Raw genomic sequence first — 60,948 nt, 5'->3', positions numbered from 1 at the left:
CACATGACACATGAAAAATACCACCCATGCCTAGTCGCAAGTACCTATTAGAAAATAGATTGAGGCTAAGCTAAACCAAGAGGAGTGAATTGATTTTTAAAACTTACTTAAAAAGATTAACTCTGTTCTTAAACTCTATTGAAAAGAAATTCTGATTAAAATTTGAATGCAATTAATTGAGGAATTAAGATTGATAAAGATTGCACACAAAAATACAAAATAGGTAGAACAATATGCAAAGATTAAGAAAGGATGAGAAATATTACACAAACGCAAATTCACTTTCTTTATATGTCAATTACAAACACTCAACACATGAGAAACATATACAAGATAAGAAACATATACAAGATAGGAAACAAGAAAATCAACTCTTAAGCAGACTCAAGGAGATATGTTTTATCTTTGGATCACACCAAGAAAAATATAGCAAAAACACTAAGAGAAGAATAGTTCAACCCTAAAAATTCAAAAGGAATCAATATGGGATTAACCCACAGTAGAAGCAACCACAGGTGAAGTTTCAATACTAACACACAACCTTTTGAATTCTTTGAGAAAACCAAGAGAATTGAAGAATATCTTGAATGATTCTTAATTGCACTATGAGAACATCTCAGTTTGATTAATCTAAATGTTTAAGGTTGCTTCTGTCTGAGATGTCGAGAAAACACGGTAGAGTATAGCATCACCCAAGGTGTAAAGGCTCAAATAGGTCACATACACGGCAACATGTTCATAATCATCTCGTCATATCAATCTATACTTAATCCCTTCTAGTTGGGAGGGAATTCGACGCTCATTATTCTATCGAAAAAATTGTGTCGTTGAGTACCCCTAATGTTATTGAGGTATTTGTTGACGTGTGAAATTTTGATTTCGCTTCCAATGTATGGATTATCGTAATTGGAGGTGCCCGTGGTATTGAGGACATTGTTATGTTTTTGGTCATTGATTCTCCGTATTCTTGTTCTTGAGGTTGGGATGGGTGAGTCCTTTCCAACTTTGTTTTCATTTCTCATTCTATTGTCTAAGGACACATATTTCTTCAACATTCATTTGTTTCATCTCGGTCATTTTCTTTTGAAGAGTCAGAAGTAGAGCTTTGTATTCAATCTCGACTACTCTTGCATCTTATTTGATCATTAGTCATATTTTTTATAGATACCATTGAAATTTTTAATGTTGTTCCTTCTCGACCCCACTGTGGGAGCCAACTGTTTTTGTACAAATCAAGAAGGTGCCTTCTATTTTGCCTTATTGATATGGGAACTTCTATTTGTAAATCTCTTATCGAATATCGATTATAATGAGAGGTATCTACAAAAGATTCTCCGACGTGCAAGTCAATATTTAGTTGAAGTGTTTAATGTTATCAAAAAGATACATTTTAGGTGGTATCAACCTATTTATAGAGGTAAGGAAGAGCATTGTTCAAAGTGAACCAAGATTATCATAATTTTTTAAGTTAATCTCGTTTAATGTGAAAATAACAAGTGATTAGATCTTTTAATTTATTTTAATTATTAACTTATTTGTCATTTTAAGTTTCTCATATCATTTCAACATGACGTGAGTTGTCTTAGTCATGTGCACTATATATATATATATATATATATATATATATATATATATATATATATATATATATATTTTAGTATCTGTAAAAATATTGATTACCTTTAAGGAAATTTCTTCTACCCATAATAAAAGTAAAAGTAACAATACATGTATTTTTTTTTTATAAACATTATCATTTGATAATCTAGTTAGGCTTTTTATGTTGTAGTGCGTAAAATAAGTGTACAAATCCATATGCCCTAACAAGAAAACAACATATATAGAGAATCCAAAACTATATATAACCTTTGGAGACTGAAAACAATGCATCTCCCATGATAATTGAAAATTTTCTTCATTGTACGTCCCCATGTTGAGACCGAAAGCTGACCAAAAAAAAAAATGTTGAGACCGGCATAATCATCAAACAAATTCTCATTTGGTCTCTTCGTTGAGACAGAAAACCATTTTTTGTACAAGTTGACCCCAATCAGACATGGAGAAATAAGTAAGTGTTTTTTTTATTACCGTTAGGAAGCTAGCAAACAGACATTTACAAGGAACCAAGTGTCGTTCAGATTTATAAAAGTTTTTCCAACACTCCTAACTCATGCAAAACTCAAAAATCTATTAATAGAAGCACACCAACATGCTCCCTCCTCCTAACAGCGTTTAAATTTCCTCAACATGAAGCCTTTTGTTTTCTTCTGTTTAGCCTTCTACTCCGTTTCTTCTCTTTTCTCTACAGAAGCCAATGAAAGCCCTAGTGGCTTCACCGTCGACCTTATCCACCGTGACTCACCACTCTCACCCTTCTACAACCCTTCCCTCACCCCATCACAGCGCATCATAAACGCTGCCCTGCGCTCCATTTCTCGACTAAACCGAGTTTCTAACCTCCTAGATCAAAACAACAAACTACCCCAATCAGTTTTGATCCCACACAACGGTGAATACCTAATGAGATTTTACATTGGCACTCCTCCCGTCGAAAGGCTTGCTATTGCAGAGACAGGGAGTGATCTCATTTGGGTACAATGTTCCCCTTGTGCCAGTTGTTTCCCCCAAAGCACCCCATTGTTTCAACCACTCAAATCTTCCACGTTCATGCCTACCACATGTCGTTCACAACCATGCACCTTACTCCTCCCTGAACAAAAAGGATGTGGAAAATCAGGTGAATGCATCTACACATACAAATACGGTGACCAATATTCATTCAGCGAAGGGCTTTTGAGTACCGAAACCCTAAGGTTTGATTCCCAAGGTGGAGTACAAACAGTTGCTTTTCCTAACTCTTTCTTCGGATGTGGTTTCTACAACAACATCACTGTTTTTCCCAGCTATAAACTCACTGGAATAATGGGTCTTGGAGCTGGACCCTTGTCGTTGGTTTCACAAATCGGTGACCAAATCGGTCACAAATTCTCCTACTGTTTGCTTCCTTTAGGTTCAACCTCCACCAGCAAGTTGAAATTCGGGAACGAATCAATAATAACGGGAGAAGGTGTTGTATCCACTCCGATGATAATCAAACCGTGGTTACCGACCTATTACTTTCTGAACCTTGAAGCCGTCACCGTTGCACAAAAGACGGTGCCAACGGGGAGCACTGACGGCAACGTGATTATTGATTCGGGCACGCTGTTGACGTATCTGGGGGAAAGCTTTTACTACAATTTCGCAGCTTCGTTGCAAGAAAGCCTTGCCGTTGAGTTGGTGCAAGATGTTCTGTCCCCGCTACCCTTTTGCTTCCCATATCGTGATAACTTCGTTTTTCCTGAAATTGCCTTTCAGTTCACCGGAGCTAGGGTTTCGCTGAAACCTGCAAACCTGTTTGTTATGACGGAAGATAGAAACACGGTTTGCTTGATGATAGCGCCAAGCCCAGTGAGCGGAATTTCCATCTTCGGAAGTTTTTCACAGATTGATTTTCAAGTGGAGTATGATCTCGAAGGGAAGAAAGTTTCTTTTCAACCTACTGATTGCTCTAAAGTTTAAAATAATATATATATATATAATAATAATAATAATAATAATAATAATAATATGATATATATGTATGTGTAAAATAAAGAAAAGAGAATGTATAAGCGTATGGTTTCTTTGCAAGAAGAGCATTACTGAGATTGGTATGCTTGTTCTTTATAAAATGCAGAAAATAATTTACACTAAAATTATTAAATAGAAATTAATTTTAGATATCAAAATAATTAGTTTTTATATTAATTAAGTTATTATTAATTTTTAAAGTTTCTATTATTGATAAATAATTTTTAAATTAGTATCTAATTAGTTACCAATTTTTTTTTTCCTAAATTTAGAATCTAAATAATTGGTAGTTAAAACTTTGGCAGTTAATTAAATATCAATTTAGAAACTACCTATTAACAATAAAAATTAATTTAAAAATCAATAATTTTTGTAGTTTCTAGTTTAGTTATTATATTTTGTTTTTAAAATTGATTTTTATTTAATAATTTTTAATAATAGTAAAAAATACATATTTTTTGTTGTGATATTTTTATTCTTGAGAAAGTGAAATAATAAATTAAGATTTTGAAGAATCATAATTTGACACTTTAGTGTTTATTTGAAGGATTTCGATGTATGCTTAAGAACTTTGATTTTTAAGTAAGCTTGATACTAGAACCGATTCAATGTTTCTTTATTCATAAATAGTAACAAACTTTAATGTTGTTTTTAGGTAAAAAAAAATTATATGTTAATTATTGGTTTCTAAGAATGACTACCAACTTAAACACTTTCAATATTAAGTATGTTTTCTTTCTTTTACATATATATTCACTACAAAGAATATTAATAATTAGACGATATTAAAGTAGCTCAAGTTCACTTTAATACGACCCTAACTCAATTACAAAATCCATTTAACTGAACGCTAAATTGAAACAAACAATTATTAAAATAACATAATAAAAAGTTCTTAGATCAATTATAGAGATACCAAATTGGACACTAAAATTATATTTCGTATTAATCAATTTAATCATAATGACGGTATACAAAGCTTAATTTAAAAATAATAAATTAAAGAAAATATGATTGAACTTAATCCACGCACAAATATTAATTTTTTAATACGTTAAGAGCTTAATTTTTTAATATGGTTAACTTATGTAAAAAATAATGAAATATTCAAAATGATTTCGTGTAGCTTCTGTAAGAGAGTGAAGATATATATATTAAGTATGGTTCTCAACTAACCACGCAACTAGCAAACAAAATTCTCGGAATTAGAACAATAATAAAAGGTAATAGCAATGCTCGTGAAAGGGTGGGTAGAATGGTGGCTGTATGACTGTCTAAAGAGTCAACCTGCAGGGGAAAGAGGAATATTCAAGGGTGATTACAGGAAGAAGGATTCAGAGGAAGAAGAAGAATATTAGAAAGAGGTCATACCCAAATCATGCATGCCCCTTTAGGTCATACCCTGCGAGCCTCTTATTGGTTGTACGTATTCTGTTGCTTCTTCTGATGCCCTCAGTGTGCGTGCCCTCATCCACGTGTAAACTTTTTCTAACTGTCTGGCCATTTACCAAAAACCCCTGCTCTTTAGTTCTTTTTCCTTTGTTGCCATTTTTGCCCGTAACAATACCCTCCCCATTGGAAGCAACCTTGTCCTCAAGGTTGAATGATGGAAAGGCTTCTTCTATGTTTGCGACATCTTCCCAAGTAGCAGCATGAGTAGGAGTGTTGCCAATGGATTAACACTTGAGGAATCTTCAATTGTCCTCTCAACAAGGTTCTTGATACTAATACCTTCCATGGTAGCATTACTGGTGCTTGAGTCAAATTCCCGTTTTGGATAGGAATGTAAGGATCAGTATGCTGTCCTCTAAATTTTTTAAGCATAAAGGCATGGAAAACTAAGTGAATCTTAGCTTCATCAGGTAGTTGTAGCCTATAGGCGATTGCACCCACCTTAGCTAGTATTGGAAATGGCCCAAAGTATTTCAATCCCAATTTCTGATTAATTCTCTTAGCCACTGTTTGTTGCTTGTATGGTTGGAGCTTAACCAGGACTAAATCTCCCACTTGAAAGTCAATTGATCTTCTTTTCTTGTCAGCATATTGTTTCATATGATTCTGAGTTCTGAGTAAGCTAAGCTTCACTTGGTCTATTATCTTGTCTCGCTGCAACAGATTAGTTTGGACAGTAGGTGAATCATGCTCATCCAACTGGTATTAAATCAGTGTAGGTGGATTCTGTCCATAAAGTGCTTTATAAGGAGGCATGCCAATGCTGCTGTGGTGACTTGTATTATACCAATATTGAGCCCAAGGAAGCAGCTTATGTTGAACCAAGTGGTGTTCAAGCTTTGAAGAATCCAAACCCGTTGAAGGATGTTGAAGCCTTGGCTGTGCTTGGTGTTGCTGTGCTGGTTTAGTATAGTTCTGGGGTAGTTTGAGTTTTGTAATCCACCCCTTGATCGAATCTAAAGCATAAAGCATCTCAATCTTTGAAAAGATAAAATGTTTTCAAACTAAGTTAAAACAACCGATTGTTTTGTCGAAACAACCGATTGTTTATACTTAGGTGTTTTGAGAAAAGATTGAAAACTGTTTTTCAAATGGTTGAACTGTTAAGAACCAAAACAACCGATTGATTCGAGGAAACAACCGATTGTTTGTTTTGGGACCATAACAGAAAAACTGTTTTATCTTTGACTGAGCTTTAAATGTTTTAACTGCTTGCAAGTGTGATACTCTTATTTGTGAAAATTGTGAAAATCTTGAAAAGAAAGTGCACTATCTTGTTGAAACTGTGGACAAGCTTTCAAAGGGGAAATCTAACTTTGAGAAAGTCTTGGCATCTCAAAGCTGTGTTTTTGGAAAGGCTGGTTTAGGCTTTAATCCACAAAACAAGCAAGATAAGTTTTCAAAAAGTTTTTCAAGAAAATCAGAAAAACAACCGATTGTTAAGACGAAACAACCGGTTGTTACATGCTTTTACTGCATGAAGAGAGGCCACTCTGTTAGGTTCTGCAAAATAAGGAAATATTATGTTCCAAGAGGTCTTATGAAATGGATTCCTAAGGGATGTGAAGTTTCTAACTGCAAAGAAAAGTCAAAAGGACCTAAATTTGTAAGGGGACCAAATCTTGTTGCTTGAAATCTTTTATGCAGAAAAACTAAAGAAAAAGGAGGGACTGAGTCATCTGATCAAGTTCTTGAAGAAAAAGACAGTCATTGAAGCTGAATCAATGCTATGCAAAAGACCTCAACAATGAAAAGAGGCTTCTTGATCATAAAGCACATGGCTCATTGAAGAATTAACATAAGGATAAGACTTTCCTTTATTTGTTCTTAATTTCTGTTTTAAAGTTCTTTCTCATGGTTGAAACATCTTTTTATTATGCTTAATGTCATCTGCTTTGAACTCTTTCTGCTCATGGTTAAAATTCAAAAACAGTTTTAACTGGTGCAGAAAAACAACCGATTGTTTCTTCGAAACAACCAATTGTTTTGGGTCTGACAGCACTATGAAGAAATTGTCTTAATTGCTATTTTGAATTTCTATCCGTTGCAGATCAATTCAAAGAGAGAATCTTGGTCAAAGAATCTGTGTTGAAAGCTGATCACGTTCAGAAAGGAGTTATAACTGTCATAAAGGAAAATATTCCAAAAAATCTTGGGAATTCAAAATCCTTAATGACTAGTCAAAGATCACATGTGAAGACCATGCGATTTCAGCTTTTTCTGACGTTTTCTGTGCAGAGCAGAGTCAAGTCTTCTCTCTCTGAAAAATCAAGTACCCACTAAATGAAATTGAATGCTAATTGATTCTTCTTTCTGCTATAAAATCTGGTGCAGCTGATCTCTTCCACAAGAACAACCAATTGCAACATCTCTTGCAACATCTCTTGCAAAAATCTGTGAAGAGAGCTCTTCTCTGTTTTCTTCTCTGCCATCATGGAATCAACTCCACCCACCTCAAAGGGAGTCAAAACCAGGGTTGTAAGGTCTGGAGAAAGGCTAGAAGGCTGGTTTTCTGGAGACAATGATCTTATTGAGAGATATAGGTATGAAACAAGTATCAAAAAGATAAACAACCCCAAGGTTGTATGTTTTGATTGGCTGAAAAGTCAAAAGCTTGATAATGTGAGAAGGCTGCTCAAGGATCAATCTCTCAGAAAGTTCCTGGAGATGAAGGGAAACATATATCCAGATTTAGTGAGGGTGTTCTACACAAACCTAAAGTTTGAGGGAAACAATCTAGTTTCTCATGTGAAAGGTGTAGAAATGGAGATAACTCATGAAGTATGGACTGCTGTTGCTGGTCTCAAGTTCTCTGGTCTGAGAATCAACAAAGGAAACCTTGGAGTAGTGGAGGATTTTAACAAAATCCAATACTACAAGAGTTGCTTGAAGAATCAAAATGCTCAAGTAAGAACATGCTTGGTTGGAGGTCTAAAGCTTGATGAGAGACTGCTTGCTCTCATTGTGACTTGGATTCTAACTCCAAGGGGGAGTAATCATTCTGTTGTCACCGAAGAAGATCTGGTTTATATCTTCTGCATCATGAAGAAAATCAATATCAATTGGGTTCACATCATCAAAGAGCACATGCAAAAAGCCATGAGGTTAAGTGATTATCATTATCCCTATGTTGTTTTGATATCTAAGTTTCTACTCTATTTTGAAGTGAATCTTGAAGATGAAACATCTGAGTTGGTCAAGTCAACTCAAGAGTTGAACAATGGATCTCTCAGCAAAATGGGTTTTACCAAAGTAGGTGGAAAATGGATAAGCAAGGATGGTGATCTTGGTGCCTCATCTAGTGGTGCTGCTGATCTTGAACAAGATGAACCTGCTGATATGGATGTTTAACATGAAGATCCACCTGAAGATTATCAAGATGCTAGACCTAGTGCTGGTGCTGGAAATCAAGAAGAAAGGATGTAAACCATGTCTCATTTTGAAAGACTCATGGTGAATAGGCTTGATAGTCTTGCTAAAAATCAAAGGAGCCTTCATGATCTTTGTGTTAGTAATTTCCAGAGGATTGACACCAGGTTTGACAACATGGATGCACGGTTCATGACTCTAGATGAACAGATTGAAGCTGTCCAGAACCAAATCTTTGATCTTCAGTTTGCTGATGAAGAAGAATGAAGGAAAAACAACCGATTGGTATATCGAAACAATCGATTGTTTTTGTTGGTTATGTCTGGTTTTTTAAATTTTCTTTCTTTCTGTTGTTGCTGCTTTAATTCTGATGTAATCAAAACAATATCTTGTTTTATCTCTTCTTTTGTCTATTTTGTGAAGACAAATAGGGGGAGATATATGTTGTGTTTAAATTTCTGTTTTTAGTTGTTGAAACAGTTTTTGGGATGTAATATTTTTTCTGATATTTAGCTCTAAAGTTTATTAATGTTTATCTGTGCTAACCAAATATCAGAAGATCTATGCTTTGTTCAAAACTGTATCTTGCAGGAACTGCTACAGATTTAATCAAGTACAACACAAGCATCAGGGATTTGTCTTCATCAAATAGGGGGAGATTGTTGAACCAAGTGGTGTTCAAGCTTTGAAGAATCCAAACCCTTTGAAGGATGTTGAAGCCTTGGCTGTGCTTGGTGTTGCTGTGCTGGTTTAGTATAGTTCTGGGGTAGTTTGAGTTTTGTAATCCACCCCTTGATCGAATCTAAAGCATAAAGCATCTCAATCTTTGAAAAGATAAAATGTTTTCAAACTAAGTTAAAACAATCGATTGTTTTGTCGAAACAACCGATTGTTTATACTTAGGTGTTTTGAGAAAAGATTGAAAACTGTTTTTCAAATGGTTGAACTGTTAAGAACCAAAACAACCGATTGATTCGAGGAAACAACCGATTGTTTGTTTTGGGACCATAACAGAAAACTGTTTTATCTTTGACTGAGCTTTAAATGTTTTAACTGCTTACGCTCTAGTCATTAAATGCTTTGACCAATCTTTTAATGCAATTTAAGAGTTTGTTAAGATTTGATAACAAACTACATCTTTGAATAAATTCAGAAAAATAGATTTGAGAATTAATCTTTGACAAGTTTTTGCTAAGAGTTTTTGAGTTTTTCAAAGAGCTGAGATTGCTAGAAGTTTGTGATTGATCAAAGTTTGGGGAATAGGATTCTGCTTGTATTGATTTCAGATTATCTTCTGTAACAAGTGTAATCCTTGTACTCTGTGAAAACAAGTTTCGTTTCTGTGTTTGCTGAGATTGGTTGTGTGTTCTTGAGGGGATCAAGATCAGCAATCTTGGTGTTTGTGTGTTGGCCAAGGAGAGTGTGTTTCTTGAGGTGTTCAATGTCATTCTCTTGGTTGTTGTGTAAGTGATCAAGTTGTGATTGCTTAGTGAATTTCCTCAGGGTTTTGAGAAGACTGGATGTAGCTCTGGATTTGGAGTGAACCAGTATAAACATCTGTGTGAAATCTCTCTATCCCTATCTCTTTAAATTCAGTTTTAATTGTTGTTTGCTGGTATAAACAACCGATTGTTTCTGTGAAACAACCGATTGTTTTTTTGGTTGTGCTGTTTTTGGTAAACTGAATTTCTTATCAATTGTTTCCTGAGATAAATTCATTCTTGTTTTAAAAGTTTACGAAAATATTCTTTAAACAATTCACCCCCCCCTCTAGTTTAAAGTCATTTATTCTAACAGCTTAGACCATTGGTTAGGATTGTTGAAGGAATAACACCTAAGGTACATTTCTAAGGTTTTGTTCAGCACCTTAGTTTGGCCATCTGTTTGTGGATGATAAGCTGAGCTCATGGCCAATGTAGTACCCTTTAATTTCTAGAGTTGTTTCCAGAATGAGCTTATAAAAACCTTATCTCGGTCAGACACTATGGACTTTGAAATGCCGTGCAATTTCACCACATTGTTGATAAATGCATCGGCCACTTGTTTGTTGTTGAAATCATACCTCATTGGAATGAAGTGACCAAATTTGGATAACCTGTCCACAATGACCATAATTGCAGTAAAACCTTGTGAAGGAGGAAGGTCTATGATGAAATCCATAGCTATATCATCCCATACTTGGATAGGAATAGGGAGAGGTTGTAAAAGTCCGATAGGAAAAGCTGTTTCAGTTTTGGTTTGTTGACATATCTTACAGTTATGTACGAACATTATGATATCTTGATGCATATTCACCCAATAGAACTGAGAACATACTCTAGCAATTGTCTTAGCTCTACCAGCATGGCCTCCAACTAAGCTATTATGAAATTCTGTCATAATTTTCTTTTTTAATTCCTCATCATTAGGAAGAACTGTTCGCTTTTTCCAGAACAGAATGCCATTGTGAACAGCAAAGTGCTTTACTGTTTTTGGTTCCGAATCGAGTTTGGCCATTATGATTTGTAACTCCGGGTCCTCCTTTATCCTTGCTTGTATGTCTTGTAGCCATTGGTTGACAGGTTCAAATATAGCCATGGACATGCATCTGGACAATGCATCAACTACCACATTTTCTTTTCCAGGCTTATATTGAATTGTGAAATCATATCCAAGAAATTTAGGAAACCATTGTTGTTGTTCTGGGGTGTGCAGGGATTGATCAAGGAGTTCTTTCAAGCTTTTCTGATCTATTTTGATGGTGAACTTATGGCCTAGCAAGTAGTGCCGAAATTTGGCAATTGCTTGAGTGATGGCATATAACTCCCTAGCATAAGCAGATTGCTTTTGTTGTCGTGTAGATAATTTCTTAGAACAATAAGCCACAGGATGAGCTTGCTGCAGTAAGACAGCTCCAATTCCTATCCCTGATGCATCTGTTTCGAGAGTGAAAGGTTGAGTAAAGTTGGGTAGTGCTAATACCGGTGACGAGGTAAGAGCTTCTTTCAGTTTCATAAAAGCGTCCTCTGCTGCCGTGGTCCACTTAAAATTATCTTTCTTGAGCATATCTGTTAGCGGGGTTGCCAAAGAGGCGTAATTCCTGATAAACCGTCTGTAGTAGCCTGTGAGGCCTAAGAATCCTCGCAATAACTTGAGAGATGTTGGTTTTGGCCAATCCTTCACAACACGGATTTTATCTTCCTCCTTTGCAAAACCCGCATTGGATATAGTGTGACCAAGGTAGTTAATGTTGGTGGCACCAAAAGAACATTTGGACAGCTTGGCAAAGAGATGTTCCTTCTGTAAGACTTGCAAAACAGTCTCTAGATGTTGTAAGTGAGAGGACCAATCGGGGCTATAAACCAATATGTCATCAAAGAATACTAATACAAATTTTCTCAGCCACCCTTGGAAAATGTGATTCATTAGACTCTGGAAAGTAGCAGGGGCATTAGTGAGGCCAAATGGCATGACTAGCCATTCATAATGGCCTTGATGAGTCTGAAATGCTGTTTTATACCTGTCTTCAGGTTTCACTAATATCTGATGATATCCGGACCTCAGGTCAAGTTTAGAGAAATGAGTGGCTCCATGTAGTTCATCAATTAAGTCATCAACTGTGGGGATGGGAAAGCTATCCTTGATGGTGAGAACATTAAGAGCCCTATAATCCGTACAAAATCGCCACGTTCCATCCTTTTTCTTCACAAGAATGATTGGTGATGAAAATGGACTCGTGCTTGGCTGAATTAGCCCTTCATTCAACATTTCTTGAATCATCAGCTCTATTTGAGCTTTTTGGCTGTGAGGATACCGATAAGGCTTAACCTTGACTGGGTTGGATCCTTCCAATAAGGGAATAGAGTGGTCATGCATCCTGGGAGGGGGTAAACCAATGGGAACATCAAACACTTGTCTATAAGTGTGCAATAAGGTTGCAAGTGCAGGCTCCATTTGTTCTGGCAGCTGCAATTTGTTGTTATCTACTACTGTTGCAACCCGAATGGCGTAGCACTCATGAATGGCATCCATGCTATAAAGCCTTTTGATATGATGGTATTGAGCATCTTCAAGGTTTATCTGGTTGTACTTGTCTCCCTGTAGAGTAACCTGTTGTCCTTTATAATGGAATTGTATGTTGAGATCCCTATAATCATGGATGTGAGGGCCTACGGTTGAAAGCGAATTGGTACCAATAATCAAATTAGCCCCAGAAACAGGTAGTAAAAAGACAGGAAGATCAATTTGTGCACCCTGCATATTGACATAGATGTTCTGAATGTAGCCTTCAGTTTCCAATTTGTTTCCATTTCCCACCATTACTCTTAATTTTGGACTTTGTTCCACTTCAAGCTTCAAGAACTTAGCCAACCGTGGTTGAAGAAAGTTGTCGTTGCTACCACCATCTATCATAACGTGAATGGTCATACCGTGCAGATCTGTTGCAAAGCGGATAGTTTGGGCACGTCTAACACCCTTAAAAGCATCCAACGACAAGTGGAGGTCTTCAACAGGGAGTTCATTTGATGAATCTTCAGTGTCTGGAGGTTCTGGTGGTTGAAGTACTACGTCTGTTTCACTGTCTTCCTCATCAGCTTGCAAAATCATCAAATGTCGGTTGGGACATTTATGGTTGAATGAGAATTTTTCATCACATGTATAGCATTGGCCCTTTTCTCTTCTAGGTTGAATCTCTGCAGCAGTGAGTTTTTTTATTTGGTTGGGATTGTATATTGGTTTGGTAGATGGTGTGGGAAGTAATGGGGGTAGAGGACTTTTAGAGGGTGCAGGGCGAGAATGATGGGTGTTATAATAGTTGGGTTTGGGGTTCAAAATTCTGGTGATGGTATTAGATGAGTGAGGCTTGGGATTAGTGTTATATATGTCTTCATAAAGCTTAGCAAACGCCACAACTCTAAATAAGGAAGGTGGGGCTTGAGCAATCACATCCCTTTGTAACTCCGTATGCAATCCACTAACAAAACAATTCAGCAATGCTTCTTGAGGTAAGCTACCGGAACGGTTAGCTAAGGACATAAATTGGAGATAATATTCAGAAACCGATCCTTTTTGTTGGAGTTTAAACAAAGCTACTAGTGGACAATCAAATGGTGAAGGGCCAAATTCAGTTTCCAAAGCTGTGGTGAGAGCAGTCCATGACATAAATGGGTTGGTTCTTTGAATCATTTGGAACCAAGGGACGACATCTTCTTCCATATGAATTGCAGCAATAGTTAATCTATCCTCATCGGCAGTTCCATAATAGTCAAAAAATTGTTCAGCCTTGAAAATCCAAGCCATCACATCCGAGCCATTAAATTTAGGAAAATCTAATTTCACATTCCTAATCTGAAATGCTTGCCTAGGCTAAACTGTGTGGGTTTGTGTAGAGTTCATGCTAGATCCACCATGAAGCTGGGCTTGGGTTTGAAGCAGTGATTCCACCATTGATTGAATACGCTCCATGCGAGCGTTAGCTGCCGCCTCTACTTGTGCAGTGTGCGCACGTTGTTCTTGGTCACGTAACTCCAAGAGATCCATTACGCATTTTAGTTCAGCGTCGTGAGCTCGTATCTCCGCTGCCATGGTGGCCATTCGTGTGTTATCAGCCATGGTGTCTCAATGAAAGCACCTATGTAAGAGAGTGAAGATATATATATATATATATATATATATATTAAGTATGGTTCTCAACTAACCACACAACTAGCGAACGAATTAGAACAATAATAAAAGGTAATAGCAATGCTCGTGAAAGGGTGGGTAGAATGGTGGCTGTATGACTATCTAAAGAGTCAACCTGCAAGGGAAAGAGGAATATTCAAGGGTGATTACAGGAAGAAGGATTCAGAGGAAGAAGAAGAATATCAGAAAGAGGTCATACCCAAATCATGCATGCCCCTTTAGGTCATACCCTGCGAGCCTCTTATTCGTTGTACGTATTCTGCTGCTTCTTCTGATGCCCTCAGTGTGTGTGCCCTCATCCACGTGTAAACTTTTTCTAACTGTCTGGCCATTTACCAAAAACCACTGCTCTTTAATTCTTTTTCCTTTGCTGCCATTTTTGCCCATAATAGTTTCCCATTTATGATTTTCCCCTTACTTGTTTCGTCCTTTCTCATTTCCACATTTCTCTCATATCTCCAACATCTCGTTTCTCAATTTCTCCTTAATCCATAACGCCCTTGCATTTCTGGTAACAATTGATTATCTCTAAGACTGAATAATTACTTAAAAAGAGGTAATTAATATTCGAAATCCTTAATATTTACATTGGTTATGTTAGGTGACGTGTTACATATCATAGTATGATTTAATATGCTCAAACACCTTGTTCCTGCTAGGGAGATGGGACCTAGAGAACTATTGAAGTCTTCTTCTCCTTCCTTCGGTCGGGCAGGTGACTGGGTGATGAACTGTGATTCTTCTCGTCTCCTTCCTTAACCTTCAGTACTCGGCGCTCGGTCGTCGGGCGAATCACCGGATGGTGGGGGTACCTGCGAAGGCACTCCGACGCTCAAGTCAGTAAAGCGGGTGGTCAGCTCTCAGGTAGGTGAACAGTAATAAATGACATACCTTACTCCTTGGGATGCGTACTATTTATATTATTCTAATGGGCCTACCTTGTTGGGCCCATTTATCGAGGCGGACACCTCTTAGGTTTGCATTACCTAATTCTTAATTATAGATTAACTTCACTGATCTTGGTTTGAGCGTTAACTGTAATAGGGGTCGGCCGTCGGCCAAATCATCATGGCATGGGTCGGCCATCTGCCATATTCCAGTGGTCTCGGTCATCTCGGCTAAGTCTTCTAAGGTCTCGACCTCTCGGTCGTCTCGGCCAAGCCTTCCAAGGTCTCGGCCTCTCGGCCAAGTCTTCTATGGTCTCGGCCTCTAGGTCGTCTCGGCCAAGCCTTCCAAGGTCTCGGCCTCTCGGCCAAGTCTTCTATGGTCTCGGCCTCTCGGTCGTCTCGGCCAAGCCTTCCAAGGTCTCGGCCTCTCGGCCATACCGGTACACTTGCCCCCCAGGCTCAAGGGCAGATGTTAGATATGTCCGATGAGTCTTTAATGATGGGTTTCGGTCGGTTTCCCTTGATCGTGCAGCTATTCCATTTCTCGAGGTGTGACGTGACCCTAGGTGTGATCAAATAAGTTGGATTTGGGTGGTCGGCCTTTTAATTGTGATTTTAATCGAACAAGAATGGGCGATCGGCCATTTAATTGTGATCTTTAATCGAACAACTAAGGATAGGTGGCCAGCTATTACTTGCGATGTTAATCGAGCGAGTGTAGTGGGCGACCGGCCATTACTTGCTATGATAATCGAGCAAGTGTAGGTGGCGGTCGACCGATACTTGTGATGTTAATCGAGCAAGTGTAGTGGGCGGCCGACCATTACTTGCGATGATAATCGAGCAAGTTTGGTGGGTGGTCGGCCGGTACTTGCGATGTTAATCGAGCAAGCGGGCATTCGGCCAATACTTGCAATGTCATCGAGCAAGTTTGGTGGGTGGTCGGCCGGCACTTGCGATGTTAATCGAGCAAGCGGGTGTTCGTCCAATACTTGCAATGTCATCGAGCAAGTTTTGTGGGTGGTCGGCCGGCACTTGCGATGTTAATCGAGCAAGCGGGCGTTCGTCGAGCAAGTTTGGTTGGCGATTGGCCGGCACTTGCGATGTTAATCGGCAAGTGTAGGTGGCGGTCGGCCATTGCTTGTTCGATAGAATATTTCCAATACTTTTGATGAAAACGCCTCGTTAAAACCTCCCTGGTTGGGTGAGGAAAGAGTGCGTGATTTTATTGATTTTAGCTGTAATAGAACTTGAGGTGCGTGGCATTCCACGTCCTCGGTACAATTTTTCCTGAAAGCTATTCTAGATGATAGGTTCCTCCTTGTGCGACTTCTCGGACTCGGAAAGGCCCCTCCCAGTTGGATGAGAACTTCCCTTCATTTTTTCTTGTAAGTCGAACTCGGAGAGTTCGACCGACCATCCTATCATCCTCCCTGCAAGGTCCGGTTTAGATAAAATTTTAAAAATAGGGTAGTCGGTTCTTACAGTTATGGAGTGATTTTGGAAGTAGGGGCGCATCCGCCTTGCCGTGAGGACGAGTGCGAGAGCCACCTTCTCAATCATCTGATATCGGGTCTCGGCCTATCGGGTCTCGGCCGAGTGGAGGGTTCGGCTGACAAAGTATACGGGTCGCTCCTCGCCCTCGGCTTCCTGCACTAGGGCAGCGCTGACTGCTTCTTCCGAGACTGCTAGATATACCAGGATTGGGTTGTCGGGCCTCGGCTTCTGGATGACGGCCGGGGATGTGAGGAACTCCTTGAATTGTTTGAAGATTTCCTCACATTGGTCGTCCCAGACGAATTTTTTGCCCTTTCGGAGCAACTGGACCATCGGCCTCGTCCTCTCGGCCAAGCGGGGGACAAATCGAGAGAGGGCGGTCAGCCGCCCAAGGAGTTATTGTACCTCCTTCACGGTGTTCGGGCTTCTCATGTTGAGTATGGCCTGGCATTTGAATATTGACAACCGATGGGTGATGACATCCGGGCTCACCCCCGGCATGTCGGCCGGCGTCCATGCGAACATGTCGATATTCTTTTTTAGTGCGGCATGCATGATCTCGGCCTCGGCTGCTGCCAAGGCTGTTCCTACAGCCATGCTGTGTTCTTCGTCGAGGAAGGGGACTCTCCTTAGCTCTTCCCTCGCCTCCAGCCTGTCCTCGGTCGCCTGGGGATCGAGGTCCACCAACGCCAGTTGGCTTGATTTCCCTCGGTCGGTCCTTCCTGGGGGAGCGGTCTTTTCGGGCGGACTTCCTTGTTCTGAGGGGAGAAGTGTCGGTCCTTAGAGGTTCCACCCGGAGGCTCTTGGCGTAGCATTCTCGTGCTTCTTTCTGGTCTACGTGGATCGTGAGAATGTCCCTTGTTCTTGAAGGGAACTTCATTGCGAGGTGAGGGGTTGATACTATGGCCATCAGCCGGTTGATGGATGGTCGGCCGAGGAGGATGTTGTAGGAGGTGTTGGCGTCAATGACCAGGTATCGGATTTTGATGGTCCTGGTGCTCTTTCCTTCTCCGAAGGTGGTGTACAACTCGATATAACCCTTGGTACCCACCCTCTCGCCCGAGAATCCTACCCCGTGGTCGTCGTACGGCATCATCTCGGCCTCGGCCAACCTCATGGCCTTGAAAGTTTTCCAGTAGAGGATGTCTACCGAACTTCCTTGGTCCACAAGTGTCTTCCGTATGGTGAATCGGTCTATGTCGACCGCTATTACCATCGGGTCGTCCTGCTGGCGGTAGTCTACGCCCTTGAAGTCTTCGTCCGTGAAGGTGATGGGTGGCATCCTCGGCCGGAATGCCACTGCGTTGACCTGGTGTACCGCCCGGAGGTGTTTCTAACGAGCGTTGTTTGTGCTTCCTCCCCCGGCGAAGCCGCCGGCTATAGTGTTGATAACTTCTCGGTTACCTCTCCTATCGGCCTCCCTGGGGGGATCGTCTCTTCGAAGGGGGTCGGCCCTCGCGGGTTGTCGGTCGCCTCTGTTATCTCGGTCATTTCGGCCGCGTTGAGGAGACCTCGTCCGCTTGGGTGGATCCGCCTGGCCGGGAGGGTCTCGGCCATTCCTGACGAAACGGCGGAGATGCCCATCCTGGATAAGTTCCTCGATCTTATCCTTAAGGGCCTGACACTCGTCGGTTGAGTGTTCGGTGTTTTGGTGGTACCGACATTGCTTCCTTCGGTCGGCGTTATTTGGGCTGGCCACCTTCCTTGGGGGAGGGATCAGCTCAGCGTTGAGGGCTTCGTCCAGAATCCTCCCCCGCTCGGTCGTCAGGGGTGTATAACTTGAGAACCGGATCGGTCGTTCCTTTGACCCGGCCGCCCTGACGATCCTTCTCTTCCTTGTTTTTCTCCCCACCGGCCTGGTTACAGAATTCTCTTAGCTCTTCCAGTTGCATCTACTTAGCAGCTCTCTTTCTCAGCTCGTCCAGGCTGTCGGCCGGCTGCATGCACAGGTTGTCAGCAAAGGGCCCCGGACGCAGGGCCGTCAGCATGTGGTGCATGGCGACGTCCGGACTCAGATTCCGGATGCTCATTGTCACTTTACTGAACCTATCCACGAAGGTTCTCAGCGACTCTCCCTTCTCCTGGCGGATGCCTACCAGAGCGATGGAGGTTAGATGGTGCGGCCGGCTGGTCGCGAACTGCGTTTCGAACTTTGCGACGAGCGTGGCAAAGCTGTCGATGGAGTTGGGTGAGAGCTTGGTGAACCAACTAAGGGCTGCACCCTTCAAGGATGTGGGGAACACTCGGCACAAGACGGCGTCGTCCGAGGTGTAGAGACTCATATGGGTTGTGTAGGCGTCCATATGCCCGTTCGGGTCGGTCGACCCGTCGTATCGGTCTCGGTTGAAACCCTTCCACTTCTCAGGAAGTGGGACTTCGATGATGTTGTTTTTAAAGGGATGTCGGCGGTTCGGGTCGGCCGTCAGGGTCATCCGGGTGGACCTGATTAGGCACGACTCGTCGCCCATCTCAGTCTCGCGGGGAGGGGGTCGGCCTCTCGTCCCCTCGGCCACATCCGGGTTGGGGGGAGAGGTGTAGGACTTGCCGACCACGTTCGTCGGTATGACAGAGGGTCCTCCCTCCCCCAGCTTCTTTCTCATATCTTCGTTCTCCCTGCGGAGAACTTGCAGCTCTTGCTCATTTTTCTGAGCGGCCTCCTCGGCCTTTCTTTGCATCTCGGCCATCTCCCTCTGGAGAGACAGCAGCAGCATTGTTTGGTCGGCTTCAGTCATTCTTTCCATGCTTCTTGTTGAAACCATCTACTTTTTTCCTTCAGCTAGTTTCCCTCGGCCCCACGGTGGCGCCAATTGTTCCTGCTAGGGAGATGGGACCTAGAGAATTATTGAAGTCTTCTTCTCCTTCCTTCGGTCGGGCAGGTGATTGGGTGATGAACTGTGATTCTTCTCGTCTCCTTCCTTAACCTTCAGTACTCGGCGCTCGGTCGTCGGGCAAATCACCGGATGGTGGGGGTACCTGCGAAGGCACTCCGACGCTCAAGTCAGTAAAGCGGGTGGTCAGCTCTCAGGTAGGTGAACAGTAATAAATGACATACCTTACTCTTTGGGATGCGTACTATTTATATTATTCTAGTGGGCCTACCTTGTTTGGCCCATTTATCGAGGTGGACACCTCTTAGGTTTGCATTACCTAATTCTTAATTATAGATTAACTTCACTGATCTTGGTTTGAGCGTTAACTGTAATAGGGGTCGGCCGTCGGCCAAATCATCATGGCATGGGTCGGCCATCGGCCATATTCCAGTGGTCTCGGTCGTCTTGGCCAAGTCTTCTAAGGTCTCGGCCTCTCGGTCGTCTCGGCCAAGCCTTCCAAGGTCTCGGCCTCTCGGCCAAGTCTTCTATGGTCTCGGCCTCTAGGTCGTCTCGGCCAAGCCTTCCAAGGTCTCGGCCTCTCGGCCAAGTCTTCTATGGTCTCGGCCTCTCGGTCGTCTCGGCCAAGCCTTCCAAGGTCTCGGCCTCTCGGCCATACCGATACACACCATATACTAATTTTATTAAATGGATTAAAACATAGCTATTAAGGTTTAGTTTATGGACAAAGTTTCTAAGTGGACCTGCAACAATTATTACGTTTTGTCTTAAATATAAATATTAAATTTAATGTTTTAATTACATTTAGTTTTATTAAAACTTGTTTGTATTCTTTATGTAATTTGTAGTTTTGAAATTATATCTTTGAAAACTTTGTCAATAATATTCAATATATAATTTCTTCTTGCTTGGTTAACATTATCAATGACTGAGATTATTTTTATTGCAAAAATAATTGTACGTGAGTATCATGAACAAAATTGTTGATTTTTTTATTTTATTTTTGAGGTGACAAATATTTTCACATTACTGAAAAAATAAAAAGAGTCCTATAAACGGATTTAGGTAAAAAGAGGCCTATAAACGGATTTAGGATTTAAGGTTTAGGAAGACATAAGTTTGATGAGAAGTGAAAGAAGTTTTGGGAAGGGACAATTTTCGATCAATAATTTAGTGAGAATTAATCTAACTTACTTCTACAAAAATTCACAATGCAATATTAAGTTCATATTTTTATTGTATTATGATTAAACGTGCATTCTTGCTATATATTTCTTTCCAAAGCACTAGTGAAAAAACAAAACCATATATATATGATTACATAATAAAATAGTGGTTAGTTTATAGTAAATGGGTTATGTTATTAGAAGATCCCAATAATTTAAAACAAATGTAAAAAAAGTGATAAATAATAGTGATACAAAACAAATGGACCCCGTAGCATTGGTACATGAGTTGGTACCCTAGAGGCCATACTGTTACACTACAAAAAAAAACCGATTTACCTACGGACAAAATCCGTATGTAACAGCAGAAATCCGTAGGTAAATCAGCATTACCTACGGATTTCCCACGGAAAAAAATTCGTATGTAATGTTGGCGTCGGTAATTTACTTACGAAATATGAACCCGTGGGTAACCGCAGTCCGTAGGTAATACCCACGAACAACACTCCGTAGGTAATACCCACGAACAGCACTCCGTAGGTACTACCCACGAACAGCAGTCCGTAGGTACTACCCACGAACAGCAGGCCGTAGGTAATTCCGTATGTAATCATACATTCATCAAAGTATCTATTCATACATTTAAATGAATGCCTTTTTTAAAACCTGTATAATTTAACATATCCAACACACATTTAATTTCAAATTCAAATATAACATAATTAAAGTCTCATCATATAAAAGATAACATAATATAAAGTCAAGTCCACTTGAAACATCTAAAAATCAAAACAAACTTGAAACATAACTAAAGATCCTAATTCAAAAGTCAAGTGAACTTGTAATGTAATTTGTTGTTCAAAAAAACTAAAAACATAATCCTAATAGTCTGCATAATGATTATCGTCATCTTGTTGTTGCGTAGGTGGTTCCTTTTGCCTTGGTGGTTCTTGTGGCGACAATACTTGTTGAGATTGTTGTGCAACAGAACTTCGTGCTTCAGGAGGAAGGAAAGGAAGAATGATACTAACCAATGATTTCACATGCTCGGTGAGTTTATCATTGTGTTCCTTATAATTTCGAACTTCTTCCTTTAGCAACAAAACGCTTGCTGAATGCTCAGAGGAACTCGAAGGTTGATTATAGGTGAGAGTATTACCACGTTTAAAGTTATGAGCCAAGTCTCCAACCCCGTAGATTCGACCTTTCTTCTTGCCACCTGCTGTAAGAAGCCAACTTTGAAGTCTAATTCTGTCTTCCTCTGCAGAATCTATGGGGGATGATCCAGATGCAACCTCTGATCTGACTTGGGAAAGTCTACTATGAAATTCTTCCTATTATTGATACACAAAAATAATGTCATATGTACAATATATAACTAAAATAAAGAAAAATAACAACAAAATGTAACTCACGTGTGTACGTCTCGATCTTTCATCAACAAATTCACCACTACTTTTTCGTATATGAGTCTGCATAAATACCTCATCAATATATGTTGGACGACCCAACTCTTTTGCCTATAAACAACAAACATAAATAATGTTATTTTTATGCAAAACAATATCATCCAACTTCTTAAACTTGATATAATCCAATGTAGTATTATCAAATATCTAACCTTCAAACATTGTATAATAGAATAATATGTAATCATAAAACATAATTCAAAACCAATTACAAACAAAGTCCAATGCAACTTATATGTTTCTTGAATACATACCATGCGAATGGCATGCTCATGTGTACTAATGGAGCCACCTGTGTGTAAAGAACCACCTGTGTCAGATGTTCGGTTTTTTTGGTTTTGCATACACTTGGAACGAAAGTCAGGTGAATTCCACTGAGATAGCAAAGAAGTCCATACATCATCAAACATCCAAATAGGCTTTTTCCCATTCTTTCTAGCTTCCATGAACATTTCAGATAACCTATGTGCGGCTTTTGAGTGGAAGTTTTTTTTAATCTTTTCCTCATGTTTAGGTTTCCAACAGACTTTTTTCTATGTAAACACAAAATTTATAGTTAAAAAAGTGAATAATTTTTTAATACAACACTTTAAAGAAATAATAACTGAGAATTCAATTAAGGAAGATGCCAAATACCAAAAGAAATGGACATTTTAATTAAATGCAACAAGTATTGTTAATATTAAATATAAGAAGAAATACTTTAAAACGTATAAGAAGAAATACTTTAAAACGTTTGAAGAAGATTTCTCTGTCTTCATCAGTCATTGAACCCCATGTAAGCCATGGCTGACAATATTGTTGTTTAATGATGAATGTGATTGCCTGTGATGCAACCCTACATGGATGAAACCTTAAAAAAACAAATAATAAAGAAATTATTAGATAATAAATTGATAAAAGAAATAATGTGAAAGATTTTATTTGTGGTCTTTACTTACCCATTACCATAAGGTGAAATCATAGGAAGAGCATGACCAACTGAGAGAGTGTCATCCTCATTGTTTGATTCTGCATCACCTCTATCAGGATAAATCTGTGCACCTTCCCCAATAGCACAATCATTGATTCTAGAAGGCACTGATAGCGGTGAGGGTGTTGATAATGGTGTAACCCTTGGCAATGATGATGGTACTGATGATGTTGAGGGTCCTGTACCTGATGGAGAAGGCGCTGATGCCACAACTGGGGTTGGGGAAGATGTGGTGGGAGAAATGTCTCTTCTTGATTGAGAAGGTATGTCTGCAGTCCTAGGACATGGAAAAGATGCAGCTGTAGAGATAGGCATGAGACCTGGGGTAGGAGAAGATGTATGTGCAGGAGTTGGGGATGGGGAAGGTACATGTGCAATAGGTGCATTTGGTGGGGGTGGAATATTTACTTTAAGCACATATCGTGGCCTTTTACGCTTCATTACCCTTTTCCCCTTATTTTGACCAGATAAGTAAGGTTTTGGTTGGTCACGTCCTCCTGAAGACATCTATAACAAAAAATTTATATTATCAATTATAAATGAAAGGAACATACTGCAATTAAAAACACACAACATAATAAAAGTTTCTTTCACATAAGAATCATTATGTTATTACATAAACAAGAAAATAGCAACACTAACAATCACATAATGTATTCATAACACATAATTCAATCATCATCAAATTCATGTTCTTCATTGTCTTCTTCTGAATCATTTCGTTCAAGTTGCCCGTCTTCACTATCCTCTCTAGTATAATCATCTTCAGTGTCCCCATTTTCACTATCTTCAAACTCCTCTTCATTATCCTCTTCTTGAAAATCTTGAAGTTCATTATCTTCGTCCACTTCTTCAACATGAACTTGCGAATGTTGGAATCCTGAAATACCTTCAACTTCAATTACGTCATTTACATGTGACATTTCATCTATTTGGTAAGGAACATCATCTTCCATATCAAGAGATTCAATGCGACCTCTAGGCTTTGTTTTAATTGAAACACACCAACTTTTTTTGTCCTTTCTTGATGTCGGATAGGGGACATAATATACTTGTCTTACATTATGTGCAAGGATAAATGGATCAAAGGGTAAATACCTTTTCTCCATGTGAATGTCCACAATTCCATATTTAGCATCCACTATTGTACCTCTATGTGATGGATCAAACCACTGACTATAAAATACCACCACTTTCTTTGGGGAGCTCGAAGAATTGTACTCTAGCTCATATATGTGTTCAATGAGTCCATAGAAATCATCATGGCCTCCTTCCGTGAGCCCCTTTACATAAACACCACTATTTATTGTTTTTTTCCCCTTGCTCCATGCATGAGTGTGAAATTTGTACCCATTGACGAAGTAAGTGTGCCATTCACTAGCACATGTGAAAGGGCCATATGATAATTCCCTTAAGTGTATGTTTCTTACATTTAAAGGCTCACTTGTAACCTACAAAGGCAAGAGATACTGACTTATTTATATTTTTTTAGGTTATATAAGACATAACTTAATCACATTGAGTTGATCATACCTGACCCGTAAACCATTCCGGGAAATGTGCATGCATATCATTTGATGCATTTGATGAGCTTATTTGTTTAGATTGCAAGAATGAACTGTGAAACATATTAACACAATCAAGAATGGTTTATTTAGAGGATCAATTTTGTCAAAAATTGAAGTCAATTATTTGATATACTCACTCGAGGTATGGTTTTACTTCGTTGCAATTGATCAAAACATGAACATGGACAGAGTTCCATTCTTTATGGTTGAACCAATGGATTAACTTTTTTCCTGAAGAACGATCAGGCTGGTTAAAGATGGATAACATTGATGGAAAACTTTCAATTCCACGAGGTATTTCATTTCTACGATTTCGTGGTGACAACATGAAGTTCTTGAAATAGTAGGAACAAAAGTGAATTGTTTCTCGGTGCAAGTAAGATGCAGAAATTGATCCTTCAACTTGAGCCTTATTTTTCACTGAGCGTTTAGAATCACCCATAAACCTATAATTAAGTAAATTGGAGATGGATTTACACAAATAAATGAACTATTTTGACATAATAACAATAATATTTTTCATACCTTTCAAATGGATACATCCATCTATATTGAACTGGTCCACCAAGTCTTGCTTCATTTGCAAGATGAATTGGAAGGTGTTCCATTGAATCAAAGAATGCAGGGGGGAATACTCTCTCCAACTTGCAAAGAATGATTTGAAATATTTTCTTCCATTCTAACCAAGTCATGATCCTTTATTGTTGCCGAGCACAAATCTTTGAAGAAATGGCTGACTTCGATGAGTGGATTCAAAACATGCACTGGTAATTAATGAAATGCAATAGGAAGTAAACACTCCATGAATATATGACAATCATGACTTTTCATCCCAAGCATCTTCCCCTTGTCTACATCCACACATCTTGCCAAATTTGAAGAATAACCATCAGGCATACGAAGTTCTTTTATCCATTGATAAACTAACTTTGATTGTAGTTAAAGTGTAATTTGCTTTTGGTTTTAGAATCTTCCCATTAGCTTGCAACTTTAACTCCAAATCAGGTCTCCTACAATGCAATGTTAGGTCTTTTCTTACCTTATCATTGTCTTTTGTTTTACCTTTTACATCCATGACGGTGTTAAATATATTGTCAAAGAAATTTTTCTCTATATGCATAACATCAAGATTGTGCCTCAATAAATTATCTTTCCAATATGGAAGATCCCAGAAGATACTTCTTTTTGTCCAATTATGCCACTCTCCATAACCTGGTAATTTGGACATGTGAGGCTCATCTATATTCCAAACCTCTTCAGATGTCAACATAGGTGGTGGTCCACCCATTTCAACTTTATCCTTTTTGAAAGTCTTTTTATTCCTCCTAAATGTATGATCATTAGGCAAGAACCTACGGTGTGAGTCAAACCAACTTTTTTTTTTCCATGTTCTAATCTAAAGGCCTTTGTGTGCTCCATGCAATACGGGCAAGCCAATTTACCTTGAGTACCCCAACCAGACAACATGCCATATGCAGGGAAGTCATTAATTGTCCACATTAGACTTGCTCGCATCATAAAGTTTTGCTTCCTTGAAATATCGTATGTTTGAAAACCACTCCACAACTTTTTAAGATCATCGATAAGTGGTTGCAAATAAACATCGATACGAGCCTTTGGATTATGTGGACCGGGAATGAGACAACTCAAAAACATATAGGGTTTAGACATGCACATTTCAGGAGGAAGATTATATGGGGTGACAATTACTGGCCAACAAGAGTAAGGTTTTGCTGATGCTTGAATATATGGATTAAATCCATCAGAGCATAAACCAAGTCGTATATTACGTGGCTCAGCGGCAAATTCAGGATGTAATTGATCAAAATGTTTCCAAGCTTCACCATCTAAGGGATGTCGTAGCACACCCGAAGGTCTTCTATTATCATAGTGCCATGTCATTTGTCCTGAAGTTTGCATAGATGCAAACAATCTTTGTAATCTTGGAATTATAGGAAAATAGAACATTCTTTTCAGAGGAATTGGTTTTCTTTTACTTGTTCCAACTTTTGGGTCATGATATCGTGCATGATGACAAAATTTACACTGTAGTAGTTGTCCATCATTTTTCCCATATTCATTGTCATAAAAAAGCATACAACCTTTTACACAACAATCTATCCTCTTAGCCTTCAACCCCAACATTGACACTAACCTCTTAGCATCATAATAACTTTTTGGCAAACCCTCTTTTATTGGTGTAGCATCCGACAACATTGTTGTGATAAAATCTAAGCATTGGTTAGGAACATTCCAATTAGACTTGCAAGCTAACAATTTCATACACATTGATAATTTAGAATCTACAGCCCCTTCAAACAATGGCTCATTAGCCTCTAACAACAAATCATAAAATCTCCGAGCTTCTTCATTGGGAGGCTCCTCTCTGTTATTAAAATTAGATGGTTCAAATGTCTCATGTTGCCCAAGAGCATCGTACACCATGTCTTACATTGCTACAAATTGTTCACTTTCATCCACATGTACATCACTACTTGAAACACGAACGTCATCGTCATTGTCATTAACATGTGGCACTTGTTCACCATGATGAATCCAAACATGATAATCATACATGAAACCGTTTTTATAGAGGTGAAGCTTGACCATTTCAATTGGAAAAATCTTTGTACATTGACATTTATCGCATGGACATCTAAGCTTCCTTTCATTCAAATAAGACTGTTGCTTACAAGCTTTAATGACAAACTCTTCAACCCCATTCACAAAACTTTCTTTTAAACCCCCTCTGCCAATATAACATCTATCGTACATTCAACTACGATTTACATGAAACCATTCCATGTTCTGAACCAACGACAACTAAAGATTGAAGTTGCCACAAAGATGCCTTTAGCCCTTTAATGTATTAAAAAAGAGTATTATAAGTTACTTCACCCTGAACTAGCAAGTAATGTAACAATCAATTGTGTTAAAAAATGATATCTATGAACAAAGCATCTCTTAAACCAATATAATGATATCTCTTAATAAGAAAGAGTTTCATAAATTATTGCATTATATGACAACATCAATTACTTATATAAGTTTTATGCAGGACATCAATCACTTCCTAATGCACTTTTCTCCACTATAATATAAACAAACAATTATCATAAACTACAGGTCTATATAGTATGTAATTTCAGTTAATACCATTCACAAAACAACAAAAAATAAAGCAAATTTTAGACCCATTCTAGTAAAAGAGGTTCAACATGCCACCAATTAGTGAAAATAATGTAGATTCTAATAAATTGCAATGGCCATATGAGTATACTTAAATCTATTTCAGAAAGACTTACCTCTTACAAATCCTTTCAACTGATATGATAAAAATCCTAAACTGTTTAAAACCTTCAAAGCAACATCCTGCAATTTTAAAAGTACAGTCAAAATTATAATAGAAAAATATTAGTTTGTTTTAAAAATATTTGCTCAAGATAATATGTACTAAGAGAAGTTCAGAAAGAAAAATAGATAAATGATATCCCAACAATCAACAACCTAAAAGATAATTAATTGAGACAAATATTTTCATTTCTACTCTAACATATCATAAGAATATTTAAATCAAATACGATTTGGCTGAAAGGGATCATGACCTTAAATTGTATCGTGAAGCTGCAGTTGAGTATTGTGACCTTAAATTGTTAGAACAAGAGATTTTCTCCTTCAAGGATGACCCTAAAATTCCATGTGGAGCTTCCTTGAGAAAGATGGCCACACTATTACACAAGTAAGAAAGTAAATCTATATCACATATTTAAGTACTAGTTTTAAAGAGTTTAATGGTTATGCACAACACAGATAATGTAAACAGTTTTACATTGTGAACCAATAAAATATCACTGGTGATACAACTTTTGAATTAGATAACATAAAAGTCAACAAACATACCATATATGATAATTTGTACTGAGATGATGGTGTAAAATTTATATTATGAGTGCATAGTCTATTTCCTCAGTTTTAAATATGCCAGGTTTCATTATGATAGGTCTGAGTGCAGCATACAAAGACTAATCAAGTTGAGAAATTCTGTAATGCGTTCATATCAAGATTACAAAATTCCAACTGCTTGGATGCTTGACTCAGGAATCACGGCAAAGGTATCATTTTTATGCTTTCTTTGTGAATGTGATGACAACAATAACGACACTTAGTAAACCTTGTCTTTCTAATTTTTTTTTAATTTTTTTTTATTTTTATTATTATTATTATTATTATTTTATCGGCAATACCTTGTCTTTCTAATAAGATCTGGAAGTTATGGTTTAATGACATTGGCAATTCTTGAAATTAGTTTTCCTGAATAGATATAATACTTAACCATGAATTGAGTTGTGTTGTGTGAGCCATAGAGCTCCCTGCCATGTGTTGCTTTACTTTAAGTGTTTCTTTAACTCAATGAAAATGAAATGAAACAACACAACTAACTGAATGAAGAACATGCTTCAGTTTAGGATTTATTAATCCAAGTCTCTTGTAATTAATTGGTTACTGAGTATTACTAACATACATTTTCTATCTTAATTTTTCAATGTAAAACTTGATTGGATGAATAATAAATATGCCATTTCTGCAGATTATCAGGTATTTCTTACTGTCTGCAAATCTCTGCATACCATATATGATTATAGAAACATCATACATATACTAGGAATATCTACTATAGCAATTGTTCCATCACAAGACCTAAGAAAAGCAAGTATACTATAGTTGCCAAGCATATATCCCAATAAGGTGATGTAATTAGCTTAAACAATTAAGTGGATCATCCTAACCCATTCTAATTTCCATATAAAAGGACCATTGATGAGCATATATTTATTCACACTCACTAGCCTTTTTCATAGATTATTGGACTATAATAATAAGTAAATCCATTGTTTTAATTAATATTCTTATAATTGGGTTTATTTGGGCCTTAACTATTATTATTGTTAATTTTGTGTTTTTAGAGTAAATTATCCAGAGGAAGCATCTACCTTTGTAAATGGGCCAAATATGCAAAAGTCCAAGTTGCTTCTTGAACCAAAACAGAAAAAATATTCTGAGGAGAAGAAAGAGAAAATAAAAGCTACAAGATTCCAGAAACAGAATTGGAAGCAAATCTTCTGCAAAATAAAAAGAATTATGGAAAGTGGAAATTGTTTACAAAATCTAAACTGCAATATTTTCCCAAGATCCTTGGAGCAGAAAAGCCTATAAAAGGACACAAGCATCAAGGAGAAAAGAGAGAGCTTCATAGGGTTTTCTTAGTTTATTTTCTTCTTAGTAATTCTTTTGTTTTGCCTCCGCATGGAAGGCTAAACCTTTTTGGTTGATTCTTTTGTAATTCTCCATTGAGTTCTGAGGTTTTGTTCAATAAAAGTTTCGATTTTTAATTCTCTATAGCAGTTGTTTTTATTGTCTAATCTCCTGGAAGACTAGTTTTTGTGAGAGGTTGTACTTGAACGCATGATTGAGAGTCTTCCTTATCTTAAACTTTGGTTTCTTAGTTAGTTCACATTGTTCTAATTAATTTCTTGGGCGCATGATTCAAGGGAGATGAGGTAAGCATTCCCATGGAGTATACGCATGGAACAAAGTGGGTATGGATTAAACCAGTAGACGCATGCTTTATTAGTGAGTTTCAGTTGAATCAGATCGGCGCATGTTCAATCTGGTTTAGCTCTGTTGGAGGATTGAGAAAAGATTAATCTTTAGACAACCTGTGAAGAATTCAATGGTGGAAGAACTTGGGATCAACAACTTTTTATTTGTTATTTTAATCTCTTTTATATTTTCTGCACAACTATCTCAAACCCCCTTTTTATCTTTATTGTTATTGCTAACTTTTATTGCTTGTAGATAGATTTTAAACCCTGATCAACTGATTTTACTATTGGATTTGTTGGGAGATGACTTGGGGACATTTGTCCACAATTATACTATTATCTCTCTAGTGTTAGACAAGTCTACACTAGAATCATATTAATTTGACAGCAAAACGACAACTATCAAATTTGGCGCCGTTGCCGGGGATTCCAATTTGATTTTGGTTATCAGGTTTTTCTTTCTTATTTGCATAATTTTATTTTTTTTTCCTATTTTTTTTTTCTGCATATTTAACCTGTGTTTTCTTTCTATTAGTTTATTTATTTATTTAATATAGCAATAAAAAAAAACGAAAATAAAAAATAAAAAATCTAATATTTAGGATATCTCTTACCTTTATTTTACTTTGATTTGTTTTTATTTTCTTTCTATATATCTTTTATCTTTATTTTGTTTTGATTTGTTTTATTTTCTTTCTTTATATCTTTTATCTTTATTTCTTTGTTTTTATTTGTTTTTATTTTATTTCCTATATCTTTTATCTTTATTTTTTTGTTTTGATTTGTTTTTATTTTATTCCTTTATATCTTTTATCTTTATCTTATTTTGTCTTTATTTTATATCTTTTATGTTTTTAGTTATTTCTTTTATTTTGTTTTGCAATCTTTATTTCTTTCTATTTTTGTTTTTGTTTACTGTTTTTATTTTCTATATTTTATTTATTTTAACATAATTTTTTTTTCTCTAACTATTTTTTAAGCATTAAGTGTAGCATTTGCATTAGGTTTTTTTTTTTAGGATCTTGCATTTAGGTTAGACACTTCAGTTGCTACTCTTTGATTTTTGTTTTTTAAACTGAAAGCAATTCAGGGAAGACTCTGTCTAGGAAAGACTTGGTTTTTAAGTTTGTCCGCTTGTGACTCACCTCTCTTTCTTGGGAGTTTATTTGGTTTGCTTTTCAATTAAAAAAAAAAAGTTTGCCCTGAGGCGTCTAATAGGTATTGGTGTCTGTTACATATCCCGATTTTCAAATCCAAAATGGAAGAGAAATTAGCTAAAGAAATTTACAATTATGATATTCATGAGCCATATTTGCAGCAATCTTCACAGTTTTATAAGCAGCCTTTGCAGCAATGTGAACCCTACTTTCAACCGCCTCAACATTGTAATTCATATTATCAACAGTATGAACAGCCTCTGCAGCAATGTGAACCTCACTTTCAGCAGCCTCAACGTTATAATCCATATTGTCAACAGTTTTATGAGCAACCTCAACAAAAACCATATTATCAGCAAAACTATTTTGATGAAAGGCAACCATCTTTTCAACCATTTGTGCAAACTGATAATACTCCTCGTAATCCTGAACAACCAACTTTAGAGGAGTTGATGAGGAAAATGACGGACATTAACACAAAATTTCAAGAATGGGCGGCTGACAAATATCCAATTCAAAAGGAAGAACCAAGGCAAATGAAGGAGATCAACATGAAATATGATCAAGAATGGGCGGCTAACAAAATTGCAATTCAAAAGGAAGAACCAACTTTAGAGGAGTTGGTGAGGCGGATGGAGGAGCTGAACATGAAATATGATCAAGAATAGGAGGCTAAAAAAATTCTAATGCAAAAGGAGGCTGATGTTATAGCAAGAAGAGAGAAAACTGATCAAATGATTGGAGAGATTGCAGATTATGTTCAAGAGATGAAATCACCTCATGATCCAGATATAACTCTTGATCCAGGCACTGATGGAATGTCTAACCTTGAGGCACCTACCTCTACCATAGACACTCTCGAAAAGAAGTGGGGCATATCAACTGTTTTTAAAGTTAATCCGAATGATTTGCATGAAGCTGAGCTTGCTGAACCTATTGCTACACCATTGAATGTTACTGTCCAACCTCTACTGATGGAGGAGAAATCATTGCTAAATCATGAGGGATTAAAAGTTGTGACATGTGAAGATCATTTAGTGCATCATATAAACACTAAGGATGAAAATGTGCTTGAGTTTCTAGGAGATTTTAACTTCTCCAATCCAATTAAATGTACAGATGATGAGATAGATGAGTTCTTAGAACACACTAACTCTTGTGATGCAGGTCTTGATGGAGAAGTTGTTGATGTTGTTATACTTGCTGAATCTACTGAACAAGATTGTGCACTAGCAGATGGCTCTAACATAGTTTTGGAGGTAATACAAGAAGAGGAAGAGCAGATGTTACCCGTCCTTCAAGTAGACACTGCTAGTGGAGAAGAAGATGATATTATTCTTCCATCCTTAAAGCTTCAAAGAGTACAACCTCCATTATTTAAGGTGAAGCCCATATCACTCATTCCATCATCTCCACTAGCTACACCTTCTACCATAATTGGAACGTTTGAAAGCAGCATTTACCAGCCACCACCACCTTCTAACTTACATTTCATTCCATCTCCCACCCCAACTAGACCGTCTAATTTCCATTCTAATTTCCAAATAAAAGGACCATCAACCCTTTCTTTTATAAAAAGGCAAAAAACTTATTTGCAGCCACAATAGGAAATATTACAATTTTCATAATTTATGAGGCTGATTCACATATTTTGGTATGTTTTTCTAGTTTGCTGGAGGTTTGGATGCATAAACTCTTTGTGCTTTAGAAGAGATAAGGCAACATGTACCAGGACACTTAGCAAGGTCTCGAGAACTTTTGGCTGGCATAGCGTCATCGTGAGAGGCCATTGTATTTTATGCTTTCTTTTCCTTATCCCCAATGTTCAACACTATTGACGACCATTCAGAAGAAATAAGAAGATACATGAAGAGATTTTGAAGAAAGAACTTTCCATAGGGTGCTTGAGGAAGTTTAGTAGCTAAGTTTATACTGTTACAAACTAGTTGCTTCCTCGTCTTGTTCTATGGATAATGTAGGGGCAGGTTAGAGAAGTAGGTGTTGGACAGGTATACAAAAATCATTCACTAGAGAGCACATATAAGACTCACACAACCTACTAAAAACCAGATACACTTCCTAGAGACTTTTGAGAACAAAAGCACACTTTCCAGCAAAGTGCCATTAAGCTAAAAGACCAAAAAAGTTGGTACCTTCAAAGTTTGATGGAGTCAATAGGACAATTCCTACCATCCAAGTTCCAAGATTCCCCATTGGCAATGTGATAGCAGCAGCACACCGATCCTAGATGTGATGGACAACATCCACTCTTCAAAGTTCCAACATAGGAAAAAACTGCACACATAAAATCAGAAAACAAGCTCCTGCAGCAACAAAACCAGCTACTTCAAAGCTCAAAGTTGTCTAATTAGCTGCTGCAAACTACATTTTAGTTACTGATGTGCTTAGCTCAAGTCGCACATTGCTTCAAAGCAATAGCAAGACACATACACCCTATGCCCCTATACACACAACACCAGATCAGACAGCAGCATAAGTTGTTCCAACATCAACCCATACCACACTAACCTACAGCAAAACCCAGTCAAGGCCAGACAACACCTTCACAACTCAAAACTGCAACACAGGTTCAAAAAAGGAAACTATAACTATGGCCTACCCACTAGATATTAAAAGAACAAGAACCACTGTAACCACCCTCCAACTACCTACCATCTACATTAAGAAGTGAACCACCTAATATTTGTCATGCAGATGCAGTGCAAACTACAGGTGGAGAAAACCAGCAACATCAAATTTTTCCTCCCCTGCACCTAACACCCCATTCTGCGCAGGTTTACTCCTCCTTGCCACTATATGGACCAACCTAGTAGAAAACCAGCCCATACTAGGCCTCTCTTATGCTGGCTCAGAAGTCTACCAGACTCCCTTAACACCAACAAAACCAACAGCTCCGAACACAAAAAAAAATAGAAAACTCAATGTAGAGTTGAACCCAAGAGAAACCTGAAGCAAGGAAACCCAATTGGAAATTTCGAACAGAGAAAAAAATACAATACTGAACATAGAAGGAAGTATAGGTAAGGGAATTGCTTATTATATTTCTTCCATTGCATTAGGCATACATTAGGTATTATTTATTGGTGCTAAACGGTGGAAGCGGTGAGCCACCGCACCGCACCGCTCACCTCTCTAAACTCTCTTTAAATGTCAAGTAATCAACTGAACATTATCGCGCACTAAATCAAAGAAAAAAAATTCAATACCTTTCTAGCCTCCGTAAATTGCCCTTCAATCGTCTGAGCTTCAGGCCTCCACGACGACATTTTCCATTGGCTTTTCACAACATTTTCGAAGTCACCATTCAGGATTTAAGTTTACAATCAGGAACACCAGATTAGGGCTTTTGGTTTCACAAATTGAAACCAAAAATTGGGGATTTCAGTGTAGATTTGGGAAGACACGAATTTGGGTTGAAATCTTCGAACGAAACAGAGACTGGGAGAGAAAAAACGGGAACTTCAAAGTTTCATTCTTTGGGTGTTTCAGAGCTTTGAAGGTGTTACAGTTTCGGTTTCTCACATTCTCACGGTTTGGTTTAGGATTTCAGAACCTCCATTGACGTTTTCAAACAAAAACTCCAGTGTTTCAGTTTAGGAAACCTGTTTCAGTCAAGGGAGCAAGTCAAGGGAGCAAGAGTGTGAGAGTGTTTGAGAGGTGAGTGGAGAGGAATGTTACTCAGAAGGAAACCAACATATTTTATTTTATTTCTTAAAAAAAATTACTTTAAAATACATTAAAAACTTTCCCACCACCTTAACTTTCGTACGTAAAGTCCTTTCTCCCATTTTTATGTAGACTAACATTACCTACGAAATCTTTGGTAGGTAAAAACCTATTTACATACCAAAAACAGTTCATGGGTAATTATCCATGGGTAATACAGTTTTTTCTTGTAGTGTTAGATTCTGCACTCCCAAGAGAAGGATTTTGGGTGATTATTGGGCTAAGATTGCGCAATGATGCACAAGATGTCCTCCTAGTAAACCTAATTCTGCTAGAGGTAAGGCTCTGGTGAGAGAAAGGTGGGGACAGTGAGTTAACCTAAAAACAACCTATAAAAGAGTGATGAGAACTCTAGTAAAGGTACGTCGTTTCTAAGACTGAAACTATTTTACTTACTCATTGTTTCTCAGCTCAGTACTGACTTGATCGTCAGAGTGCAATCAACAGGTAGGGCCCCATCTGTTTCTACGGAGCCACTCTCCAAGATACAAGAGCACGCACAAAAACCGCCAAAAATCACCGTCTGCCTTTCAACGACGACTAGGTCAACCGGTAAGAATAATGATCAAGAAAAAAAAGAATGAAATATATCTAGGTAAAAATCAAAGATTAAAGTACAAATGTGTTAAAAATATCAAATATACATATAAAAAGAGTAGTTTGAAATATTTGAAAGAAAAGAAATACTTTTTTAACTAGTTAAAAGGTAGTGTATGAAAAGTACCGAAAGAAAATATAATAAGTTTAATTGAAGATTTTTTTACATTTTATTAGGAATTTTTTAATAGAGGTTATAATAACCTTAAGACACTTGGCTACGGTTTTGAAACTCCAATAATTGTCAATGATTTTTTAATGAATTACATGATTTTTTTTTTATTTCCCACTGTATGTTTTTTAGTTTAGTTTCGTTTTGTTTTTTAGATATTTTAATGTTTTTGCAATTTCGTTTCAGAGACATCTCAAGTCCTGAAAAATCTTCATCTCTAAATTGAAGTTCAATCTCTCTCTGTGAGGTCTATCTCTCTCTGTGTTTGTTTTCATTTTTTCCTTTTTAGTTTCTTAAAATTGTTTTTCATTTTTCTGCTTGGTATCTCTGGTTGTCATGCCTATTTCCAGAACAATACTATGTTTTCATTTCGAAACCACCGTGCGTTTTTTGGGTTAAACATCTGACCTAAATGATAATGTTTAACATATTTGAATACTAGGAATAAATTTGAAATATTAATTGTTTTATAACATTTGTTCTTAATGATAAAGAGTTTTTATATATATGTGAGGAATCAATATTTAGGATCTCTTAATAATTTTGTGTGGAAGGAATCAATATGAATGATTTTTATATGTGCGTCAATATCAATCTATATGGAATGTTATATGCTTAAAACTATAGAAAAGTGAGAAGGATTAACCCCATTCTCAATTTTCTTAATTGAAATCTTTTACTTATTTACTTTGTTTTTATTTAATTTTCATGCAAATTATTGCCAATATTAAATCAAATCAAATTATTGTACATATTTTTATACTTAGTGAATGTTATTATTAGAATTTTAAATAATTATTCCTTGTGGATTCGATATTTATCCTTAGAGACAAATTGTTACTTTTGACTCGGTACATTTGCAGTAAAAAAAAAAAGAGTCATCAATGGTACTTGAAATATGCAATGACTCTTCCAATCTAATGAGCCATTTAGAGGGGTCCTCTCAAGTTTTTGATGTTGGAACAAAGTTAGCATACAATTTCTTTAGCAATGTATTTTGTTTCCACCCCGTGCTTGAATATGCAAATGAAAACAACAAACTAATTACTTTGTTACACATATAATCACACCTCCAACATATAATCACATCTCCAACAATAAATCAACTATTTAGAAAAAACATATCCTCACTTCTTTAGCATCAATAACAAATTCTTTTCAAGCCATTTCAGTAAACAAACCAAGTTGTTATACACCAAAAACAATATTAGGACCTACAAATAATTTGTATCAATCATATTTAATAATTGAAGGACCACATTATCCATCATGAAACTAAATTTATCTACTTTCACCAACATAGTCACACAATCATAATCAAATTCCTAATACAAACTAACCTTACCATAATTGACCTACATATAAAATGTTCCAACTCAAATTTGTTTGCCAATATACAAACAGGATAACATCAAATAGTAAAAAAAATATTTATGAAAAATAGAGTAAAAAACAACTAACGCGCAAAGGAAACACCCTTGTCCTTTATATACAACACTAAGAGAACCTTAAGCACAAACAAAAAAATAACATAAACAACATTGTGTAAGGGCATGACACTAGACGATCTAAGTGAACTTGAGGCTAGGCAATCTAGCGTCTTCTCACACTAGACGATCTAAGTGCAAAACACTAGATGGTCTACATGGAAGATACTAGACAGTCTATGCATCCACATATGCTAGACGGTCTTGCTAGACTATCTCGCAAGATGGTATGCTCATACACTAGATAGTCTTGCTAGAGAGTCTTGCTAGACGATCTACATGAAAAATACTAGACAGTCTTCCTAGACTGTCTCGCTAAATGGTTTACTCAACTGTTAGACGATCTTGCTCGACAATCTCGCTAGACAGTCTATCTTAGTTCGTTAGGACGATCTGCTACACAAAACTTTTGAGTAACCTTGAGGTTTGTCTAGGCGATTAGCTAAACGAACTCAAAATAACTCACTAAGCCAAAACCACTAACGAACTCATAAAGACTCACAAACCCAAAACTAGTGATGAACACATAACCACTGGTTCAATACAGTTTGCACCACAATTGTCACCCACCAAGTAAACACACACACCCCCTTGCAAAACCACCAACGAAGTTCACCACCCAAACACAAAAATCTTAACATCAACCTTTATTTCAACGAATAACACGTCTTCCATGATTTCGTTGCCCCAAAGTCTCAACCAACGATCCTTCCAATAACTACCCAAGGCCTTCAACAACAACCACACATTTGACAAAAAACCAACTCGCACACCCCACCGCACATAAACATGAACAAGCCTAAAAAACCTACAAAAGGGAAGATAGGGAATGAGAAGAGACAAAGTTGGGACCACAAGAAAGGACACAAGAGAAAAACTATAATAAAGGGAAGAGAGAAACAGGAACAAATAAAGCACAACATAAACCCAAATCACTTTTCTTCCAAAAAATACTCGACTCCATACAATTATAATAAATTATTAAAAATGTCATGAATTCACCACAACCACAGTTGTGAAATAGGAGTGAATTCTCAAACGATGTCAACATATCGGTACTATTTTAAAAAGTAAAATAATAATATTCCTATATTTATTCATACAATATTAAGAAAAACTATACTTTGACATTTCTTACAGTTATATATAACTCTTTATTTGATAATTTTAGAAAAAATATATATTAAAAGGTATTTTTATAATTAAATGATATAAAAAGTTAAAATTGTACATGTATAGACAAAGTGAGTCTAAATAGTACATGGAACTGGTTGTGCAATTGCTAGAATGTCAGTTGCCTCCTCGTTCCTTACTTCAAGTCCCCTCCTTTGATTGCTAACGTTCGGTCGGAGTTGACCTGAAAAAGGTACTCCGACGATCAAGTAAATACTATTTGTAAAGAGTGTATATTTATAAAACTGATTAAAGCGTACCTTACACCTCTGTCAAGGGTTTATTTGTAGTATTCAGTCATGGGCCCTTGTTGTCATGGGCTGAATATCAATTATTCACTGATGTGTAGCGTGATCCTTGATTTGTAGGGAGATATATTGGTATATGAGTATGTTGATATATTTGAACAATATCTTTAATATCTCAGTTAATCCGTATTTGACTGATTTCTCGGAGATGTCATCCGCATAATCCAGGACATAATTATAACTCATAAATAACTCCTGTAATTATCGTTGTTGTCATTTATAAAGTGTATTTTGACACGGTCGATTGGTCACCAAAATCAAGACTAATTTGTCCTATACCGACTGGTAAAAAAATATTATTATTGATTAAGTGGATATAGAAAATGAGTTCTCTCAATATCCCAATGTATATTAAATTAACCATGTAACTTTTAAGATATTTATATTCCTTTAGATAAACTCTTGCGTTAATTTTTTTTAAAAGAATAATAAACATCCATAAAAACATTGAAAATTCAATAACTTAAAAGTAGAATTTCTAAAAACATTGAAATTCAATAACTTAAAATAAACACCCTTTGAAAGTAAAACAACAATTTCAGTAAAAATAGAATTTCTAGAAAATATTGCTTAAGCATTCATGAACAGTGTGGCAGTGACAGTTTTAGCTGCACAGAAAGATACCCTGAAGAGGGAAACAGTATAACGCAGACATACTCACTTGTCCGTCATTGTTATTTTTGTTTTATCTTTTGACGCAATCTGTGACCGTTCGTGTTATTCGAGGCCACTCTTTTATATGGTCGTTGATAAAAATGGCTTCGACCCTTTTCACAAAGATGTTTTTGGGTCATCGATTGATCCACTCTACTTCGTTCCTCAGTCACCAGCCACAGTTTCTCTCTTCTTTGTTCAGTGTAAGGTTCATCCCTTCTGTCTGAAATTACATATGGGCATCTTATTTCTCTCCCCTTCAATTTGTGTTTTTTTTTAACTCCTGTGTTAATTTCCTCCTTAATGAGAGCGGACATTTTGTGCCCGTGAAAATTTGGTCCTTTTGTGATTATTCGGTTGTTTTGATTTGTGGGTATCAGGGTTGTGCGTTTCTCATTGAAGTTTTCACTTTTGAGTGTGGGGTTTGCGATTTGTCTTGGTCCAAGTTTTTTGTTTGTGTTCTCTCTTGTTGAACAGTTAGGAGATATGCTTTTGATGATTTGCTTTGGTGGCAATTTGCCAAGGGATATGCTTCATTCAACTTCAATTTTGTAGTGTTTGGTGTTCAAGTGTATCAACTGAAGTACCCAATAACATTTTCATATTACGTTGGTATGGATGGCTGGGTCTGTGCTTGTTCCTTTTGAAGTGAATACTATCTGGTAGCGATGCATTTTAATTTTTTGTCTTATGAACTGGATTAAAAGATTACCAATTTTTCATCAATTGGAGTGCAAGTATTAATTTTTTGTGGGTGCATTTATAGTTTTTAATTTATGGATATTAGTGAATCATTGTTAATTTCATACGACTTGCAGTTAGTCTTTGAAATACATATTTGTGCAATTAGTATATATAAATGATGATACAGTGCAAAATCCGGATCTGGTGCTGTTATGTATAACATTTTATTGAAGCAATTGGAAAAAGGTTTTCAATTATATATTAATGATAGTTTGAAGACTTGTTAATCTCTTATACTTAAAAAACAATTTTCATCGGTATAACCCGCTAATCTATTTCTGCATTGTTTGTTATTTTGGCCAACATATTATTGTGAAGTTCATTTTTTTACTTGCAGAAACGGCTGTTTTGTATACAAACTGTCCCGGTCCCAGTCTCTACATCCCAAAACATCAAAACAACTGGTTGGGTTCCTTGTATGGCTTCTTCCTCAGTTGGTAGAAGAGCTTCATATTCTACACAATCTGTATCAACAAATGAGCCAGTTGTTTCTGTTGATTGGCTTTATGATAACCTGAAGGTGCCAGATATCAAGGTATTAGGGTTTACTAACTTTATCAGATTAAGCAAACAGTTTACTAATTTTATCATATTTCGGAAAATGAAATTTCACTTGATTCTTTTAATTACTTATTGATTGATCTCTACCACTATCATGCCTAACCATATATTTAACTAGTAACAGCTCTTGTCAAACTATGCAGTATGTGTATTATCTAACTATAGTGCCCTGTTCTTTTGGTCGTTAACTTTGTAATTAAAGATCTGGGAACTGGTACAATCACTGTATTCTGGTTGGAGAATGGCATTGTTTCAAAAATATATTTTATTAATTGATGTCTATTAAACTGGCAAACATGGTAATTCTGATTTGTAGTACCTTCTGAGTCTCTCAATCACTTATTTAGGTGGTTATAAAGCTGTCTAGGATTTATATGGACGATGTTCTGTAATTGGCTTCGATTGAATTTATTTCTAATTCTTTAAAACTCCATACTACATATGCATGATCTGATAAAAAAGGAGCCTTTATATAATGGTATCCTTATTTACTACTGAATTTGAATATTAATTTAAATACTTGAACTTTTCTTTCCTATTCTCTAATTTTGTTTTAGGTACTGGATGCTTCATGGTACATGCCGGATGAGCAGAGGAATCCAATTCAAGAATATCAGGTATCAGCATGATTTTGGTTGGAAATCACATTCTTAGGGCTTCAAATTTTGGAGTAATTGAATGATATACGATATGACTTGAATATGTTCTCTTGCATGTACTTCATTATATAATTTAACTTTATTTTTTTTTCTACCATTTTCACTTAATATGTATTTTGTGTAATTCAATAACAGGTTGCTCACATTCCGAGTGCCCTTTTCTTTGACGTAGATGGAATAGCAGATCGGACTACAAAAGTAATCCACTATCTCTTAACTTATTTCATTCGTGTTAAAATTTTATCAAGCACATTTACGTTAGAGCGGTTCTTATAGATAAACAAGGTTTACATGTCTAGTCAGTCTGTAATATTCTGATCTTTCAGTGGTATACTACAGAAAGTGGATGAAGAAAGAGAAATGACCTTACTAGCTACATGTCAGTGTGCCAACTGCAAAAGGATATTTTGCAATTTCAGGGATCTTAGAATGATGATTGAATGATATTTCTACTTTCTTTTGATGGATACTAGTTTACTATTTCAATTCTTGGGACTCTTTCTTTTCTATTTATAAATTATAGTTTTTTGTTAGAATATTATGGTCATTCATTTTCTGGGCTCTTGTTATTCGAGTAATCTTATTGGTTACATGGTTGTTTTATAGTCTGTTCCTGTCCTGTGTTCTATATGTCCTGTTTTTTAATATAATTCATTTTCTACATTATAGCTAATATGTTGATTGAACAAAGTATTATTGGAAGGAAAGAGTGGAAACTAGCTCTGAAATTTCAGAGGTAGCCATCTGTAATACAGAGCAAAACAACAAGAAAAAGGATGCAAAATAGATACTCTAGGGTTCCAAATACAACGGAACTCCAAGACACCTCCTCCCAATTCAATTCACTCAATAATTTCCTGCTCTTCAGTTCTCACCCCTCTATTCATTTGGTTATAATCCAGAATCACTCCTTTCCATTCGGCTTGTGACTGCTGAACTTTCTGTTAACAACCTCAACATCCCCTTCTTTTTTGTCTTTTCCTCTGCTGTGCAAACCATTCCACCAGTTCCCTCTTGATTTCTCTTTGCATCAAGTCGCCAACTTTGCTCCCATGGCCCATTCATTTCAATGGAGGATGGCCCACATTTATTGCTCTTCTATAGATATGAGTAAAGGGTTTATCATTTTTGAATGCTAACTTGTATTCATTAATCAGTTACCTCACATGCTGCCATCTGAGGAAGCTTTTGCTGCTGCTGTTTCTGCCCTTGGCATAGAGAACAAAGATGACTTGGTTGTTTATGATGGAAAAGGGTTATTTAGTGCAGCTCGTGTTTGGTGGTAAGCCTTGGTGTCCTACAGAAAGGAACATAAATATATTGTGTAGATTGTGGAAACATGGATTTTGCTAAATATTTAAGTAATACCTCTTCTTTCTACTTAAAGGATGTTCAGAGTATTTGGGCATGACAGAATTTGGGTCTTAGATGGTGGCCTACCAAGATGGCGTGCATCAGGTTATGATGTTGAATCTAGTGCTTCAAGTGATGCTATTCTTAAAGCCAGTGCTGCTAGTGAGGCTATCGAGAAAGTATATAAGGGACAAACAGTGAGTTTAGAATCTTTCCATATATTTTTAATATGATTTCTTTTAGTGTTTTGGCTTCCAATTCTTTTACTTTGATTAATTGTGTTGACTTTGACTTTTTTACTTTGTTTTAATGCATTGATTCTTACTTTGTTTTAATGCATTGATTCTCTCATGTAATTTTTTCTTGCTAGGTTGGCCCAGTCACATTTCAGACTAAATTTCAGCCACATCTTGTTTGGAACCTTGATCAGGTTGGTAGAAATAAATGTATTGTGTCCATTTTAGAAATATGATTGTTGACAATATTGATAGTTGTAGAACTATCAAAAGGTTTCTAACTAGAGAGAGTCCATAATTAGTTACCACGAAGATGAGGTTAGGGGGAAGTGGCAGCTGCAAATTGGGAAAGACTTCAGCTGTTTGAAACTCTGAACCCAATTTTATAATGGACTATTTTCCTGCTTTTGTCATTTCATTCTTCTAAGAATTTAATCTCTATTTTCAATAATTGAATCTAGAAAATATGAACTCTGACAATTTAAAGTAACAATATGAAATAAATAGTGACAAAGTTCGTGTGGAGCCATAGAACCTTTCATTTTTTAGAAATTTTTAGCTTAAACGTGATACCATTTACATACAAGATGTTCATGATATCTGGTAAAACTCTATATACTGAATATTGGTGTTTCTTGCTTGTCAACCGAAATCTTAATACTCATACCTTGATAATTTTTTATTGGTACAACAAAAAAGCTTCAGTAGGCAGTTTATGGAATCAAGCCCTATATATCAAGGAAAAAGTCTGCTGATGATCATATGTTGGACACTGCTGTCTAATTAGAATAATAACAGGTCTTGAATTTAAACTTGGTAACTGCAGATAAATCTACTTAAAATCTTCCTAATTCATGTTGCAATCTCTAGAAAAGTTGAACACATTTATATTTATGTAATATGGTTCTTAGAATTGTTTGGAAATATGATCTTCATTTTGAAATGCTTGATCTATGAAAGACCAAACTTAACTAAAACTAGAAGAGGACACTTATAAATATATTGTAAATCAAATGATTCATTATTTTTTATTTTCCTCAGGTAAAGAAAAATATAGAGGAGAAAACTCACCAACACATAGATGCTCGATCAAAGCCCAGGTACTGTAGTTAATTCCTTTTGTATTTTCATATCATCATGTGGTATGCATTTAACATACATGTCTATATATTTATGTATGTATGTAATGCTATTTAAATGGTCAAAAATAATAAATTATCCAAAATCAAAGGCATAGGTATAATCAATGATCAAAAGTAATATTCTAAATTCATAATCACTCTTCATCTAAAGCATAGTTTTTAATATGAAAGCAACTAAAGTAAAATAACATTAGAGGTGAAAAGTAGTAGTGCACCAAATTTTAAGTTGATGTACTGCACGGAAAAGTATTACTGTACCAAATAAAATAGATAGGGGGCTGTGATTTGCGAAATGCACCGGAACAGATGACTGTGAACTTTGAAGAGCTTACACTCTACAGAACACAGAAGGATGTGCCAGAGAAATAGGTTGCACACTGCGGGATGTGAACAATATAGGATGTGCATGGTTGAGCAGATCAGCAGAGGATGCCATATTTGGCAAAATTGTTGCCAATGAGCAATGGGTCTCGGCTGTCAGTTTGAAACAGGTCAAGTGTAAGTGTTTTTGTGTGAATCGTTGATGAAGGGTTTCAAACTCTAATGTTTCTAATGACAAAACACTAGAAATCATATAAGAATATATAATGGTGACTTGAGAAACTCAGAAAAGGAGGGCAAAAAAGTTTTTTTTAATATACCTGTCCATCATAGTGCTATAACAACTCCATTATGCTAAGATTGTGGCATGGCATGTGCAATTCTATAACGTCAAAAGGTTCATAATAGCTAGTTTAGTAACAACCTTCTCTGACATGACAGTGCTATAACATGCTATTATGCCCTAGCTTATACAAAATGAAAACTGATATTTTCATAGTAGATATTTACCCCACCTAAGTGGGAGATACCTTAACCACTTTGGTTGTTATTGCTGTATGTCAGCAGATTTCTTTTCAAAATTACGCTATTCATTCATGTATTTTTTATTTTAATGTAAGAAATGTTTCTTACTCAAGATTTTGTTTTTGATATGCATTTCTTGGATTTATGTAGATTTTATCCTTTGGCAGGTTTGATGGAGCTGTTCCAGAGCCCCGGAAGGGAATCAGAAGTGGTCATGTACCTAACAGCAAATGCATTCCTTTTGCCCAGGTGCAGCATATGGTCACCTCGATTTTGTGTTGTTTGCTCAGAAGCATTTTAGATTTAACATTTATAGCACATATTCAATGAGAGCCTTATCACATGAGAACATTTATGTTGAGTGAAGTTGTTGCAATTGAGAGAGCTATAGAAATAAAATGAAAAAGAAAAAGCTTATGGGAGGACCTGTTAGTGAAAAATGGGAGAGTCTAGGTCTCTATATCACTGTATTCTAAACTATTACTCTATCATTCACCAGTATGATCTTGAGCCATATAGTTCTGTAGATTGTTGATTCTATCAGTAATGATTACGTATTTATGTATTTGTTAGACTATTTTATCAATGTTAATTATCTTAATTTACAGTTGTTAGACAGTTCACATACATTGTTACCAGAAAATGAGCTGAAGAAGCGATTTGAACAAGAAGGTGTGAATGTCTCATGATGGATATCTGTTATGCTAAATCTCTTACATTTCATGATCTTGTTACCTCTAACTGCATTAAATTGATCTGCAGGTATCTCTCTGGATAGCCCAGCTGTTACTTCATGTGGAACTGGCGTAACTGCCTGCATTCTTGCATTGGTACATCTCCCCTACTATTTTGGATGAGTCTATGGATATCTGTTGCTTTGGGAAAGGGAATAGATAAAATCGCTTCCTTTCTGGATGGAACAATACCTATTTCTCTATGATTAAAAAAAAAGGAAAAACCGCTTAAAACAAATGTTTTTTATTCAGAGAAGTCAGTACCTTCCTTTGCTTCACTTTTTACTTGTCAGAATTTTTATCATGTTTTTTTCCCTACTGGTTTTTCCAATTTGCTTTCTTTCATTGTTTTTTCTGTGTGTAAGTCTGATTCTCCATCCTCTCCTAGGAGGAGTGTTGGCACTTGTCTTTATTAGACTGGACATGGGTTTTCACTCACTTGAATATCTTGAACATGAAGTCTGGAAGGGAAAAAATAGGATTATAGATTTTTGAAAGTTTCAAACTTGCAACATATGCATGCATGTTTTTCCAGTGGTAATAATTGCCAAGACTTTATTCAAATTTTGTGTGTTTAGAGACTTGATAAAAGGGAAATCTCTTTTCCTTGGTTTTGATTATGATCTGTTTTTTCAGGGTCTGCATCGTCTTGGAAAGTCTGATGTTGCAGTTTATGATGGATCTTGGACTGAATGGGGAGCACAATCTGATACACCTGTTGACATTTCATAAATGCATCACTGCTAATTTTCATGCCTCCAAAAAGCTTCTGCATGTGAGGGGCTCTTGGATACCAAAATTTCTCTGCTACACTGTTTTCTTGTGGTTGAATTGCGAATGTTTTCCATGTTTAATGTTAAATCCTATCACTTGGCTTCTATGAAAATAATGATAGGATTGTTCAAGAAAGCCAAGTAGAAATGGGAGTTTGTTGGGTATGATAAATATTACAAAATAAAATATTTTGAGGCAAGTTTTAAGATCTTCTCTTCCATAAATTTTTCTCTGGAATCTGTGTACCTGGGAAAACTTAAATCAATATGTGAAATCTCGATAGTAGAATTTTGAATGAGAAAATTGTTGCTCAATGAAAACTTTTTGCTATCATTTAGTTTTGACTATAAAGAATATTGTCCTATCAGACAATTTAGAGTGTTCACAATCATAGATATACGTTGCAGGGTCGCCACAATAGTTTATCAAGAAAAATTGCAGAATTATTTTAAAGAAAGAAACGATCTGCGAAATATATTAATATCTTATAATATCTGTTCTGAGAGAGTATTTTTAATTAAATATGTAAAAAGAATGGTTTTTAGAATGTTTATTTTCTTAATACGTAAATATAATGGTTTTTAGAATGTTTATTTTCTCTAAAGAAAGAAAAACATGCATATGAAAATAAACAAAATATTTTTAGAATTTTTATTTGGACCTCACAATAATTCACTTTTGTTCCTATGTATCTTTATTTATAATAAAAAAATCAGGTTTTGTTATAGTTCTAAAGATCAATAAAATATTTTTGAAAACATGAATCGAACTATGGCTGACTTTTTTCTTATATATTTTCATTTATAATGAAAAAATGAAAAATCATCACGTAGTTTTTAAGAGTCAAAAGATGTTTTTGAAGAGCTCTGAAAAAAGTGAATCCAATAATTTACTCTTAATGAAAAGTAACAAATAACGTTACTTTTTTAGGTTCAAAAGACATTTGCATTGATAATTTTTTAATATTAAAATTTATATTTTTTAAGATTTCATATTTTGTATGATTTACGTTGATTGGAGTATAAGATACTGCATCTAACTATGCTTAATACTCTTTATAAATCATACAGTAAATAAAAACAAAGTAAATTAATCATTAATATTATTAATTGTTTGCATGAATTTTATTTATAATATATATGTATATATATTTAACTTTTTCAAAAGAAGATTTTGAGTATAAGATGATGTGTTTATAAATATTCAGGCAAAAAATATTGTTGGTGTTTGTGTATATATAAAACAGGTGACAAATAGCAGAAAATGGGGCCAAGCGAATGGACCTAATATGTAAGAAAAATCCTAATGGTGTATATGGAAAAGCGTGTGGCAATTAGTAAAAATACTGGGCCAAATGGACTGGTCCAGACCTCTTTTGTTTTAAAAAAAGAAAAACAGAATTGGAACTGTATGATGTATAAAAACAGGTGGAGTAGAAATAGCAGAGACGGGGGCTGGAAAAGAGAATCACAATAATTATGCATAAATTACTGAGCCACATGCAGAGTTGGGGCCACACGTGCACACAATTGGAGTAGGCTGTTTCTTCCTGCACCTCCATATATTCCATATATTATTCTCCCACCTCATATTTTCAAAAATACCCCTCTGTAATATTCTGGATTATGTAATTCGGAAGTCTTTTTTCAAATTCGTAATTAGCTTTCAGATTATATAATCCGTAAGTCTTTTTTAGTTTACGGATTACATAATCCGGAAGTCTGTTTTCAAATGTGTGTTCAGATTACATAATCCAGAAGCTACTCTATGAAGATTACACAAGAAGGCTAAAAAGGTATTTTCACGTTGTGTATGAAGTTGAGATGACATAAGAACCTTTGGAGGTACATGAAGAAACCGTCATTGGAGTATCATAGTAACATAAACACGGGGTCCCACCCACCACATTATTAAAAAACTTGTCAAAAGCAATGAAAACTGATTTAAAAAATATGAGTAATTTAAGAAAAATTAGAAAAATTGAAAAGTCGCTAAAAAAAAGCATGACTTTAGTTTTTCATTAATGCATGTGAACTTGAGTCTGGCTGATTACTATTCACTCCAATTGAAAACAAATAATTTTTCTATTAAGATAAGGGTGTTTGTACAAATTAGATGGCATGGAAAGACAAGCTCAGAATCGGTTCCTTGGTGCTTTAAAAAGATTTGCAAAATAAGTTAAGTCATTTACTATCTTATTTCTTTGTTAGTTATGATAATTTATGTAAAACAGTGAAGATTTTTGTAAAGGAATACTGTTTTAAAGTAAAACAAAGAAAATGAATGAAGAGGATAATTTTATTGAATGGAAGGATTAGCTATTTAATAGCCTTACAACAATTGGAAAATACAAAAACGTGCAAAAGAGTGCAACCTATGCAGTTGCAACAGACTAGAACAAAGGAATAGGTCTTCCCTAAATTCTAGGATTATTGACTAAAAGAATAACAAATATATACATAAAACAGAATAACAAATATCTTTAACATCCTCCCTTAAACTGAATGTTTCTAGCAATCAGTTTACTTATGGTAATGAACATACTGCTAACAGGTTGCGCAGCTTCACAAAAACATCAAGTTTTAAAGGCTTTGTCATCACATCTGCAATTTGTTCTTGAGTGTTGCAGTGAACCAGTTGCACAATTCCTTCTTTTGTGAGTTCACGAAGAAAATGAAATCGTACATCAATATGTTTACTACGTCCATGCATCACAAGATTCTTAGCAAGCTTAATTGTTGAGCTATTGTCGCAATAAACAATTGTAGAATTATTTTGTACATGTCCAAGCTTTTCCAAAATCCTTCTTAGCCAAACTGCTTGACAAGCACATGCAGCTGCAACTATAAATTCTGCTTCTGTAGTAGACAATGATACTATGGGCTATTTTTTGGATAACCAAGATATTGCACCAGAACTCAATAAAAACACATACCCTGAAGTACTCTTCCTATCATCCAAGTCTCCTGCATAGTCGCTATCTGTGTATGTCACTAGTTCTTCATTTCCTCCCTTCTTGTAGAACACTCCATAGTCAACTGTCCCTTTTAAGTATCTTAAAATCTTAGTTGCTTGTAAATGTAACTTAGTAGGATGCTCCATGTACCTACTGATGAGACTAACGGCAAACATAACATCAGGTCGTGTAGCAGTTAAGTACATGAGACTTCCCACAATCTGCTTGTAGTAAGTGCTATCAATTTTCATGCCGTCTTCATCCTTTTGAAGCTTTTCTCCAGAAATGATTGGATTATATATCAGATTACTTTTCTCCATTCCGAATTTCTCCAACACATTCAGGGCATACCTTTTTTGACTAATGAATATACCGTCAGTTTGTTGCATCACTTCTACTCCAAGAAAGTACTTCATCTTTCCCAAATCAGTCATATCAAATTCAGCCATCATAGATTTTTTGAATTCAGCAAACATTGACTCATCATTGCCAGTAAATATAAGATCATCAACATACAAACTTATAATTAGAAATTTACCGTTAGAGCTTGTCTTGACAAACAAAGTGTGTTCATGAGGGCACCTTTCAAAGCCTTCTTTGAGAAAATATGACTCTATGCGACTGTACCAAGCCCGTGGAGCTTGTTTCAGCCCATAAAGCGTTTTTTTCAACTTATACACCTTATGCTCATTGCCCTTGATTTCATATCCACAAGGCTGTTCAACAAACACTTCTTCATTGAGGACACCATGTAAGAAAGCCGACTTCACATCCAATTGATAAATGGTCCATTTCTTTTGAGCTGCAAGTGCAAGTATTAGTCGAATTGTATCCAATCTTGCCAAAGGTGCAAAGACTTCATTGTAATTCACTCCGTATTGTTGAGCATACCCTTTTGCCACCAACCCGACCTTATATTTGTCTACTTCTCCATTCTCATTAAGCTTTGTTTTGTATACTTATTTCAATCCAATTTTCTTTTCTCCAGCTGGTAAGTCTGTCAATTCCCATGTGTCATTCTTCTCTATTGATTCCATTTCCAAATTCATGGCATTTCTCCATTTTTCACTTTTCATAGCTTCTGCAAATGAAATTGGATCAGTAGTTGCAAACATGGCCAAATTGATCATGTCTTCTTCTTCTTCAGAAAGTCCTGTTCCACTTTCATATTCCCTCATCCAAACTGGTTGTTGTCTAATTCTTCTAGTTGAATCAGGTGATCTCTCATTAGTTAACTCATCTGAAGTAGAGTTCACTATTTCTCCTTCTATTTCTTCATTGATGTTTGCTTCATCATTGACAGCTTCATTTTGTTCATCTTCCCACTCTAGGTTGACTGTAATGATTTTCTCATGTATTTGATCCCAATCCCAGCATTTATCTTCTTCAAACACAAGATCTCTACTCACGATGATCTTCTAAGAAACTGGATCATACAACTTGTATGCCTTTGATTCGTCATTGATACCAAGCAGAACACAATTCATACTTTTGTTATCTAGCTTTGTTCTTTTACTGTCAGGTAGGTGAACATGAGCCAGACACCCAAAAACTCTAAAATATCCAACTGATGGCTTTAGTCCACTCCAAGCTTCTTCTGGATTCTTATTTTTAACTGCAACAGTTGGACATCGGTTTATTATGTGAAAAACCCAGTTAACTGCCTCAGGCCAAAAATTCCTTGGAATATTTTTCTCATAAAGCATGCTACGAACCATGTTCATGATAGTTTTGTTTTTACTCTTTGCTACCCCATTTTGCTGTGGCATATACGCAACTGTCAATTGTCTCCTGATACCATTCTCCTTGCAAAAATCAGTAAATTCTTGTGATGTAAATTCACCACCTTTGTCAGTACGTAGACATTTTATGAATGTACCTGTTTCTTTCTCTACATGGCTTTTAAAGGTTCTTTATTTACTATTGGAGATGGGTGTAATAGGGCTGCATACGTTAGCATGTACCAACTGTAGATTTTGAGAAGCTCTCCATGTGCTCTCTTTTGGAAATGGATCCCTTTGTTGTTTTCCCGCTAGACAGTCTTTACAAATTTTGGAGGGAGACTTGAGTGGTGGCATGTCATTCACCATTTTTTGTTGCTCAAGAATCTTCATGCCTTTAAAGCCTAAATGCCCATATCTGCAGTTCCATAACTGAGTTGAATCTTCTGTAATTGTGTTAAAACTAGCTGTCACATTTGATTGAGGCTGAACAGATAAAATGAACATTTTGTTTGAGGACATTCTTACTTCCATGATCAAGCATTTCTCTGAATGATAGACCTTACATCTTCCACGTTGGAAGAGAATTCTTAATCCCTTCTCTTGCAACTACCCAATACTCAATAAGTTATTTTTTAGCTCAGGTACATATAATACTTCAGTAATGGTATGGGAGATTCCATTTAATTGAAATCTCACATTACCTTTTCCCTTCACAATCATACTGGAATTGTTTCCCAACTTCACTGTTTCTCTGAAATTTTCATTTAAATCAGAGAACAGTTCCTTTTTGCCCCACATGTGACTGCTACAGCCTGAGTCCAGGAACCATGCATCTTCCTTCTGCGCTTGTGTATCCTCCAGATGTGTCATCAAAAGTATTTCTTCTTGTGATTCTGCAAAATTTGTTGTATTCTCCTTACTTGGACATTCATATTGAAAATGTCCAAGTTTATGGCAATGGTAACACTCCACAGTGGATTTGTCAAAACTTGACATGCCTCTTCCTCTTCCTCTTCCACGAAATCCTCCACGACCTCGACCTCTTGCTCCCTCTGCTCTGTTTACAGAAGTTGCCTTCAATGCTTGTTCTTCAATCATAGGACTGCTCATGCGTTGCTCATGCACCAAGAGACTACTTTGTAGCTGGTCAATAGATAACGTATCAACGTCATTTGATTCCTCAATAGAGCAGACAACATAGTTGAATTGTGGAGTCATTGATCGCAAGATCTTCTCAATAATAGTAACATCTGGCATAACTTCACCATGAATTTGCATCTTGTTAGCTATGGTGAGGGTTCGAGCAAAGCAAAATATTCATTCACTGATTCTCCAGCTTTCATTTGAAGAATTTCAAATTCCTTTCGGAGTGCTTGCAGGTGTGCTCGTTTCACCTTTGCTGTCCCTTGATGCTTTAGCTTCGTTGATTCCCAAATGTCCTTAGCCGTATCTTTCTTCAATATAGTCTCCAAGATAGATATGTCAATTGCTTGAAAAAGATAATTTTTCACCTTTAAATCCTTGAGTTTTTTATCTCAAAGGCTTTCTTTTGCACCTCAGTAAGGTCAGCAGCCCAAGCTGCTTCTGGGATTCCAGCTTCCACTAAATGCCAATATTCCTTAGACCGCAGGAAATTCTCCATGAGCATTGCCCAATGGTCATAGTAACCATCGAACTTTGGAATTGCTGGTTGAACAAAAACTACTTTCTACCATCTGCTTGAAAGGACTGCTGCTTTTCAAGGTTTTGATCAGGCCCCAATAAAGGAGCTCTGATACCAAATGTAAAGGGATACTGTTTTAAAGTAAAACAAAGAAAATGAATGAAGAGGATAATTTTATTGAATTGAAGGATTAGCTATTTAATAGCCTTACAACAATTGGAAAATATAAAAACGTGCAAAAGACTGCAACCTATGCAGTTGCAACAAACTAGAACAAAGGAATAGGTCTTCCCTAAATTATAGGATTATTGACTAATAGAATAACAAATATCTACATAAAACAGAATAACAAATATCTTTAACAATTTTCATGCACAATATCATATAATAGAGATTCACATCATGTTAGAGATTTCTAAGTGTTTTGACCATCAATGTATATTGGATTGTGGTGGATGATGAGTTAATGGAGTAATAAATACTGAGAGGAGAGTGACAGGAGGTGAGTTGTGTGCTATGAGTTAAGGGAGGAGCTAAATGTAAATGCTGTGAGGAGTTTGTTCATGGCTCAGAGGTCTTTGGAGGTGTGCGGTGTGTCTCGGCATGGTGCATGTCGTCGTCAGTGGTGTTGTGTGACTCGAATTGTTGGTGGTAGTGCTTTGTTTGTGGTGCTCGGTGGGCGTGGTTTGACGTGGTGCACATTTGTGGTCCGTGTGTTGTGGTCGTAACATCGGTAATGGTTACAGAGGTCGTCAACGCGATGGTCGTTCTGACATGAAGGTACACAACAAATCCAGAAAATCGATTTTATTTTGTGTAAGAAATGATTTTCACACAAGAATTGATGTTTGTATTTAGAGGAATCAATTTTTGATATTTCATGTGACGGATAATCGATTATTTGCGTACAAATTCGATTATCCTTTTGTTTTTCAATATTTCTTTATTTTTTTGTAGTTTTTATTTATTTTGATATATATATGCTTATGATTTCATTTATGTCTATATGCAATATTTTTATTTCATTTTCACGTATGTAATTATTTATTTATTTTTATTTTGATGTAAGTATATAAAATATATAATCGTAATTAGGTTGTTTGTTTATTAATAAGGTTTATTATTTTTCAAAAAAGTAATTTGATGGCATGGTGATTGATAATGGTAAATAGATTTAAAGACATAAATTGTTTTGAAATATTAATATAAAATAAGTTAATTATCAAATTAAAATTTGTTTATATATAACTTGTAAAAATAATTTTAATAGATATAATATAAATAAGGATATAATTGAAAAAACTTTATAAATATTATTTTGAATTTATAAAATAATTATAACTATAAATAATATTTAAATATTTGAAAATAATACTTTATAGAGACTTTACATATAATATATATTTTTTAAAATCAAGTAAAAAATTTATAAATATTATTTTGAATTTATAAAATAAGTATAACTATAGAGAATATTTAAACATGTGAAAATACCCTTTTCAAAATCAAGTAAAACACCTTTGTAAATGTTATTTTGAATTTATAAAATAATTATAAGTATAAAGAATATTTAAATATATGAAAATATCACTTTACATATAATATTTATTTTTAAAAAAAATAAGTAAAAACTTTATAAATATTATTTTTAATTTATAAAATAATTATAAATATAAAGAAAATTAAATATTTGAAAATAATACTTTACATGTAATTTTTTTTAAATCAAGTAAAATAAATATTATTTTGAATTTATAAAATAATTATAAGTTTAAATAATTGAAAATACTACTTTATAGACTTTACTTATGATATTTAATTTTTTTAAAAATCAAGTAAATAATTATAAGTATAAAGAATATTATTTTGAATTAATTATATATTTCAATTTTTTTATTTTACATACTATTATTTTTTTTTTAAATGTGGTTCTTTAGACCTAATAGTTAAACTTACATGATTGTTAAGGATTTGTGACCATGAATAATGATAACCATGGGTTTATGTATTTTGATAATGTTAAGATGTTTAACATGAATGACCTGAATTCCAATGTTGTTGGTGTCGATTTCACAAATAGTAGCACCAATGACAATCTTTTGCATGATTGGATATGGATTGCATATGTTGCGTGTGTTAACGAAGACAAATAATGCTATATTGAAGTTTGTTAAAAAAAAAGTGTCGTCGGCAAGAATTGATGTCGTACTTGGTCCATACTGAAAGATGTCGTGACATTATTCGCATGGGTCTGGAAGTATTTATTAATTTATGTCAATGAATAAAACAAACAGGGGTGGTTAAGGATGCATTCCAATCTACAAGTGAAGAACACGTGGCTACGTTTTTACATATCATTGGTCATAACGTCAAAAATTAAAGTGTTTCGTTCTTCTTTCATTAGTTTGGGGAAACAATGTCTCTTCACTTTTATAATATTTTGAAGGCAATATTGGTGTTGCAGGGAGAGTTCTTAATTCAACCATCTAGGACCGAGGTTGAACCTCATATCTTAAACAACAATCATTTTTTTCCATGCTTTAAGGTATGAATATGAGAAACAATAGTTAAATATTTAATTAATTTTGTATGCAATGCAAATTATTTATAAAATGTGAATTTTTTGGCTATTAGGATTGTTTAGGTGCCATAGACGACACTCATGTCCAAGTCAAAGTCCCACGAACTGATGCTCCTTGTTTTTGTGAAAGAAAAGACTGGCAACATAAAACGTATTTGTTGCTTGTGATTTTTACATGAAACACATGTTCTTGCCGAGTGGGAAGGAACAACCTCTGATTCCAATATATTGAAGGATGCGTTTGTACGAGAGGATCCAATGGTCATTCCGAAAAGTTACTTGAGAGTGTTTTCAAGTGCAATAAATATTCATTTGATTTCATGACTTATAAGTAATAAGTTTGTTAATGGATGGTTGTAGGAAAATACTACCTGATGACTTTTTACGAGAATTGCATCGTGTTGTCAGAAGTAATAATTTGTCCCTAAGGACGAATATCGAACCCACAAAAAACAATTGAATAATCAAGTAAAAGATTTACTAAATAGAAACAAAATAATAAAGTTTGTTGGAATTTGTTATGGTGGCAATGATTAATAAGAAAACAAATCAAAGAGTTTGTTGTTTCAAATGGGAAAATATGGATTGAGGTTCATCTTTCTCACTCTTTTGTATTTTGATTAGCATGACAATATTATGTCCTTTGATTTATATTGATACCCGTATAAAAATCATTTATATTGATTCCTTGCATATAAAATTATTAAGATGCTTCCTAAATATTGATTCCTCACATATTTATAAAAACGACTTATCAGTAAGATCAAACATTGATAACAGTTAACATTTCAAATGTATTCTTAGCATTCAAATATATTAAGAATTATCATTTGGGTCAGAAACTCAGAAGTACGTTCCAGTCAAATCTAAATTTCGAGATCAAGGTGAACAAGCATTACTAACAAAATGATAATATCAATCATCAATCAAGAACAAGATGACTATTACAAGCAGACGGAGCAAGAAAAGAAGATTCTGAATGTTTCTCCTTGACGGCTGCCTCCTCTAGGGTTTCTAACACCTCTTATTCTCCCAAATGGATTACAATTCACTCAATGGTGTTTTCCTTTCAATCATGCGTCTCTAGTGTATGCATCAAGCCTCATATTTAACCTAATTGACTTGGGCTAAGTGTCTACTCACTTAGGCATTATTGGGCTCGCCTGGGTGAGTTACACGAAAAAAGGCCCAACATTTTTGGAGCAATCTTGCTTGGACGAGATTGAGCTCCCTTGAGCGAGATCGTATGGGGGCGTCTGGCTTAGGTGAGTTTGGGCGAGCTTTGGTGAGTGTTGGTGCATTCCAGCTTTCCCTTTTTAGCTTTGTATATTCTCCTTTTGCCCAATCATCTCCATTCTTCCTTAGAGTCCTAAAATTAACACAAATTTGGGAATAAATCGTTCTTATTCAAATTAAAATAACAAAATATGTAAAAAGGTATAATAAATTATGGGTTATTTTATGTTTATTTTATCAATTAATACTCATAAGTGTCTATATTTTAATATGAAATATTACCTTGGAGACACAAGTTTTATGCTCAAAGCCCAAGTTATAACTCCATATCGTGGAGTTCGATACCATCTAAAAGAGTATTCCCGAAGAGGTCCACAAAATGTCTGCGAGTTATTTAATCATCGTCATTTCTCACTAAGAAATGTTATCAAAAGAACATTTAGTGTCCTCAAAACGTGATTCCCAATTATCACTAGTGGAGTGGAGCCTCATGACTTTGTGGACACTATGACTGATATTCTTTTAGCATGTTGTATTCTTCATAACTTTCTTCGTGGGGTGGATAATGATGACTCTTTGTTGAAAGAAGTTAATTGTGACTTGATGCAAGGAGATATAGATGTGTCACACTCACAAACTCGTGAGGATGACTACAGGCTCAGATCACAAATTAGGGATACTGTATCAAATGAAATGTGGATATGTTATTATTAATTTGATCTAACATCTATAAACTTATATTTATATTCTTGTAAGAACAATTTGATGGTTTAATGTTGACATTCGACCTTTATTAATGTTTACATATCTTCACTATTTATTTTATTGCAAAACTTAAAACTTTATTAGGTTTTATCATGGATCATGGGAAGGGTATTGCTTCGGAGTCACCTGTAGGTATCCGTGAACACAAAAAATGAACTACTAACATGAATTTCTGACTGTTGAATGTCATGATCGATGAGGCATCTATGGGTAATCGCATTAACGGTAGTTGGATGATGCATATTACACAAACATCGTTAAATCTCTATATCATAGTGGATTAGTAGGGATTACAAAAAATAATGTGAAGAACAAGAAGAAAAGCCTGAAAAATAGATGGCATTAGATCCATGATCTATTTGGTGGACTAAGTGGTTTCACTTGGAATCAAACCTCAAAAAAATTTTAGGCTGAGGATGAAGTGTGGAATGTATAAGTTATAAAAAAATTTAAATTTTTAACAATTTTATATAATATAATTCAATTTATACAATATTACCTAATTTTATAATTTAACATAATTGATCTCTTAAGTCTAGAATTAAAGTTTTATTTATCTAATTAGTAGTTTTTATGCCACAATTATTTTTTTTGGATACGAAATATAGTAGTGACTCAAAATTAGGTTAGGGTAGTGAAAAAATGATCAAAATTTTGTATTCTTTAAGTTTAAAATTAAAGTTTAATCTGTATATTTATTCATTAATATTTTATGTAGTCATTCTTTTTAATGAATATAAACACTTAAATTAGTTTATGGACTTAAAGTTAATTTATGAAATATGAAAAGTAGTGATTTTGTTTTATATTTGAATGTTTTTTGGACACAAAATGGTACAAAATTCTATACAAGACTTTGATAATCCTGATTAAATAACGGTATTTAAAAAAATTATTTTTTATTTGTAAATTATATATATATTCTGGTCAATAAAGTTTTGACACGTTAAAACACATTTATACAATAAAATAAATGCTTTTTCAGGAAACAGCAATATTAATATTGTTTGATGAGATAAAATAAATTAATATCTATTGCCAAATGTATTAATGACTTTCTGAATGATAAATGAATTTGCATACGTTATTTCGATTAAGGTGGAAATGCTAAATATCAGCTAATATTTTTTTAGAAAAGCTAAATTATTTTCAAAGATAATATCATCTTTCATTTTTTTTATGCTAATTTTACCTTAAATTTTGGAAAATTTGAAATATAGTAATTATGTTGTCGAGTTTCATAATAAAAAATTATAATGAATATGTACTAATGTGAATTGGTTTTTAATACATTTTAAGATTTAAATTTCTGGAATACTTATCTGAATTTTAAAATTTATAGAGTATATTTATTTTTTATAATTTCTTTTTCAAAACATATATGTTTATTTTGAAAATGATTTTTTGAAATGAGATTTTTATTTTTCCAATTATAATCTTTAATTTAATTTTCAGAACACAAAAAAATTATTTATTCTAATTTTTTATTCAAAATATATTTTTTAATTCTGAATTTTGAATTCCGAAATACCAAGCAATTTATAATTTTAAAAGTTGATTGGATAACAGTTTAAAATCATTCGTTACATAAAACAGTTGCCTATCTAAATACCAATTTCATTTTGGTGATGAGTTGTGGAATTGAGAAATAAATTTTTTAAATAGAAGCTTCATGATATATTTAAATTAAGAATTGGTTAAACATGTGAAATATTAGTTGTATAGTTGTATTATTTAATAATTTTGAAACCATTCATTTATTCTATTATCTGTAACACTTAAATTCTATTTACAATGTGATTAATTTTTTTATATAGAATTTAGTTTCATTCAATTTAGGCTACCATCTAATCTGTTCTTATAATTTTATATGAATAGGTATAATTTACCTATGTATCGTTTTTATTAATACATGAATTTTGGTCTAGTCCCTTATATTTTTGTATTTTTTTTCTCTTTTTAATAATACTTTTTTCATGCAACTGCAAATGATTGTTATTACCTGAGGTGTCAGCATAACTAAGATGTCAAGTTGCATATGATATGAAAGCTTTTGTTTAAAACATTTAGTTTCATTCAATTACTTGATTTTCATAAATATTAAAATAAAATATATTAATAATTATTAATAAGTAACGAATATCTATTGATTAAATATCCTAATATTTGTAACCATCCCATAAAAAAATTAATAATTAAAATATTTATACCCGTTATCCACCCATATCTATTAAAAATATTCATTGAGTTATGGAATTTTTTAACATCATATATCATGGTCGGCGTTATGACTACGTAAATACTGAAAATTTCTCTTTATTTTATTTAATACTTGATGAGTTAAAAAAAAATATTGTGTCCTCTTTAATGAAAATATATACTTCAACTTTCCTTTAAATAAGTTTTATTTTGGTGGGGAGAGATTAAAATTAAAACTTTAAATTTATTTTATTAGTGTATATATTATTTATTCTTAATTGTATAAAAAAATTATTTACATTTTGAAATGTATAAATTGTAATTAAACGTAGAATTTAATTATTTACGTTTCATATAAAATATTTAAATGTTAGTTTTTGTAGGTTTAAACGAAAATAATTCTTTTTATGAAAATAAATTCCTCAAAGATATGTAATTTATATGAAATAATCATGCAACTTTGAGTTAAATTAGATTAAAGTTTTATCAGAACAATTGGATGTTTTGATAACACCATTGTTTATTTGTAAATAAAATATTATATATATATATATGTGTAATCTGGTAATTTAGAGTTTTGACACATTAAAAACATATTTATATATATAAATGCTACTTCAAGAAACACTAATTTTATTATTAATGAGATAAAATAAATTAATATGTACTTGCCAAATGTATTAAATGGCTTCTCAATGCCAAATGAATGAATTTGTATATGTGGGAAAGCTAGATATTTGTCAAATGTTTTTTTTTAATATTGAGAAGTGAATTTTAAGCCTTAAAAATTGACTCAATACACACTTATATATTATGAAATATTCTTATATCTAGTGGGATCTTCAACACTTTCTCATGTTGAGATCTATCACAACATAGTGGGGAGCCCTTGTCTTCAGATTCGATTAACATATTGTGGAGCACAATTTGGGTTTAGGGTTTAGGGGTAGTGAACGAAATCTGGAACCGCAGAAATTTTATCATCTTCAAAAGGGGAGTGGCTGATGAGTCTGAAGTTTTTGCTTTGGTGCAAGTGAAGGTTTGGTCTTGGGTTTCTGCAAAAGTTCGTTTTGCTTTGTTTTCTTATTTTGATTGGTGTTTGGAACCTGTGGAGAGTATGAAGTTAGTATCTTGAAGCTGTTTTTTAGGGGTAGCAAGGACAAGGTGTAGTTAGTTAGTTAGGTGTTTTTTTTTTCGTTTTTTCGAAGCTGATATGTATTAGGGTTGAATCACCCTGAAGTGATTCCCATTTATTTATTTTTTTATTGCTGATAAAAAAAAATATGTTGAGATCTATCAACTCTTGTGTGACTATATATTTATAGGTGATTTGATAGTAGTCCGACAACAAATAACCTCATAAATCCAATAAACTCTCGTTAGGATATACTA

The 60,948-nt window shown here is 35.3% G+C and overlaps 4 protein-coding genes across 5 annotated transcripts; 2 read left to right on the top strand and 2 right to left on the bottom strand.

Moving 5' to 3' along the window:
* Positions 1–2,182: 2,182 nt before the first annotated feature.
* On the top strand, positions 2,183–3,724 carry LOC137834991 (aspartic proteinase CDR1-like). The gene has a single exon (XM_068643282.1). The coding sequence runs from the start codon at positions 2,248–2,250 to the stop codon at positions 3,559–3,561; it is 1,314 nt and encodes a 437-aa protein (XP_068499383.1). The 5' UTR covers positions 2,183–2,247; the 3' UTR covers positions 3,562–3,724.
* An 18,271-nt stretch (positions 3,725–21,995) lies between these two features.
* On the bottom strand, positions 21,996–23,424 carry LOC137836175 (uncharacterized). Its single transcript, XM_068645030.1, has 4 exons — positions 22,886–23,424; positions 22,671–22,797; positions 22,199–22,477; positions 21,996–22,091 (listed from the first exon to the last, which is right to left on the bottom strand). Exons 1-4 carry the CDS (start codon positions 23,422–23,424, stop codon positions 21,996–21,998), a joined length of 1,041 nt encoding a protein of 346 aa, XP_068501131.1.
* A 164-nt stretch (positions 23,425–23,588) lies between these two features.
* Positions 23,589–26,930, bottom strand: LOC137836174 (uncharacterized). The gene is made up of 6 exons (XM_068645029.1): positions 25,928–26,930; positions 25,525–25,697; positions 25,011–25,129; positions 24,623–24,931; positions 24,451–24,535; positions 23,589–24,368 (listed from the first exon to the last, which is right to left on the bottom strand). Exons 1-6 carry the CDS (start codon positions 26,928–26,930, stop codon positions 23,589–23,591), a joined length of 2,469 nt encoding a protein of 822 aa, XP_068501130.1.
* A 12,333-nt stretch (positions 26,931–39,263) lies between these two features.
* Positions 39,264–46,638, top strand: LOC137834990 (thiosulfate/3-mercaptopyruvate sulfurtransferase 1, mitochondrial-like). Of its 2 annotated transcripts, none has more exons than XM_068643280.1 (12): positions 39,264–39,586; positions 40,465–40,662; positions 41,246–41,305; positions 41,483–41,545; positions 42,505–42,629; positions 42,735–42,897; positions 43,071–43,130; positions 43,978–44,036; positions 45,092–45,173; positions 45,533–45,596; positions 45,687–45,754; positions 46,295–46,638. In XM_068643280.1, the coding sequence occupies exons 1-12, from the start codon at positions 39,485–39,487 to the stop codon at positions 46,388–46,390; spliced, it is 1,140 nt and encodes a 379-aa protein (XP_068499381.1). In that variant the 5' UTR covers positions 39,264–39,484; the 3' UTR covers positions 46,391–46,638. The 2 variants fall into 2 exon arrangements, with proteins under 2 accessions (XP_068499381.1, XP_068499382.1); XM_068643281.1 differs by having other exon boundaries at positions 39,316–39,586; positions 45,687–45,750.
* Positions 46,639–60,948: the final 14,310 nt, after the last annotated feature.

The sequence above is a fragment of the Phaseolus vulgaris genome, chromosome 5 (genome assembly GCF_000499845.2).
Source record: "Phaseolus vulgaris cultivar G19833 chromosome 5, P. vulgaris v2.0, whole genome shotgun sequence".
In the NCBI taxonomy this organism is placed as follows: Eukaryota; Viridiplantae; Streptophyta; class Magnoliopsida; order Fabales; family Fabaceae; genus Phaseolus; species Phaseolus vulgaris.
The sequence above is the reverse complement of the archived record's forward strand: the minus strand, read 5'-3'. Positions and strand labels throughout refer to the sequence as shown.

Coding starts and splice junctions, on each gene's coding strand:
- LOC137834991 (XM_068643282.1), top strand. CDS start 2,248: ATGAAGCCTTTTGTTTTCTTCTGTTTAGCCTTCTACTCCGTTTCTTCT.
- LOC137836175 (XM_068645030.1), bottom strand. CDS start 23,424: ATGTCTTCAGGAGGACGTGACCAACCAAAACCTTACTTATCTGGTCAA. Junction 22,798..22,885: donor ATTTCACCTTATGGTAATGG/GTAAGTAAAGAC, acceptor TGTTTTTTTAAG/GTTTCATCCATGTAGGGTTG. Junction 22,092..22,198: donor ATGAGCATGCCATTCGCATG/GTATGTATTCAA, acceptor TTTGAAGGTTAG/ATATTTGATAATACTACATT.
- LOC137836174 (XM_068645029.1), bottom strand. CDS start 26,930: ATGGTGTACGATGCTCTTGGGCAACATGAGACATTTGAACCATCTAAT. Junction 24,932..25,010: donor TGGATGTATCCATTTGAAAG/GTATGAAAAATA, acceptor ACTTAATTATAG/GTTTATGGGTGATTCTAAAC. Junction 24,369..24,450: donor CGGAATGGTTTACGGGTCAG/GTATGATCAACT, acceptor TTGCCTTTGTAG/GTTACAAGTGAGCCTTTAAA.
- LOC137834990 (XM_068643281.1), top strand. CDS start 39,485: ATGGCTTCGACCCTTTTCACAAAGATGTTTTTGGGTCATCGATTGATC. Junction 40,663..41,245: donor TGAAGGTGCCAGATATCAAG/GTATTAGGGTTT, acceptor ATTTTGTTTTAG/GTACTGGATGCTTCATGGTA. Junction 41,546..42,504: donor TAGCAGATCGGACTACAAAA/GTAATCCACTAT, acceptor TTCATTAATCAG/TTACCTCACATGCTGCCATC.